This window comes from Lycium ferocissimum, chromosome 6 (assembly GCF_029784015.1).
Source record: "Lycium ferocissimum isolate CSIRO_LF1 chromosome 6, AGI_CSIRO_Lferr_CH_V1, whole genome shotgun sequence".
In the NCBI taxonomy this organism is placed as follows: domain Eukaryota; kingdom Viridiplantae; phylum Streptophyta; class Magnoliopsida; order Solanales; family Solanaceae; genus Lycium; species Lycium ferocissimum.
Window position 1 is genome coordinate 9,320,324 of NC_081347.1, and position 72,089 is coordinate 9,392,412.

At 32.4% G+C, this 72,089-nt stretch overlaps 5 protein-coding genes, 1 long non-coding RNA gene and 1 other non-coding gene across 7 annotated transcripts in view; 4 read left to right on the top strand and 3 right to left on the bottom strand.

Moving 5' to 3' along the window:
• LOC132059250 (vacuolar protein sorting-associated protein 60.1-like) overlaps positions 1-4,058 on the top strand; it is a 4,332-nt gene extending 274 nt beyond the window's left edge. The window contains exons 2-7 of the mRNA XM_059451808.1: positions 1,580-1,731; positions 1,922-2,015; positions 2,807-2,878; positions 2,989-3,100; positions 3,223-3,377; positions 3,814-4,058. Of these exons, the coding sequence (XP_059307791.1) occupies positions 1,580-1,731; positions 1,922-2,015; positions 2,807-2,878; positions 2,989-3,100; positions 3,223-3,377; positions 3,814-3,867 (639 nt within the window). The 3' untranslated portion in view covers positions 3,868-4,058. The remainder of the gene's footprint in view (positions 1-1,579; positions 1,732-1,921; positions 2,016-2,806; positions 2,879-2,988; positions 3,101-3,222; positions 3,378-3,813) is intronic.
• A 1,292-nt stretch (positions 4,059-5,350) lies between these two features.
• Positions 5,351-10,388, bottom strand: LOC132059251 (basic leucine zipper 34). Its single transcript, XM_059451810.1, has 5 exons — positions 10,091-10,388; positions 8,685-9,324; positions 7,030-7,105; positions 6,354-6,480; positions 5,351-5,728 (listed from the first exon to the last, which is right to left on the bottom strand). Exons 2-5 carry the CDS (start codon positions 9,197-9,199, stop codon positions 5,565-5,567), a joined length of 882 nt encoding a protein of 293 aa, XP_059307793.1. The 5' UTR covers positions 9,200-9,324; positions 10,091-10,388; the 3' UTR covers positions 5,351-5,564.
• A 14,063-nt stretch (positions 10,389-24,451) lies between these two features.
• Positions 24,452-25,828, top strand: LOC132059252 (3'-5' exonuclease-like). Its single transcript, XM_059451811.1, has 2 exons — positions 24,452-24,811; positions 25,348-25,828. Exons 1-2 carry the CDS (start codon positions 24,474-24,476, stop codon positions 25,649-25,651), a joined length of 642 nt encoding a protein of 213 aa, XP_059307794.1. The 5' UTR covers positions 24,452-24,473; the 3' UTR covers positions 25,652-25,828.
• An 11,727-nt stretch (positions 25,829-37,555) lies between these two features.
• On the bottom strand, positions 37,556-41,268 carry LOC132059253 (glycosyltransferase BC10-like). Its single transcript, XM_059451812.1, has 2 exons — positions 39,967-41,268; positions 37,556-37,973 (listed from the first exon to the last, which is right to left on the bottom strand). Exon 1 carries the CDS (start codon positions 40,994-40,996, stop codon positions 39,977-39,979), a length of 1,020 nt encoding a protein of 339 aa, XP_059307795.1. The 5' UTR covers positions 40,997-41,268; the 3' UTR covers positions 37,556-37,973; positions 39,967-39,976.
• Positions 38,267-39,006, top strand: LOC132059254 (uncharacterized). The gene is made up of 2 exons (XR_009415525.1): positions 38,267-38,541; positions 38,858-39,006. It is a non-coding gene; the product is annotated as an uncharacterized LOC132059254 (long non-coding RNA).
• Positions 41,269-64,963: 23,695 nt separating the features above from the next.
• Positions 64,964-68,288, top strand: LOC132059255 (dnaJ protein homolog). The gene is made up of 7 exons (XM_059451813.1): positions 64,964-65,109; positions 65,189-65,354; positions 66,185-66,353; positions 66,457-66,598; positions 66,746-67,022; positions 67,100-67,298; positions 67,824-68,288. Exons 2-7 carry the CDS (start codon positions 65,205-65,207, stop codon positions 68,144-68,146), a joined length of 1,260 nt encoding a protein of 419 aa, XP_059307796.1. The 5' UTR covers positions 64,964-65,109; positions 65,189-65,204; the 3' UTR covers positions 68,147-68,288.
• A 2,548-nt stretch (positions 68,289-70,836) lies between these two features.
• Positions 70,837-70,917, bottom strand: TRNAL-AAG (transfer RNA leucine (anticodon AAG)). Its single transcript has one exon. It is a non-coding gene; the product is annotated as a tRNA-Leu (tRNA).
• Positions 70,918-72,089: the final 1,172 nt, after the last annotated feature.

Here is a 72,089-nt window from a genome sequence, read left to right on the forward strand (position 1 = left end):
GGGAAATTTTAAAGTTAAGTTGTTTTTACTTATAGAAATGTGAGATTTTGTTTTTGGGACAGACTAAAAAGGAAAGAGTGTCAGATAAATTGGGACGGATGGAGCAGTTTGATTGTGTAATGCAGTTATACAGCTGTTTTATTGAGAAGAAATGATAACGTATTGTGTAAGTTTTGAATTTTGAGATATGGAGATTGCCGATCATATACGTAATACATATAGAAAAACTTGCCCAGGCATATGCACCAAGTATAATTAATTTAAAAACAATTTGGTAAGTTTGATTTCAATTTTTGTTATAAGTTCGCTTTGCTTGATTATGAATCACTGGTGTGAACTCTATAGTGCTTTAACTTTTATGAACTGTTGGTTTTGATATCCATTGTGGAATGTGGATGATGCTACAATATGTGAGAGAAAAGTTCTTATACTTTCGTGTAACGTTATGTGCAAAACAAAATCTAATTAACCATGATTAAGTGATAGTAGTTTGAACAAAACAGAATAACATGTGGCAAGTACTTAATGTGTTGGTGCATACAGCAGCATGCACAACAGCACAAGTAGGTGTATTCAATTGAATTGGCTTGCTAGTGCTTCATATGTTGGGGCAGTTTTTCGTTTAGCTGTTTCAAACGTGATATTTTATTGTGTTTGCTTCTTCCTTTTTTTTTTTTTGGTTGGTTGAGACAAGACTGAGTATTTCTCCAAGGTATAAGTATACATTTACTGAGATATACAAATTCCATAGACCTGTCAATAGGTGCAAAAGAAGGTCACTCACATTCATAGGATCTAATAATGTGGAACAGTCAGAATGTTGTGCTTTTCGTGGCAAGTAATGGTTAACTATTTGGTTTTGAATAAAGCATTGTGGTTGTTTCTTTTTCAACTTGTATGGCAGTGCATTTTCTGAGCTTAAAACGCGTGAGGTTTTGTACCAGTGTCATTTCTGAACTAGTTATGCTGCCGAACTTCGGTGGTTTCATGCAAATATGATTGTCTTCTGTTTTCGGTTGAGATTAGACTGAAATAGTTTGTCCATTTTTTTTTTGAAACGAGTGCATCGAATCCAGTGTTCATTTGATGGGATGAGTGATTTCACATGTATGGACCAATAAGAATCTTTCTATGAGCTGGCCACCTTCTCCCTTCTATACTCGCTAATTCTTTGAATGCATTTACCCCCTATGAATCTGATGCACACAAGTCCTTCTGTCTGTTGGAAGGTTCATACATAATACATAATGAAAGGAATACTTATAATGTATCCATTGCCAGATAATACCATCTTTTCTGGCGAAAAGCAATTGTGTTCTTGCTAATTCTATGCACAAGATATCTGATTTTAGTATCGTTCTTATCTGTCCAGATCAGTAAAAGAGGTGATGTCTGTTGGAAGGTCTATGCATAATACATATAAAAAATAAAAATAAAAATAAAAAAATTACATAACGAAAGGAGTACCTATAGTATATCCAATACCTGATAAAACCATCTTTACTGGTAATTACAATTATTCTCTTGCTAATTATTTGCACTAGATATCTGATTTTTGCATTGGTTCGTATTTGTTCAGATCAATAAAAGAGGTGACACCGTGGAGGAGAAAATCAAGAAGCTTGATGCTGAACTTGCAAGATATAAGGAACAGCTCAAGAAGACCCGGCCTGGTCCAGCTCAGGAAGCTGTAAAAGCTCGAGCAATGAGGGTTTTGAAGCAAAAAAGAATGTGCGTCTATCCTTTTTTAAGAGTACAGCGATGTTTAGAGTGTGGCTGGTTGAGGCACTGTTTAGGCATAGTTTTCTGCAATTTGGGGGGGGGGGGGGGGGGGGTGTTCTTGCTTGTTTGACAAGCTCATAGTTTATATGTTGATCTATTTTTTACAATGCATAATCTATTCTGTTCGGATATCCAACAGGTATGAAGGCCAACGTGATATGCTCTATAATCAGACGTACAACCTAGATCAAGTTTCATTTGCTGCTGAGGGAATTAAAGATGCTCAGCAAACAGTATGTTAAATGGAGTTCATGCTTTTTTCGTTTACTATTACTTTTTTCAGATACCTAGTTTTCTCCTCCTCCATTTATGAATCGCCTAATCCAAAAAAACTGTTATATGCATTATGCCTGTAGGCAACTGGTCCATTCCATTGTTGGTTCTGATATTCCAAGTATCTGAAAGCGTCATTGAGCCTTTTTGTGTTTGAAGTTCATAATACTTAATGGATGTTAGCCTGCAAAGCTTAGCATTCTTTTCAAAAAAAAAAAATATATATATATATACAAGGAAGCATCATTTTCTTTACCAATCCATTTTAGTTAAGTTGAAAATGTTTTAACTTGAGTTTGACAAAAGAGAATTTTGGGGCGTCACTCACAAGTCTGATTCACTAATATGTTTATCAAGTCAATGGTATTTGTGGAAATGAAGGGCTGCTATTTTGGACTATTTAACTCAGGGTCATACTTCATAATCAATCATTATTAGGTATTTCGAGTCATTTGGGCTATATCAATTCATCGTAAAGTGTATCTTCTTCTTGATAGCGCCCCACAGGGCACAGTCAAGGCTTGTCAGACAAAGCTAATTCTGTAACTTAGTTGGAACCTGCTGCCTACCTCCCTAGAGGTAGGGAGGACAAACCGTTTATCAGGAGAACAGATTTCTTTATATGTCCTAGAGTTAATGTACTCCCCTTCGATCCCATGTTGGATAGTTATTGTTTGAAGGCACAATTGAACCATTGGATTAATTTATATACAGTTGAATTTTCCACTACTAAATTGTTATGTTCCTCCAGATGTCAGCTTTGAAGGGGGCAAACAAAGAATTGAAAGGAATGATGAAGACAGTGAAGATTCAAGATATAGATGTATGTCTCTTCATTGTGGTTATCTGTTTTAGTAACCTTGTGCATCTATCCTCATTCCTGTCTGAATTTGTCACGGTTGCTAATTGTGATATTATTATGTCAAAATTTAGAACCTGCAAGATGAAATGATGGACTTGATGGATGTGAGCCATGAAATTCAAGAATCTCTTGGTAGAAGTTACAGCGTACCAGATGACATTGATGAAGACGAACTCCTGGGTGGTAAGCTTAAGTAGCAATATATTTATATACATAGAAGTAAAAAACATGTCAGATGAGCATTTATTTTGGATAAGGTAAAAGTATATGTCAGACGAGCATTTAATTTATTACTTCTAATGCAGAGCTTGATGCTCTGGAAGCTGACATGGAGATTGAAGGCGAAGGAGTTCCTTCATATCTTCAACCTGACAAGGAGCCCGATTTGGATGCAGAATTTAACCTACCATCAGCACCAACAGGGCATGCACCAATGCCGGCTGGCAGAGCTAATCTGCAGGTAAAGTCAAATGACATAGTACCCATACTTGTATATAGATAATCTGTTGTAACTAGTATGCTAGAAACTATGGATTTGTTCGAGTCTCTTGTTATGTAGGACCTTTCTTGGTACTCTTATATATAAATCACGTTGCTTATTTAAAAAAAAAAAAAAATCAGTTGTATGCATGTATACATTTATGTGCATGTTGGAGCCTGCATCTTTTCATGTGAAGATGAAGTTAGATTTATCTACTTGGAAAAGCATGTCAACTTCGCAGTCTCAGAAGGATGATTGTTATGCCTCATCTCCAGCTCTGTCCATTTTGTTTCTCAATTTTCTGTTTAGTTTTGGTTTGTTTCTTGTTCCTTGTGAATTGGGGATTCACTGCACCTAATGTTCTCTGTATAAAGTTAAATGCTGACCTTTTTTTTCATGTGCTTGTGATGCACAGGCTGATGATGAACTAGGGTTACCTGCTGTTCCTCACGCATCAATTCGCGGTTAAGGATTAGTGGGATATTGTTGATAACTTCTTTGGGAATTAGTCTTTGCTTAATGGGGAAATCCTGGTGTAAACATTAGTGTGCAGAATATATCTTCATTGCTGTTTCAAAATGACTGTTGATTCATTGTGTAATAATGGAAATAATGCTTGATTGTATTATGCACATTCAGTATCTTCATCAACAAAGAAAAGCGATCACATGCTAATATTTAGGACTTCGGAATTGCTGCAAAGATCATCAATATTGGTCCCGGTGCCTTGTTTGGCTATCTTAGGACGATATTTAACATATTTAATGAAACCTTGTAAATCGGATGAGATCTTGTACATATAAAACTTGCTAACAGTATAAATTTGTTTCTCAATGGGAATTACCAATTCCTGCAAACTTGAAAGGTTCCAATATGGTTAAATTTTGAGATAACGCACGAGTTGTTTCAGCAGTACATCTAAGTGGGTCATACTTCTTTTTTAAAGTAAATAGCTTAAAACCCTCCTAACTATCTATTTTGCGAGTATCATACATGAAATGTTGGTTGTTCCGGTTACTCCCCTGGCCTATAACTTCCTTTAGATTAAAAACTTTCCAGTTGAATATGTGGAAAAATGTTTGGGATAACTTACTGAGAAGCACGTGGGAGGCGAAAAAAGTCTTAAAAATGAGTTCACCTGACACAATGAATTCATGGTAGTTTTTTTTCTTTTGGGATGGGCATCTGCGAGCACCTAATAGTTTAAGCTCGAAAAATAGTGATAATTTTGGGGGAGGGGGGCGGGTAAACATATTCACTCAAATTTTTTTCTGTGCACTGTCACTTAGAACTCTTTGGAGGAGCTTTTGGAGTGTCATGTTTATGTAGCATGTCATATTTTGCCGGTTAATATATGAGTTCATACTAGAGAGTTGGGGGGGGGGGGTGTACACCTAATAGTTTAGGTATGAAACTCGCAAAACAGTGCAATCATTAAAATTTAAGCCATTTACTTTCTTTTTTATTCCACCTGGTGTTTGGTACCTGCTTGGGACAATGACTAATCCATATTCGTGCAAATTGGGACCGTTCCCTACCGACTTGTACCAAAGGCGACTATTCTAAGGGCTCAACCACAAACACTGATGAAGAAGGGAGGGGTACTTACTATCCCACCACAGCCGATGGTTTAGTAGGTCGCACTTTTATTTGTCTCTCCTTGGGGAGAACAGATTTGATCCACGAGCCTACCATGGAAGTACCAAGTTTCTTCTACCTAAATTAACTCCCTTGTGTTTGTACATAGTCAATGTGGTAATTGCTTAGCCAAGATTGCATTCAATGGAAAAATCACGACATAGATTCTTTTTTGGGGATGGGAGTGGGGGGTTGCTGACAATTCTGACATATTCATAATTTGCACATTAAAATAAGGATGGGCTACTGACAATTTAAGATCCACATAACGTTCTTTTTTCTTTTAAGATAGGGATGTGGAGGACATGGATGGATTAAAAATCAGCCTGCCAAGTTTTTTAACATGCATGTTAATATCGTCAAGTCATCAAAATGTTAAGATAGCATATCGACCGTTATTATCTAAATCCTAAAAGCTAATACTACATTCTAAATAGGATTTACAGGCTGAGTCGGACGGAGTTTCACCAACGTCATTCTGCAGGATATTGTCATGAAGAAAAGGTGTCCAACGAGATCGATTTCCTTTTAGTTGAGATCCAGCTTTCCAAAGTCCAGCATCTGCCAAGCCGCGTCTGAACCAGTCATCTCAGCAGCAGCACTCAGCCTGAAGTTTGTGTTCAGCTTACCATTGCGAGAACGTGCTAAATATTTCAATCTTTCCAATTCTTTCCTCAATGACCTGTACTGGGCTGCAATAGAGTTTCAGAACAAATATAAAGTCAGCTTATTCAAATAGCCGTTTGCTTCACCAGTCTGTTTAAACTACTATGTCATCGAGGATGTCTGCAATCAACCCTCATTTTATTTTTTGGAGGAGGGTGGTGTTGTGGAGGGACGAACCAAGAAAAAGTTCGAATGCACAAATGATATAAAAGAAAAAGGAATATGACCGGTAGATCAATCTAAGAAGCTATAGATTGACTAATACAATTAAACTAGCTCAGAATTGCAATGGACTACAAATAGAAATTTTGAATCACGGCAGCTATAACATATTCCTCCATAGTCTTGGATATGATTTTTTGCTTCCAATGTCAGAATGGGCAGATAAAGAAAAGTTGGAACTTTTGAAAATATGAATGTTACTACTACGCGAACAGTTGAGGCAAATAAGAAAGAAAATAAGATGAATGCGAAGCAGTTACTTGGTTGATCTTCACAATAACGGGGGTGACTAACTCCCATAGTTATGTTGTCCCCCAAAAGGAGGAAAAAAGGAAAGAAAAAGGAAAAACACCAGCAGTTAAGTAGCTACTTGAACTCTCTATCGAATAAAGCATTATGGATTGATTGATCTAAAGGTCTACAACTCACCATCAACAATGACTTTTTCTTGCTGAAGTCTAAGCATCTGTTGCTTTAGCTCTCTATTTTCTATAGATAAAGTAACACGTTGCTGAAGCAGAGAAGCCACTTTGGCAGCTAAATCTGACTCTATAGCCTGTATTGAAAAACGAACAAGGTTGAGCACATATTACTTTATCTGCAACACCAAATACTGTGTCACTTGCAAAAGTAGGACTGCTCGGTTAGAAACTATTTTGTATGACATTCAGGATACTAAAGATTATTGTGATTTGAACAGTCTCTAACCTACACAGAAATGTTTTCAGCTAAGATTTAAAACAACATCAATTATTATGAAACTATTTGATATAGCATTCAGGTCACCAAGGATGGTTCAGTTTTGAACAGTATGGCATTAACTTTAGGATTTAAAAACTGTCGCAGACACAGAGAATCACAGCACAAGCATTTATTTTTCAACATGGTCTTGGCTCAAGTCAATCCGAATGTGATTAATCAACAATTGACTTGTCGCGATGGAAACTTCACTTTTATAACAAAAGTAGAAAACTGGAACATTTGCCTCTGCAGTTCTTTAATCTATGCTGTTATATATGAGGCTCAAACTTTATCTGCAACATGAATTATTCTGTAAAAGAATCCTTTGGGAAAAGTCAAATTGTAGTAAGTTAGTAGCAAGTACCTCATATGTATTGACAGTTCTCTCTAGTTCAGCGATATATTGGAGTTTACGGACTCTTGACCGCTGTCCAGGATGCCTGTGTACAAATTCCATAATAGTTGTCAAATGTTATACTCTTCTCCAGAAAATAATCATCTCAGAATGACATAAATTCTCCTGATACGTGACAGACTTTAAAATAATATCGAACAAGAGCTCACTCCATGCATGTTTGCAATTTTATTAGTACAAGAGATTTTAGTAATTAATATTAAATAAAAATTGGGAATAATTTAAAAAGAAAAATATCTGCGACAACTCCTAAGAAAAGTTTGACAGGAAATAATACAGAATAATCGATAGAATAAAGATAATAGAACATCATAGCAATATCATCTGTTATCAGTGTTATCAAAAGCGAAAAGCGCAAAAAAGCTCTAAGGTCAGCTGGGGCTTTAAGCGCAAAGCGCAAATAAAGCGTGGGCTTTAATGAAAAAAAAAAGCGCAATGGTACAAAATACAAATATATATATGTTTAGTCCAAGATTGATAATAATAAGCATGAATAACAAATATATGGACAAAGAAATTGTAAAAATAATACGATAAAGTGAAATATCAATCATCTAGTGTCACCTCTTCAAGAGAGGCTCATTGGCAAGGAAAAGTATGTCTTAGAGCCTTGACATGACACTGAAGCGCACATAAAGCGAGGCGAAGCGCTCAACATGTTTTGAGCCTCGCTTCAGGGCTTAAGCGCGCCTTTGATAACACTGTCTGTTATCTTTTGAAATATAATCTTATCTGTTATCTACAAGTATGTTAGGATACAGTTGGTCATGAACTTTGTAAGATACTGTTTTTCAAAAATCCAGGCACACCCCAGAAAATTAAAGTGTTAACCCTATCTTTAGTAGCAGTAGTAATTAGGAACATGTGCAATTTTGGGCTTAAAGAATGATAAGTGACAGGGCAGTTCTCAATGGGTTTGTAGCATAGATGATTTAACTACTAACAGTTAAACTTTGCAAGTGAGATTCACTGACTTGGATCAACCAATGAACAAGAATTGAGCAAAGAGAGATTAGTTGCACGTTCAAAGGGATTGAGAGAGACTGATGCAAAACGTTTTGGCACATTTCCATTCCACCGAGAAGAGTTTGCCAAGACCGTTTTTGAAATATTGAACACGTTCGTTTCAGCACCTAACACCTCCAGATAAGATTTGGTGTAGAAGAACTAACAGGCACAGCAATTTCCAATAATGCAAGAGATTTAACTAAACGGGTTAGAAGCATTTCAACCGTTTGAGAAGTAAAGTGGAAAGTTTTCATATGATATAGAACCAATATGGCATCACTTTTTAAGAGGATGGAAACATCCAGGAACCACTTGTCTCACAAAGCTAACATTTTCAAATTGAGATTTTATACCTAATTCTCATGCAACTCGAAGGCAACATCCTTTATAAAACAGAAAAAGGAAGCTCTTCTGAGTTTTCGGAATTTCTCTTTCCATTTGCTGATTTTGGAAGTTGGATGAGCCCTTTAAGTGCATAATTACCCACTGATTTTGGAATATGGACACAATTAACAAGTGAAAAGCATATGTAGATAATCAATCACCAACTAATGATGAATAATCTTGGAAATAAGCATAAGAGTCTAGAATATAACCGTTTCATCAACTTTGCCTCAGCGCCAACATCATCAGCTCCACCAGAAGCATTGCCTACCGACTCCGATCGTGCAGCTCCAGACACAGAAACACACCTATCTAAATATTGTAAAGGGTTTGGAGAAACATATTCTGATAATGCTGAAACTATAGCATTCTCTTCAAATGTTATATTGCTCTTTCCACGGGGCGAATTAGGACCATAGATACAATTAGTCTTTGAACTACTATCCGATTCACAAGATGCATTTGATTCAGTTTCATCAAACTTATCAAAGCCTTCCAATGAAACAAGAGTCAAAGAATCACTAGCTGATCTCCTATGCATTATGCCACTGGAATTCAAGTCCGGTTCGTTCAACAGCTCATCAAGCCAATCAGGCTGCTCCTCTACGATAAAGCTTTGCGAAATAGATTTATGATGTCGAGGAGGCAACGGGTTATGTTGAACCGGGCAAGTTAATGGTTTCTTCTGAAACGGGCAGCGAGGCGGAAGATGAGCTTGCCTTGACATGGTGAACTTAAATACTAGGTGACCCTATCAAAGCTTTTATGATTTTCTTTTTAACTCCTTCACAACAGAATCTAACACACCAAGTCTTTCTCCCATGTTTCTGCCACCATCTTATTACCTAATTTCTACAAAAAGTTTTATAGAGCATGAAAATTAGAAAAATTACATTTTTGTAAGAAAAAAGGTAGTACTATTAAAATATAAATCAAAAATTCCATGAATGTATAAAATCAAGCAAAAGTATAAAATTTTACAGTTGGTATTCATGTCTTGGAAAGAAAATCAATAGATGGAAATACATAAATAGCTTATGACATTTGAGAATCTGAATTTGTTCCCATGTTTTTTTCATAATACAGAATTATTGCTAAAAAGGATTATTAAGTTCATTGGAAAAATCATACTAAAACAATGAGCCTATTTTATTTCCAAAATTAAAACACAAGCCAAAGGGAGCAAAAAATGATGATGTAAAAAAGAATAGAGATATAAGTTCACTTTCAAAACATCCATTAAACACCTTGATGAAATAGCAAACCAAGAAACTAAAAAGTACCCAAAATGCAGAAAAGGATGAATTATGCAAGTAACATGAAAATAGAGAAGAAAAAAAAGGAAGCAAGAAAAGGCAAACTACACAATCTAACTTCTCCATTGATTAAACACAATGACATGATAATTGGGTTTTCAAACTTAACAACAAACACTAAACCCTCAAGATTCTACTTCACTTTGACTCAAATTCTTGAACAACAAAAATAACACATTGCCAAAGGAATAAAGAAGTGCACATAAAATTTTTACAACTTGACAAAACTAAAAACCCCACAAAAAAATGTAGCAAAAAAAACAAATTGTATCTTGAATTCTTGAGATATATTCTAGGCATACCTTACTTCTTTCTTGGTGGTTTTTTTTTTTTTTTTTCTCTCGAAGAGAGTGAGAAAAAAGAAAAAGAGAAGAGCTTTGAGTGTTTATGCAAATGCAAATGGCAATGTTAATAAGTAGTACTAGTAGCAAGTTGATGACTTTTTAGTGGATTGAATAACATATAGTCCACAGCCCCATTAATACTCAAATTCCCATTTTATCAAATGAACAAAATGTTAATGAGAGATTGTTATGTAGTAGTACTACTACTACTATTTGGTAGCAGTGTAGCTTTGAGTTGTTCACAGCTCATCTTCACTTTTTCTATGTTGCGTATAAATTTTTCACTTTGCCATTTTTTTTTTTTTTTTCTTTTCCTATCTTCTCTCCCAAATAAACTGCATTTTCTCAGGGCCCTAGCTAATTAATATTCCCTCCGTCCCAATTTAAATTTAAGTATTTTCTCTCTATATTAATATTCTTTTTTAAGTATTTTACTTCCCTTTTTAGTCTGTTTCAGAAAGAGTATCTCTCTCTATATTTAGTAAGTTGACAATTCAAACATCTTATATGTATGTTTCATAACCACAAGATTTAAAGGACATTTTAGTTCATTATACATATACTTAATTTAGGACCACAAGATTCAAAAGTATCTCTTATTTCTTAAAACTAGAACTTATTCAAACTAAGACATTTAACTTGGGAACAGAGGGAGTAGTAGCTTGTAGGGGTGGGCATGATACGGTATGGTAAGGTGTTGAAAAGTTCGGTACGGTAATTTCGATTTTCGATTTTTAAAAATATTATACCATTACCATACCAAATTAATTCGGTATGATTCGGTATTTTTAAGTTCGGTTTTGGTATTTTTCGGTACGGTAATCGGTAACCATAGTTTATTCGACTTCGACCTATATATACTTATATAATAGATAATTATGACTTCGGCTATTCAAGAAACGTCTCAATTATATTGTACCAACACCTTACACAGGTAAATATACTCAAAAGAAGCACAATTAATCCCCTTCATAAATCAATTACACAAAAGGGCATTTCAATTAACATAGATTAATCAAAATTCCAACGTTTAAACAATTAATTTTGTACTAATACTTGCTTATATATTTGTTAGTATTAAAATACTAATATATATGACTTGTATATGTAACAATATACTTTGGTATAGTATTCGGTATTTCGGTATATTATTTATAAATACCGAATACCGAACTTTTTAAAAATGCATACCAAATACCATAATATCAAAACCACGGTATAAAAAAATCGGTTTCGTTATGGTAATCGGTATATACCATACCATGCCACCCCTCGTACTAGCTTGTTTGTCTAAGTTTTTAAGAAGTTAAAAATATTTATTTTTTCAACAAAAATACTTATTTTAGAGATTTGATGTGTTTGGCCTAACTTTAGGAACAAAATAAGTGTTATTGAACCGTAGTAAAAGCTAACAACAACAACAACAATAACATATTCAGTGTAACCCACAAGTGAAGTCTGGAGAGAATAGAGTGTATGCAGACCTTACCCCTACCTTATGGATATAGAAAAGTTGTTTCCGGGATACCCTCGGCTCAAATGCAGCAAGTCAAAACAGTTATGAAAAAGAAGCACTTTTAGAAAATTGACGAAAGATAAATTACTAGTCTAATATTGATGAAAGCGCTTTTGAAATTGATTAGCCAAATACAAACAGTTATTCTCAAAAAATATATATTTTTTTTTTTTTGAAAAGAACTTTTGATAAAAATCACTTTTAAAAATAAGTAGATTTTAAAATTTTGGCCAAACATGCTATAAAAGTACTATATATCTGATAAATATCAACTATCAAGTCTTGAAAAATAAATTTCGAAGTGTCAATACTAATTTTATAAATAAACATTTTGAAGTGTTAGATTTTATTTGTATAGAAAGGTTGAAACTTGTAATAATAAGTTAGCATGTCCGGTAAGACGTCTTAATCTTTACTTTTCTGTTAAAATGACCATATGTCTTTATTGCTATTTATCAAAAATATAAATTTAAAAACATTTTCATTGAAAATATGATAAAAGATGAAAATGGGAGAATTAGGAATTTTATGTTAGGAAGTGTACTTTAAAGATTATAATTTATAAAAATATTAGAAATAATACAATAAAAAATTTGGTCAAATCAAAAGTAATTATAGCTAAACAGCTATAAATATTGTATTTGCAAAGCATAGACCAATTATGGAAGCTTTTGAGAGCATCAAGATCAATCATCTTTCGTTGTTTCTACTTTTGCAGAAAATAGTACTATTGCCCAATACAATGAAATTATGAAGTAGTTAGTCATATGTAGGTCTTATGCTCTAACAAGGTATAAATTAATACTTAAATAATAAGATCATTTAAAAATTATTTGTTCGTAAATGTTTACACCAAGTACGTGTTGATAAGTGATAACTTGAAAAAATTGATATAAAATAAGTTAGATGAATTCTCTGAATCACATTATATAAAATGATAGCAGAAAAGTGATTCATGAACTTTCTCCTCAATTATTGCCTCATTGTAAGAATTAGGGAATATATTCTCCATGACAAAGGGAATTTAAAGGACGGAAAAGAAGACACCTAATAATTCTAATAAGATAAAAACAATTCTAAGATCATTATCATCAGTATCACTGTATTACATAATCATAATCATGAATGAATCTAACTGTAGACACTTGACCACTTCTATGATCATTATTTTCAAACATAATTTTATGAGTTCCGTCAAATTTAGCATTTTGATACAGAGCTCAAATATCTAAGTTAAGAATCAGTAAATTTTCAATAAAATAAAATTTTAATTATATAATTTAAACAATATGTTGAGTTCACTATTAAGAACATAAATATTGAACTCATCAAAATTAAATGTTGAATCTGGCGATGGTGAAGCTGAAGATCTTCTCTTCCATGTGATTCATGCCTCAAAAAGAGTCTTTTATTTTTGCAATGATAGCTAAACATTGTCTATTATGTATTATTATGTTTGAAGAAGGAACCAAAGACATATAAAATATCAGGGAAGATTCTTAAAATTATGCTTAGATATTTTTTTCTCTAAAGAGATTATTGACCTTTAGCGTAAAACATATGCATTTAGTGGTGCGAGAGACTTGAGATGATGAAAGGGACCACAACTCCGATAATATTTTTTTAAAGCCTGCATGTCCACTAATCGTCCAAAGTGCAGTAATTTTTGGTTTAGTCAACCAAGTTGATTTTAATTAGTACTAGTACTAGTAATAAAGTATTTGTTACGTCAATCATATTTTCATTTGTTGTTTTCCCGCCCTAATTATATCTCTTCCTTAGTGCTTATATGTGGGGTTTGGAACTAGCTAATTATAAGTTACGGATTCACATGGATTCAATAACTTTTGCACAAATTTTATACTACTGTATATACAGATGTATATAGATTGATTGAGAATAATAAAGAACATGACGTTGAAAAAGAGAGCATGTTAATGAGAATGGAAGGATTTATACTAGTGTGTATATATTTTTTACACATAGTTTAAGATTGAATAGGCAGGCCCCTTTTGATAAGCCAGTTTCTAAGAAAGAGATTAATCTAGATATTTTTTCTGCTTGCATTTTACTTCCTCCGGTTCAAAATAATTGAGGTTTTAGCCTCTAAAAGTTGGTTCAAAATAATTAATGTTTCACAAAACTAAGAAAGTATTTAGTTCTCTTTTTCAAATTCTCTCTTGATACATTTTCATATCCCTATAGTAATTATGTCATCCTTAAAAGATAGGAGAATCATAATTAAAGGGTATATAAGTCAAAACCTCTCTTAATTTTTAGGAGTTAGTGAATTTCTTAATCCATGTACTCAATCTTAAAATCTCAATAATTTTGTACCAGAGAGAGTAGTATTGTCAATTTTTCAAAACCAATATTTTAAAAGACGTCTTTGGGACTCACGAAGATCAAAAAATCACATTGTACATAATGTTACTTTTTTTTAAATGTATTTCTAATATATATAAGCGGCTAAGGGGGTGCGAACACTGCATCAAATGCTTGTACCAACAGCTCTACAAATTGTACACGCAATGAATGTTTCTACCAAAAGCTATATAATTTGTACACTTTACCCAACTAATTTTTTATCCCTCGTGGACATATGTCATAGTACTTAATATTTATTCCCTTCTCATGTATAGACTTATTCACTTCAATTTTAATTTTCCGACACATTTATTTCCTCCGTGCACTTTTACTTGTTCACTTTTGACTTTTCACGCTCTTGTTGAATATTTATTCTCTTCTCATGTATAGACGTATGCAGTTCAATTTTAATTCTCCTACACAAATTTATTTTCTCCGTGCACTTTTACTTGTTCACTTTTGACTTTTCACGTTCTTTAAGAATTAACCAACACCGCAATACCTTATTGTACCAAAAACTTTATAAATTGTACGCGCAATGAATGCTTGTACCAAAAGTTATATAACTTGTACACTTTAACCAATTACATTTTTATCCCATGTGGACATATGTCATAGTACTTAATATTTATTCTCTTTTCATGTATAGATGTATGCACTTCAATTTTAATTCTCCAATACATTTATTTCCTCCGCGCACGTTTACTTGTTCACTTTTGACTTTTCACGTTCTTTAAGAATTAATAATATGAAGTTCAATTTTAATTCTCGTCCTTGTTCATATTACTTTCTTTAAGAATTAATAAACCACGTCACATTACTTCGCTATTTATTCTCTTCTTTAAGAATTAATAAACATATTTATTTTCTCCACTCTTTTGACTTTTCGTCCCATATTTATTCTCTGTTAAGTATGCACTTTAATTTTAATTCTCGACATATTTATTTTCTCTCGTGCACTTTTACTTGTTCACTTTTGACTTTTCCAAGAATTAATAAATGAAGCTCTTAATTGTCCTTTCATTTTTAAGAATTAATAAATGATTCTGACATTGTTAAGTCCCCATCCCAATTTAAGTGTCCTTCCATTTCCTTCGTTTGACATATCTCCTCTATCCTAATTTAAGTGCTGCGTTTGGCTGAACAAATTTAAGACCTTCATCCCATATTACTTGGCCACATTATTACACTTGACTTTTCACATTCTTTAAAAATTAATAAATGAAGTACTCCCTTCGTCCCATTTTATTTGGCCATTACTAAAAATATATGTCTATTTTTCTATTCTATATTTTTCTTATATTTTTTTTATATTTCTATTAGATATAAACGCTCAAGGTGGACGACACAACAACAATAAATTGTACAAAAAGCAACTGAAATTGTACTCTAAGCAGGGACTAACATGTGTATATTTCAGAAGTTGAACATTAATTCTACCTCTTGTGTGTTTACTTTTTAAGTCCCCACGGGTCCGCAATGTCTCAATTGTCCTTTCATTTGCTTCATTTGACATATACTTCCTCTATCTCAATTTAAATGTCTGCGTTTGACTAGACACGGAGTTTAAGAAATAAAGATAGACTTTCAAATCTTGTGGTTCTAAATTTAAAATATGTATAATATAATAAAATATCTTCTAAATCATGTGATTATAACTATGATATGTAGGATATTTGAATTGTCAACTTACTAAATATAAAAAGAGGCTGACATAACCAAAATAAGATAAATTTTAACAACAATTGAGAAATTAAGGGGAAAAATAAGAGGAAAAGAAAAAAAATATAGAGACTCACTAAGGAGAATCGCAGTATCCTTTGCAAAATATACAAACCATAAAAACTAACTAAATTGAGTAACTAAATTAATTATGTTGGGCCCCGTACATTGCACGGGCATAGTTTGCTAGTATATAGAATAGATAATAAATTCCTTAATGAAGTTCTTTATCTCTTTTACTGGGTGAGCTCAACATCAAAAGGCTTGACACTCGTCCATTCATTTATGTGTAATCGTGGGAAGATTCCTTATTTAATTAATATCATCATTAGCAAAAAAAAAAAAAAAAGTGCTTAACCCTTGACTCCTTAAATCTCTCTTCATCAATCCCAAATCTACAATTCGAGAATATGTTTGCAAATCAATTTGTATTCCTTAATATCGCATATTCTCAGGCTTCATTTATTAAATAAATTATAAATTGCGAATTTCAAAATTTTACCGCACTTATGCTTCATCTGGTATTAGGTCTAACGTTTTATCAAAAACTATTTACTTGCCTCCATCAACAATATTGTGATATACCTTGACAAGAAAGCAAAGCACTTGTTTAAGGCTTTACTTAGACATGTGAAAGCAACAAATTTTCATGAAGTGACAACTTTACTTGGCATGCTTTTTTAGACCCCTCTAAAGATTCTTATGTTTTCTAGACATTTTTAGAGAAGTATATGTAATGATTTCTTACACTGCAACAATTTTGTCTATTCAAAGCACTAGTTATAAGTCGATATTTGGTTATGCTATTACCTAAACACCATCATGAAATCAAAATCTAGAAGGTAATATATTATATTTTCTTCTAACTAAAAATTGAATCAACATAATACTAGATTTTGTAGACACTTCCTTGTGGAGCTTCCACATGCTATATACTAATAGCAAAAAATATCTCTTTATCAGTTTTATCATAACACAACTTGAAGTAAAAGTGTGGGGTTTTGAGAGGGTGGGGCTGTTGTTATTTATATATTATTTAATTGGAAGATAATGAATACTGATTTCATATGTTGCACATTTGAAATAGCTTGATGTACTTTCATATATTATTTTAATGTAATGTTAGGTTATTTTATACCAAATACTTTTGTCTTGTTCCTAATAGGGCTGCTGAAAGTTTGGCATATTCATTAAACTATATGTGTGATTTGGTTGGTTGGCGAATGTGCTAATTCAAGTTGCTTCATTTTCTATTGCAAGTTGTCAACTTCTTCTATATTTTTAATCCAAATTGTTAATTAACTCTTCAAGTTGTTTATTGGCTTTCTTACTTAAGCAGATAGTTTGTAGAGATATTTATTGACATGGATTTACATTTTTTAAATTCAAAAATATAGAGCTGAAGACTCAAAAATGGGAAGAGAGAGACAGAAGGAAAAGAAAAGTAGGCACATGACACCTTTGGTTCGAATTTAGACCTTGCTAACTTTATTTGATTATCAGGGGTAAAAATCACCCTCTTTGTTTGATTATCAAGTTTGAGTAATAAATTGAGGACAACAACAACAACAACATGTCCTGTGTAGTTTTACAAGTGGGGTTTGGGGTATAGTGTGTACGCAGACCTTACTCCTATCTTGAAAGATAGAGATATTATTTCCAATAAATCCTCAGCTCAAGGAAAAGAATTGACTATAATGTATAATCAAATAGTTATTGAATCTTGTTTAGAAACAAAAACAAAAAGATAATGTCGAAATGGCTTAACCTTAATAATAACAAATCAAACCGTAAAAAATTGGTACTAAAAGTTTTTACTTAAAAGATCCATATCATGCACTGTTTCGTTTTGCTACAATGCTGACGAGCACAAGTTTTTATGCCTTAAGGACTCGTGATTTTGTATAACAATCATAATAGGATTTATTAGAATAAAAAAAAAAAAAAAAAAAAAAAAACTTGTTAGCTACATATCAAGCAACGAACCTACAGAAATGACATTGATGTTTATAGCCTGTTCGGTCATGCTTTTGAGAAGTCAACGGGTTCTAATTAAAATGAATCTTAATACATCCTTTCTCGTTATTTGACACTTCAAAGCACTTTTTAGAAAGACAGGCCAAAGACATGTAATTCATCAAATGTACTAAAAGCAAAGCACTTCTTAAATGAATAGACCAAACACAGGCTGCTTATCTCAAAACATATTTTTTAAGAAGAACTATTTAATAAAAGTAAACAATGTTTAGAAGCTTGGTCAAACAAGCACTTAATTAGAAATATAGGAGAAACATACTTTTTTGCTTTTAAATTCATTCACGAAGGGTGGACTCATCAATTATGGAGAGAAATTTAGGAAAGTTTAGCCGTTGTTGAACTTGGACCTTATATAGACAGTGCAGAATGCAAGCATTACCTAATTCTAAGAGAAACAAACTTCAAATATGAGCAAAAAAATGTGTAGAAAGCTGAAATTAAGGATTGCTACTTTAGTTATGGAACTTGTGATTATATTTTTTACAATATTAATTCAGATAAAAGGCCTGAAAACTTGTTTGTTGGACTAACCTGGTTTTCTTTGTTTTGCTGCTCCGTTGTTTTACTGCTTACAGAAAATAAAAATTGGAAAAATTGATGTAAACACAGCCTCTGTATAATAGCATTTGTTTGCAGAGAACACTATATTAAAAACTCATTTGACGCTTCAATTCGAAATCTAAATTTTTTCTAGTAATTGTTTTTGAATCAGCATGGTTGGAATTCGTTGGAAACACCTACATAATGTTACATACAAAATTTTAAGAAAGATTGGAAATAATTTGAATTGGTTTGAAGTCAAAATTCAGAGTTGAACATTGCCAGGTATATACAGTTAACTCCAGAGATATACACAAATGTACATGGATATACTTTGTATCCATATATATCCATGTGTATATCCATGTATATTCGTTATATGCTATGTATATCTACACATATATAAGTATATATCCATAGATATACACGGATATATACCCCTGCCATGCAACCATTCTCAAACACAATAAATCATGTTAACAACTGCGATTACCAACACCCTTTTCCTTTATAACCTTGTTAAACAATCCCAATACCAAATAGGAAAAATCAACAAATTTGAAATAAAATGAAACATCATATTTTTAAATTAAAAAAAAAAAAAAAAAAAAAAGAGGACGATAGATCTTGAAATTACAGAACAAAATCCCATTACATTTATGTGGTGCTAAGCGGAGACAAAAGTCACAAAACTATCTTATTTGTGCAAATCTCACGAACTACACATGGGGCAAGCAGGGGGCGAACCTATTATTTCTAGAAAATGGTTCACTACTAAAAAAATGAGGGAAAAAATACATTAAGTGGGGATTGATCGTTGAGCTTCCAGGTAAATAACTTAACTTTCAACCAAGTGCACCACTAAGCCCTTTGTAGCATTAGTTCCAAAAGGTAATACTAGATATATTTTATGAATTATACACATAATATACCGAGTTTAATCCGGTGATCATGGGTTCAAGTGACGTTTTTCTAACACCGAAATTCGCCCCCTGGGGGCAAGTGCACAAATAACTAATTGTAGGATTCTATTTCAGGCATAAACCTAGGTTTATAAATATTTGTAGGTTCAGCTGTTTCACAAATTTTAGACAAACAGAAAGCCATTCTTCAAACAAAATATTTAAAGTTTTCGTTTGAAGTTTCGTTCCATTTTTCACATGTTTAAAGATTCCAGTGTAAGGAAACAATAAAAGATACCGAAGTCCCTATTTTAAGTATGATGAGAAACCACATGCTATTTGTGATTATTCCATTCAAATAGATTCTTAGATTTATTAAATATGAATAACCAAATTCCCAGACTACTCATGCGTTCATTCCGTACAAATACCGTAGATTTCTTGTTTGAATTCTAAATTTGTGTGGATTTGATTGATGTTACTTAGACAATAAGAAGGGAACTGAAGAGGGGAAATAAAAGAAATACGTAATCAAAATATCAATCGATAGACATCATACGAAATGTCTAAAGTTGATTCACGTTTGAAGTTATTAAGATATTTATCTCTGGACTTTCTGTATTTATGCCTGAAGTTCAAACTCAAATTTGCTCGTCATCAATTATTTGCACGTTAAAATGACGAACCCTTTTATGAGGAAATTTATGTAACTTTATTTATGCTTTACTTTTTAGAGTGAAATGCATTGACAAACACAAATTTTCTTTATTATGAGCTTATGCTTCAAAATTTCTTCGAATTTTTGTCTAGCAACAAAAGTGATATTGATAGACAAAGAAGAGTAATAAAAAAGACTAACTAAGAGAACCCACCACCTTTTTTTACTGTAATAGCTGAAGCTATAATTCATAGATGCAGCATGCAATTTTTTTTTTGTCTGAATCTTATCGACATTAATACAAATTAAATAATTTTAAAAATTTGGATGGAATAATAATATTTTCGTCCCTCAATTATGATTAAATTCTTACTTTGATTCTTGTGATATATGACATGTCATATTTAACCTTCAATCAATTAAAGATATTTGTTTTCGATCTTTTTACATTGGAAATATGTTATGTTTAGATTATTTTTAGTGTATGTGAGTACGTCACCCTTCAAATATGGAGTAATAATACAAGTTTAACATAATATATGATAATAAAACGGTAAAACAATAATACTTCAACAATTTGTCATTATTCACAGAAAAATGAATCAAAAATGCATATTTTCATGCAATAAAAGATTTAAATATGCTTAGTTAGATATCATAAGAATTAAAATAAGGATTTTAATAATGGGAAAAGGGTCAAAAATGCCCCTCTACTTTGGGAAAAGGGCTAAAAATATCTTCCGAACTGATTTTGGGTCAAAAATACCCCTCCCGTCATTAAAGTTTTCAAATATACCCCTGTCTTAACGGAAATCCGCAACATAACTCGATTTCATTTTTAAACCCACTCCATTTAAAACCTACCTAACTAAATAGAAAACGCATATGGGTTGCCCGCTCCTGTGCCTAGTGGCTCTAGATGTAGAACTCGAGGACAAGTTGGTCGCACATGGGTTGGGTCGGTTTTAAATGGAGCGGGTTTAAAAATGAAATTGAGTTATGTTGCGAATTTCCGTTAAGACAGGGGTATATTTGAAAACTTTAATGACAGGAGGGATATTTTTGACCCAAAATCAGTTCGGAGGATATTTTTAGCCCTTTTTCCAAAGTAGAGGGGCATTTTTGACCCTTTTCCCTTTAATAATTAACGGACGAAAAGTGTTATTCCCCCATAATTTGGCACAGTGTGCTAAGTGTTAGACTTAATTGGCATATATTAGCCAATCTTTAATAAGTTGGCACAAAAAGGCCAATATACATGTTTTGGGTCAAATAGTTTAGCACACCATGACCCGTAATTTTTTGAGAGAAAATAACTCCCACCTTCTCATTCTCTCTCCACGTTTGTTTTCTTTATACGATAGTTTCTGTCATTTCTTCTCTCCAGTTTCTCATTCTCTCTCCATTTCAACTCTCACCACTTTTTCTCCTAAAATCATTCAATTAGAACTCCCACTACAAGAATCTCTCACAATAAACTTTCGTAGTACACCCGTAAATTTTCAAAAAATTTATTAGGTTTAGTAGAGTTCAAAATAGGGATACACCTCCGGATCAATTTTTGGAGCCATTTGTTGATTTATACTACAAATATATGGGGAAGAAAAGTTCTTCAAAGAACTTTAGCAAGAATCGGGCTTCTGTTTCTGATTTTAAACATTCCAATTTCGAAAATTCTAATTTCGAAATTTCTGATATGGATAATTCTGATTCTGAAGATTCTGATTTCGAAGATTCTGATATTGATAATTCTGATTCTGAATCTGTTTGATCGAATTCGTGCATTGGATGACGAATGCAATTTTGAGTTGTATACACCTAATGTATACATATGTTTGAGTTCTTGTTTTTTTATCGCAACTGTATTGTGTATACAATATTTGTATACACCTTCTGTTTTTTTTTTCTTTCCAGGTTGTTATAGTCACCTAATGTATACATGTGTTTGGTTATTGTTTTTTATTGAATCTGTACAAAACATATATTGTAGACACCTTTCGGTTATATAAAAGAAATGTATACACACGTTGGGTTTTATTGCATATGCTTTGTATACATCTATTGTATACACGTGCTTGTTTGTTGAATACAGTTGGTTTATTGTTTTATTTTAGTTGGGTTTGCATAGACATATTGTATACACCTTCTGATTTGGATATATATGGTTGTGCACATAACAATCCTTGTTGATGCTGAATTTGGATTTCATTATGCAGGAGTGTTGACTTATGCAAGGTTGAGCATTTGAATCTCCACATGCACTGGTCATTAACACACACAAGCGAGTACCTAAAACGAGTAAAATCACAAATTAAATATACAACACAAAACATACGTATATAAAAAAAAAAAATTGAACTCATTTTTCTAAAAACAACATATTGTATATGTTGTCGGCAACTCTATCACAACCTACTGATCTTAAGTTTATTAGTAGTAGACATTAAACATATTCTATGCAGTAGACTTTATGTATACATAAAAGTATTCTTAAGTTATTTTATTACAAAAGTATACATCCACTTTACATCAACTGATTGAAGACAAAATACTAAACTCAGTTGATGTATACTTTTATTTGATTATAAAAGAATACATTAATTAAATGTATACATCAAGTATCCTCTTCAGACAACTACATGTATACATAAACTATTCTTGAAAAAAGAAAAAAACTTATGTTTTATTTTATACATCAAATGTATACATAAAATATTCTCTGTAATCAAAATAGGTAACGATGTCATCTTTTGCTCCTGATCTACAGTGTTTTGTCTATGAACTGATGAGAAGATCTTTATCGCTTCACTTTTCTACAGACCCACTAATCCCATTACGTAGAGTTTAGAGAATATGGGGGTTTTTAAGAGTTGAGCCACAAACACAACTCTCTGTATTTACTGGATTTTAAAATCGGTTAATATTCTTTAAGATATATACACGTACACATTAAATAAGGGGAAAGAAAAAATTGCATCCCTGATTTTCAGGCTCCTCATTCCTTAATTGGCCACTTAGTGCCAATACTTTTACGCCTAAATTATGCTAACAGTTTTTTCGTTAAAATGATGCCAATAATATCGAAGGGGTCGTTTGGTTTGAACACAAGTTATGATGGGATTAATTATGTTGGATAAGTTATACTGGGATTATTTATGTTGGGATTAGTTATCCTGATATTGTTTCTTATTGATTGTTTGATTTGTTGTATTAAAAGTAACATGCATTGCATAACTTTTAAGAAAACGTTATTTGTTTACAAAAATACCCTCCACCTTATGTAGTAGAAAAAGGGTTTTGAGAACCTCAGGGCTATTTTAGTCAATTTCACTATTTTATCTTGGGATAAGTTATCCCAGGATTACTATTCCACCCTCTGATGGGTATAAGTTATCTCAAAGACTATTTTGTAATCCTGGGATAACTTATCCCGCGATTAGTAACCAAACAAAGGATAAAATGGTACTAAATTTTTATCCCATCACTATTTTTGTTTACGGAAAAGGGCCAAAATTACCCCTGAACTTTGGGAAATAGTTTATCCATACCCTTCGTTATACTATAGGGTCAATTATACCCTTACCGTTATACTATGAGGTCAATTATACCCTTAACCCAAACAGACTGCCACGTGGCATCATCCTAGACGCCCAATCCATTCCCCCCCCCCCCCCCCCCCGAAAAATATTTACCCACCAAATTTAACACAACCCAATCCGGATATAATATTTTCACCCAAAATTATTATGACCCAACCGTATACCCCTTATTCAAATAACCATACATTATCACCTACATTCTCTCTCTCTAAACTATAACGTCTCCAACCTCTCTCGCCACAGTAAATCGCCACCGCCGACCTCACAAAACAAAAACATGTTAATTCATTTTAGTTAAAGCTGGACTTGTTTTATGTTATAAATTCATAGAAGCTAACAAGTCCAGCATATCACTCAAATTAAAAACAATATTTCCTTTTCTCCAGTAATACAAATTACGAATAGATCTACTCTTACCCAAAGATATATGTTCTTTTTTCTTTAAAACACCTACAGTACGAGTAATGCATAATGGGATTGATGTTGAAGTCTTCTTTTGATTCCTTCCAGCATTCAATAAGGGTATACGGTTAGGTCATAATAATTTTGGGTGAAAATATTATATCCGGGTCGGGTTAAATTTGGTCAGAATAATATTTGGGGGGGGGGGGATGGCTGCCTGGGATGATGCCATGCGACAAATTCCGTTTGGGCATAAGCAGATAATTGACCCCACAAAGATAACGATAAGGATAATTTATCTATAAGATTTAATGGCAAGATGAATGAACTATTTTTCAAAGTTGAGAGGTAATTTTGACCCCATTCCGTTTTATTTATCCATCGTACCAAACCATCCCTAATAGCTGTATTAAAACGTCAAATTCCCCCAAATTGTGAATAATCCCTTAAAGATAAAACTGACAATGGGTGCGTAATTCTTTAACCCGAACCGTCCCAGTTACATTACATCCCCTAAATTAAATTTATTTCTCAGTCCCATTTTGACTCAAAAATTCACTCCTTCAGAATCTTCCAGAGAAATTCCTTTTGAAACACCATGAGCGTGACGATCAAAGACTACCAATTAACTTTCAACAGTCACAAACTGTACGATGTTTGTTTAAACGATACCGAAATCGAAACAATCGTTACACGTGATCCCTCCATGGTATGTTCATGGATCGACAACACTGAAATCCAAAACCAATGTCGTCTCCACCGTTTGATCGTTGGAATCGACGTCGAGTGGCGCCCGAATTTCAACCCGGGCGCCCGACAAAACCCCGTCGCAACACTCCAATTGTCAGTAGGAAAAACCTGTCTTATCTACCAAATTATTCACGCTCCTAATATTCCCTGGCGACTCCGTAATTTCCTCAACAATGATGATTACAGGTAGACATGGCAAATTAGCACGTTGGGTTGAATTTGGGCCGGTCAAAATAGGTTAAATGTTACTCGGGCTAAAAAAGCGGGCCCACTCAATTCTTATTAAGTTTTAATTGCTCTATTTGTTCTTTTATACTCGCTGCGTCTATTTTTACTTGTCATGTATTGACTTGGTAGGCTTATTATGGAGTTAAAAATAGAATGATAATTTTACTATATCATCATTTGAATATAAGAAATGCAATGTTTTGGAAAATACATTGATAAGTGATTATGGTAAATAATAAGGGTAAATTAATTAGGAACTAAGTCTGTCTTGGTTTTCTAAACTGGACAAGTAAAAGTGGACATCTGAGAGTAATTGTTTTAGTACCTCTTTTTGAGAATAGTTTGACAACATTTTCCATGGATAAATCAGCCCAAATTTTGATGGACTGAAATGGGTTGAGCTAATAAATGGGCGGGTCAAATAACCAATCCAAACATGAGCGGGTTGGACATGTTATTATTTTATGAGCTAATTTTGTCACCCGTATTTACAGGTTTGTTGGAGTTGGTATTGAGATTGACGCGAAGAAGTTGTGGGATGATTACGGGCTTCAAGTGTTGAATAAGGTTGATCTAAGGGAGTGGGCGGCGGAGGAGCTCGATAATGAGAATCTTTGTAATGCTGGGCTTAGAGATTTGGTGAAGGAAATTGTTGGAACAGAGATTTACAAGCCAAAGAATGTGACTTTGAGTGCTTGGGATCAACGCTGGCTTACCCATGAACAGATATGTTATGCTTGTCTTGATGCTTATCTTTCTTTTGAAGTTGGGAGGCTCTTAAGTTCCTGGTATGATTAGAATATTATGTTTATTATTACTACTACTACTATTAGTCGATATGCTAGCAGCCTACCCTTGTTTACTTATGCTCTGTTTGGATGGTTATCGTATTATAGTGTATTGTGTTGTATTATATCGTATCGTACTGTATTGTTTGATGTATAATATGTGGATAGATTGTATGTTTTCCGTCGTTACATAGTGTCACATGTCGGCAATTTGAAGGATAAACCTACTAGAAAGGTTGTGTAAGGGGTTGAGCGTAGGGTAAAATGAGGAGAAAAAAATGTGATCACACCAAATCGGTTGTTTTACATAACGATGGATTTAATAATACGATACAATAAAATTTAACTAACAATCAAAACAAACATTTTATTTAAACTAACAACATGATATAATACAATGGGTAATAACCATCCAAACAAGCTGTTATATCATCATAGGTTGTTATTATTAATGTGTGCATTCCATTGTCGCGTATGTTCCTTTTTTTTAACCAACTGTGACTGCTTACGTTCTTCTTTTTCTATTGTTCGTTGATTCCAATTTACATGAATTCTTCTGTTGCGTGACGAAATGGTTGCTTTTAGAAGAGGTCTTTGTTTTTCATTCTTCTTATCAGACTTTTGCAATTTATAATTTCTCTGTTAAGGATTCTCAATATCATAAATTGGACAATTACTACATACTTGACCAAGTACCACCGTCCAATTCCTAAACAACTTATATGTAAAGCCCCATAAACTTTATGTTGAAAATAGTAAATTCTTATGTTTTTTAGTTGTCCTAGGTGCATGATCTTTTTTATTGACTAGGTGACTTTTATAATATCAATGTGGTTAGATTTAAGTGTGATAATATGTATTGAGTAGAGTTTTTCTAATGATATGAAATGAACTTAGGGTATATTTCCCTCTTCAATCCTCCTTGTGCCCTAATGAATACTGCGAGAAGCCCTTGCGACCGCAGGTCCATAACGATAGGTCAAGTGTATGGGAATAAAATAAGAGAAATAGAGGTACCCATGAGGCTCGCTATTGCGCCAGCTAGGTCAAAGGGCCGGCCATGATCACGAGCCTAAGTGAGGAGTCCAAACTATATTATGAGTGGTAGGTTGGGGAAAGAAATTATTGTGATTTTTGAGCTAGGGCTTGGAGAGATGAAGGGATTTCCGGCAAGGGAACTTCCTATTATAAAAGGGAGCTTTTTCTACTTGACATTTTGCTATGATTATACTCAATAAGCTAGCCCTAATGCTAATATTTTCGGATTTCCATAGAATCTATTCTTCTCAAAATCTACGAAGTAGGTAAAATTTGGAGTTAAACTTCAAAGAGGTAATATCACCTCTTCTCACTCATTTGTTGTGTGTAAATGTGAATATGTTTATGGTTTTACTAAGATTTGGATGAACGCTAGTGAGCGATAATGGTGGAAGTTTGGTGGTTGAAGAAGATGATGAACAATATTAATGACATAACCTGATACTATCTTCATTCTATCTAGTTTGTTCAAATGCTATACACGTCGAGATGGATTGGCATGACTTGGGACTATCTTTATTCTAGTGTTCACTAAGTCATAACGGTATTATCTTCATTCTACCTAATTGTTCACAAGTTATGACGGATTGTCATAACTTAATAGTATCTTTCTTCTACCAATCTCCTTCGATTGTCCACCAGTCACAACGGATTAACATATCATGACTTAGTACTATTTTTATTCTACCATGTCAAGTTTTGTTTCATGTTAAAAAAATATGCCAACCACTAATTGTTTCATGTTTAGACATATGCTTGTTATGGATGTATCTTTCCAAATCTCTGGACTACGTAACTTTGTAAATTTGAGTGTTTCCAAAGGGACGTTATTCAAATATAGTGATGGAGAAGTTTAATTCTTGAAATTTATGGCTGATAGGCACTTGATAGGCAGTTCAGTTGTCCTCAAATTGCAGTTGGTCAGATCAAACATCTCCAGCAAATAAATTACAAGCAGTTGAATTTTAGATCTGTAGACTATTATTGGAATACTGTTTAGAAATTTCTTTAAGTACACTATTACTCCCTCCGGTTCAAAATAAGTGTTCGCTTAGCATTTTTATTTTAGTTCAAAATAAGTGTCCACTTATATAATCAAGATGAAATTAATTTTATTTTTCTAAATTTGCTATTGTTAAGTGCTAAGTGATCAGATCCCAATGTGTAAGTCAATAGTAATATGCAACTTTTAATTAAGGATAGTTTAGTCAAAATACCTATTTTGTCTAGAAGTTAGTGTTTGGGGGAAACAAAGATTTTAGTCCTTGAGTTATAGCTATATTCCACTTTTGGTCCATGGGTAATTCGACTGAAAGATATTTAGCGTTCAATTAATATAAATGTGTTATTTTAATCTCTCAAACTAATGAAAGTTAAAAACTTAACGGATTCGATATTTTTATTATTTGAAAATTAAAACGCAGAACAAAAGAGAAGGTTAGCAAAGGCCAGGCTGCCATTGACAAGTATTGAATAAAATGTCATCACTGTCAACTCGTTATTTTCAATTGGTCCATAAAAGTCTCTTCCTCACCTCTTTCTATTCATTCCTTCGATTTTCTAATTTATTATTCTTTCTTGATAGGTTAGATCCACCAAAGAAAGCACAAATAAGAATAATTTTAATATGCAAGGATGATGAAGCTTCGATTTTCTTTGTTTTCGACTCTTTCAATTAGACAAAAGCTGATAAATGAATCTAGCTCCCGCTGAGCTCTTCTCATCGCCTAAAAATTTCACTAAGATTGAAAATAGTGTAAACTTACCTATTGAACTTCTCCTCATTTTTATTTTTGTTCTCTTTTTTAGTTAATTGTTTTTAAATATTGAATCCGTTCAAGTTTTTAACTTCTGTTAGTTTGAGGTATGAAAATCACACGTTTATATTAGTTGAAGGTTAAATATGCTCAATCAAATTATGAAGGAATCAAAAGTGGAATATAGCTATAACTCAGAGACTAAGAGCCCGTTTGGATTGGCTTATAAAATTTGTTTTTAATTTTTTTAGTGTTTTCCTTAAAGTCATTTTGAAAATAAGCTCAAAAAAAAATAATTGGACCCATTTAACTTAACATCTAAAAGCATAATTGTTATAAAAAACAAATTATAAGCCAAAAAAAATAAGTTACTACCCAACACTTATTTTTTTGTTTTATAAGTAAAAAACATTTAAAGTATAGAATCCAAGCGAAAACCACTATTTCCTCTAGTGTTTGTTTAAGGGGTGTGCTTAAAGGCTAAGTGAACACTTATATTGAATTGGGGGAGTATTGAGGAGGAAGAAGAAGAAAAAGAGTCAGAGAATGAGAGGTCAAATGGCATGATCAACAATTTGATTCAATGGTTGGAACTTGGCAGTTTCACTTTCCAAATTCAGAAAAGTTTGTTATACTTCATCAGTCTGTTTCTTTTAATGAACATTTTTAGTCGTCGTTCAAAGTTAACATCTTTTTGGCATGTTAAACGAGGTATTTTTTTGACTCAAAGTTAATCCAAATACATTTAATTTTGAGTTGAAGACTGCATATAAAAAGTTAGATAAAAGAAGCAAATGTGAAATATTAAATTAATTAACTTCCAAATTCGGCAAATTGTCAAGTTGCAGGAACAGTTCCATATTTTTCGAGAGTCAAATATAAAAAAATTATTTTTTTATTCTTCTTGGCTCTTCCTTGGCCCAATTCCGTTGGCGGCTCTTTTTTTCAAAAATAAAATAGTAAAATCTTTTAGTGTTTTTATTTTATTTTCCTCACATAAAATATCAAAACACTTGTCACAATTGCTTTTTTTTCCATCACTCGAAAATCAGAAATTTCGATTTGTCAGCTACTACTCTCTTTTATTTTGTCACACTGCCGACTTCAAAATTGGCAATAATTTTTCTTTTGTGTGAAGAATAACTTGATTAATCTCTAAACCTTAAGGAAATCTATTGTCATAAAAATTTAATCCAAAAGAAGATATGATTCTCTTTTTTTGATACTACAGGCTCCACACACACCACCATCAGTTGAACATTTTGAAGTGATGTTAATTTAATACTTTATGGTGTAAGTAAATGGCTATTCGAGTGTCTAATTTATTCCTAAATTGCAATTTTATCTTCACGTTTTTCTACATTCTTATTGCATTATCTCATGTTTTTCCCTTTAATTTTAATTGTTCCTCACGCTTACCTTTTTTTTTTTCTTTCTTTTAAGGCCGTTTTCTCAGTTCTTTATCTGTCTTTTTTATTTTATTTTTTATCCGGTGTCGATCATCTATTTTTCGTTTCTTGGTCCTGAGGCCCAAAAGTACAAAAATACACAAAATAAATCAAAAGGGGGGCTTCCTTCCACGATATACCAAAAGGGGTATAATGTGGAGGGGCCAACGTTATACCCCAAATTTTTTTTTCCAATGTCAAACCAAAAAAAAAAATTAAGAGTATGACGTGGACTGATCCACGTTATACAAATAATTTTGTATAATGTGGATCAGTCCACGTTTTACAATGATTTTATTAAATTGGTCAATTTCTCAATTTGTCTTCTCACTTCCATGCAATTTTGTAGGCATATTTTGATTCACTCCCAATGTTTTTACATATCAGCTGATACAGTGAAGTGATTCTATCTACGTACTCATTTAATCATCAAGTGAAAATTTAAGAACACGACAAAAATACATTTGGATTATCGGCTATCTTTATCTCTCATGTACTACAAAATCTTTCTAATTTTTTAAGATTAGAAAATTCTTAATATTATACCAAAAACATTCTAAATTCTTTGCCAAAAACGTGTCCTATTGATAGCTAAATTCTTTGCCAAAAACATTGAAACGAAAGTTGTATACCTATATTATACCCAATAAAAGATATCGGAACAAAACGTATAAAAAGATATTATACCTTTATGAATTTGTTTCATAATTCACTTAAAAAATTAGAAAGATTTTGTAGTACATGAGAGATAAAGATAGCAGATAATCCAAATGTATTTTTGTCGTGTTCTTAAATTTTCACTTGATGATTAAATAAGTACGTAGATAGAATCACTTCACTGTATCAGCTGATATGTGAAAACATTGGGAGTGAATCAAAATATGCCTACAAAATTGCATGGAAGTGAGAAGACAAATTGAGAAATTGACCAATTTAATAAAATCATTGTAAAACGTGGATCAGTCCACGTTATACTCTTAAATTTATTTATTTATTTTTGTTTTGGTCTGACATTGGGAAAAAAAATTTGGGGTATAACGTTGGCCCCTCCACGTTATACCCCTTTTAATATATCGTATAAAGCCTTTTTGGTTTATTTTATGTTTTTTGTCTTGTGCCTCTGGATCCAACTGGCAAGGCACAAGGACTATATCGCTCTTTATCGGGATTTTCTTATTTTCAAAACTCGAAACCTAATCTCTGGTTATACAAGTTTTGGTGACCATCTTTGTCCATCTTGTACAGGATTTGGGAAGCATAAAATTTCATAAACGAACTTGTTCTTTTTTTTTTTTTTTTTTTTTTTTTGGGTCAGTTACACTTTTGTCCCGATTTTGTGCTGGTCTTTAATTTTGCCCTCCAGCCAAACAATTTTTTCGCGGCGTATACGTGTACATTTTTCGCATTAAAATATATATCCCACAATTTATCCCACGTCCTTAAAGAACTTATTGCTAGTTAGGTATAAGTTCGATTTTGAAGAGCAAAATTTAAAGAGCAGGCCAAATTACTGTGCAATTTCTTCGTTTTTTCCCTGTAATTAAGACCTGTCTATGGTTTCGTTCATTCAAAAGATTAATGTTTCTCAGTGGTTAAAAGATAAGACTGCATTTCTTGTTGACCTCACAATGTTGTTAGGACCATTTAAAAAAGAAGATGAAACACTTGAGTATGCAAAAGAGATGAAACGAAAGGTATAGATGGAATTGCAATTAAACAAATAAGTTAAGGATTTGAACAAATATGGGATAAGGATTTGTACAAATATCACAAGCCACCCCAAAATTATTGTAATCTAAACTAAAATGATACTGGGTTATACTCGTCCAAGAGGATATTAATTATCAAAAGTTTGGCATAAAGAAAGTATATCTTATCTATATGTATAACGGTCCAGGTACCCGGTTAGCACTTGATGAGGCATTATCGATCTCAAAGTGGTTCTGACTTCTGAGCCACCGGTTGGATTTTTGAACCGCAACTCACCAGTCTTAATTTTTTAGACATATTTTAAAAGTATAATAAAATACAACAACATATCCAGTGAAATCCCACAACGCGTAAATTAAAGAAAAGTATCGCATCTACCCTTATCTCAAAATAAAATAAAATATGAAAATTAATTGGAAAAAAAACTAAATAAAATGCAAGAATTAAATAAATTAAAAGATGGAGCAGATATGCCAAATGTACAACGTAAAAGCCGGTATGTGAAATAAACGTTGAAATTGAAATTTTGTTACTTGAAGCTTGAAAGTTGCTCCAAAATCCAAATATTGCCAAATTGACTAAAATAATAATAATAATAATATTTCACCAAATATTAGAGAGATATAATTGATAACAAATATTAGAGAGAGATAATGGATGGATGATTTGTGTGAAAATGAATAAGAATGAAGAGGTATTTATAGTTTAGAATTTGAGTTAAAATGCAATTTATTAAACTTTGGGGGTGGAAAAATATTTTGGGGAAGGGGGACTCCAAACGGTCTGATTTTGGACTCAGCCGTTGGAATCCCAACGTTATTTTTGGGAAGAGCGGGACTTGGCGGTCAGATTTCAAATTAAAAAAATAAAAAATCCTATGCGTGGGGCGCAGTGTGCGTGCCTTGCCCCAGACGGCCCGAATTCTGACCTTAATCAAGGTGATTTTCCAAGCCTTCACTACCCTTCCCCCTACCCCCTCTGGCCGATCCCCCTAAATAGACCGGGATCGGGCCTGAGCCGGGACGGGACTGGGACTAACCCGGCCCCACTGACACCCTTACTATGCATCAACTTCCTTTTTGCTAAATAGATAAACTGAGATTGATATTTATTGTTGGTTTTCCATTTACAAATTTCTCTATATGCCCATAACTACTGAATTTTTGTTTTGTTGCTGCTAAATGCAGTGCAGTCCATGCACTTTAGCAATTTAGCCTATGAAATGTACTCAAATTGTCCAAGGATCAAGTTTATTCAAATGATGTACTTCTTGAGTATTTATCCAGCTAAAGCGTCGAGGGGCTTGCCCACTTTACATTCTACTGATTGTAGTTCTAATGTTTGTTAGTTTTACTCCGGACATGCATATTAGTATTTAGTAACAAATGAACCCACTGTGAATTAACTAATATTAGTAATGTTGTTATTTATATTTGTACGAGTAAATTCAATTTAATGAGATATCTGTCATGTATGTGCAATAAAACTTTAGTTATTAATATGAAGATTTTGAAATAATTTAATTCAAAATTCTAGACTATTACAACAGTTAAAAGTAGGCAATCTTTCTTTAGTCTTTTATAAATTTGTTTTTCTACAAACTTCGATATTATCTAACCAAAAATAAGATCATAAATCCACTATGAACAAAGTCTGTAGCCCTAAAGTTTCGGAGGCGTAAACCTAAGGTTTTACTACCTTTACCCTTGAGCCACCCGTGCAGAGAAAAAAAATCTTTTAACATGCCTAATAAGAAGTTGCTTTGAATATCTCTCTAGATCGTCTTAAAAGATTTTCAACATGTCGGGCCAGGACTAAATTGGAACTTGTTTACTATATTAATAGCTAAAGATATATAGGAACGCATTCACTTAAACTGTGAGATTGTGGAATAATTAGATAAATCTATGAGGATTCATGAAAATGTAAGAAAAATTTATTATTATGTTAGTTTTGTTTCTATTGAATTATGGGGTAAATTCTGCTAATTATAAAGTGGAAAAGGTCCAAATTCTGCTCATGTGTTCTTCCAAAGCACTCAATTTTGCCTTATGTTACACTATTGGTCATTCATTTTTTATTGTTAGCAAACTATCTCGTATTTGCTTTGCTTTTAATAGAGTTTCAACATCAAAATGAATGTGCTCCATGTGTCCAAAATCAAATCGCATGTTCGTTGAAGAATAAGTCGGAAGGAGATGACTCACAGGCGTGGTGACTTGGTTAAGGTTTATTTCTTCGAGTTTGCTGAGATTTAGTACTAATCTGGGTTCAAATTTACACCTTAACTTTTGATTATAACTTAAAATCATCCTCAGGTTGAAGCTCCTTTAGGCGTCAATGGCAAAACAAAAGTATTTTCTAATTGCGGAGTTAATATCAAGGTTGTCAAGGGTAAATTATAGGTTGGTGTTGACGGTAAAGTTTAAGTGTGATATTAGCGTTTTGGGTATAGTTTTGTGTTTTGATGTATTTTACATTGTTAGCAAAAAACAACTCAAAATGAATGTGCTCCATGGTCCTCGCATGGTCCCGATTTGGTTAACTTTCTTCGATCTAGCCAAAAGCTCGGCCCGCAAAACAAAAGTATTTTCTAGTTGCAGAGTTAATATCAAGAAAGCTACATTTAAAGGAAATATTTTTTTAAAAAAAATCAATTAAAATAATAGGAGTACAATGTAATTTTTATTTGAATTTTATGAAACTTGTAATTTAGAAAATGCCTAAATTAAAAACCACACTTTAAAGAGTAAAGTGTTAAAAACTTAAAGGCTTAAACAAATTTTTTAGTTTATACTAAGTAAAATAAAACGTAAAACATAAACACTAAAAATAATATTTAGATAAAAATTTCAAAGGCTTAAGAGACTTATAGCCAGTTTGGTCAAGCTTGTAAAATTAGCTTATTTTGGAAAAAATGTTTTTTCATAAAAGTATTTTTGCAAAGCAGTTTGTGTTTGGCCAATTAGTTTATTAAAAAGCACTTTTGAGCAATAATTAGTGTTTGGTCAAACTTTTAAAAAGTGTTTGTAAGTGTATTTTTCTCAAAAGTACTTCTCAAAAAGGCGCTTTTTGGCAAAAGGTATTTTTTTTAGCTTCTGAAAAATTATTTTTGCTACTATTATCAAACAACTTATTTTCTCTAAAGAAAACATAACACCCTGACTTTTTTTTAAAAAAAAAAAAAAAAAAAAACACTTTTAGGAAAAAATAAGCTTAGCCAAACAAGCTCTTATATTTCATTAAATAACCTTAAAGGCTTAAACATCAAGATAATCAATACAACGGGTCATTTGTTTGCCCATTTGTTTGTTGGGTTATTTTGAGTTCAACCCTTTGGGTCAACTCAACAAACGGATCATTAACTCAACTCGTAGAAACACCAGACGGGTCAACATATTAAGCGAACTTGAATTGCTTTTGCCACCCCTAATTGCATATAGTCAATTGTAAGCATAACAGAAAAATAATACTCCCTCCATTTCAGTTTATGTAAACCCATTTAACTAGGCACGGAGTTTAAGAAAGTAGAGAAACTTTTAAACTTGTGGTGTTAAATGAAATCACATATATTTTGTGTGGTATAAATCATTGCATAATGGTAAAAGTGTTTTGAAATATAGAAAGAGATGTTCGTTTGGCGTGACTAATAAGGAAATAGGTTCATATAAATTGAAACGGAGGGGGTATTGGATAAGAGTAAATTTTTGAAAGAAATGAGATTTCTTGACCTCATACAATTTAAATAGAAGAAAATGTCTTTTCAGATTTCTTATATATTTTTTTCAGATCTCTTATATGTAAAAAAAAAAAAATAAAGATTTCTTATAAAAAAAAGTTACAAAATTAAAAAAAAAGTTTATAATCATTTCTCTCAAAATTTTGTACAGTTATTCATTCAAAAAAATCATCCGGAAAGGACGTTACGCGACCGTACATTGAAGGGGAATGCATTGTGGACATAAATAAGACAACAAACATAATGGCATGGCACATCACATCATTATCACCGTAAGGAGAGGGTTTAGATGATGTGGAATTGACATGGAATATTACTAATTTCGATGATATTGAAATTATGATATGACTTTTAAAAAAAATTAATTCGATATTTTAAATATTTTTACACGGTTGAATTATTCATTCCACCAGCTTTCTGGCCTCGTGATACGGATTTTAAAGGATCTTTTACAACGTGAATGAAAAGTAAAGTGAGCGTCACAAAAGTAAACCTCTAATTCACCCAAATATAAAAAATAAACGAAAAGTGGTCAAAATATCTTTTATCATATTAAAACGGCTCTAAAATTCCATCATTCTATCCATTCGATCCAATTTGTCTGCAATATTATTTTTAGGTTAAAATTGTCTCTCCATCAACGACACTTAAATTTTTGGCCCAACTCAAAGGTTCCTACCCATTCATGATCTAACCAACATAAAACCCATTTTAAGGATATAAAATGAAGAAAATTTTACTTGTCATAACTATCCCTAAGACTTAATTATGAATAATAACTATCTTATTTAATATTTAATTTTCGCAGCTATATTATTCTAAAATTACATTTCATAACTACCCCCACTATATTTCAGTTACTGTGTTTCCTCATCTCCTAAATACACGGTCCATTAACTACTCTATCCCTAAAATACACTGTCCACTTTATTTCTCTCTCTAAAATAAACACTCTCACTTCTCTCTACTCTAACGGCTACCAAAATCAACTTTTCATCGTTGAAGGAGAGGAAGATTTGGGCTTCTAAATCTGATTTGGAAACTTCACAACCTGGGAAGAAGATTTGAACCACCGTTGTTGTCGGTCGAAGAAGCTGCCATGTGTGATCTAATATATTTGTGACCTAAATCGATTGGGTGTTCATCAATCTGGCTGGAAACTTCAATACGATTCAATTCGTAGTTCTGGACTAGGTCGAATTGATTCTATAAGGTTTTGGTCGAAAATTATCAAAGCCGACGCAACAAAGAAGAAAATGCATTGGGTTATTCCAATTGGTGCTCTTTTGATCGAATTGCTCTTTGTTTTTCGTTAATAATTGTTGCATCCCTTCTCTCACTGATAACAACGCTATTCTACCGCCCCTCCGGCATGAATCCAACGCATATTCCACCTCCGATGAGAGTTGTGGAGCTTAAATGCCACCAAGTATTTGATAAAATGTTTCAAAGATATTTTTAGTGTCTTTGTTTCGGATATTTCGCCGTATTTCAATTTATTTCTAATTTATGAAAACAAACGCTTCTGATATATTTCATTGTATTCCATTGTATATACGCCTACTACAATTTTATATTTCTTAAACAATCAACCATATTTCATTGTATTCCAGTGTATATTTTTATGTATTTGGAAGTTTTTAGATCATTAGTGGTTTTTGAATTCAAAAAGTTTGATTGTGATAAAAGTTGAGAGAGATTCATGAGCTGTTATGGAAGAACAATCGTTATGCGTGATTTATGAGAAGTTTTAAATTGAATCCCAGAATTTTTCTTAAAAAAATTTGTTCCATAAATAGGGCCTGATTTTACTCTCCAGTGATTTGCGTTTCCTGTATTTCACTGTATTTCAAAACGATGAAATATAGCCGCTGGTGTATTTACGTATTTTCTAAAAGTTTGGAATGGAGTAATTTGGAGAGAGAAACGTGAGCTGTTATGGAACTTCAGCAGTTATGCACCATTTAAAATGAAAGAAGAGAATCTGATCCATAAATACAACCTATTTTTACTCTGCCAGATTTTATATTTCCGTGTATTTCAAAAACGCAAACTTTGCCGGATTTTGTATTTCCGTGTATTTCAAAAACGCGAAATATAATTGAATACAACAAAAACTAGCTACCATTTGTAAATATAGAAAAAATAGCTATAAATTATTAGAAGTTATTAAAAGGTAGCTGTTTATGTAAATTTCACAAAAATAAAAGCAAGAGTAAATAGAGAAAAGGAAGGAGTCAATATTTTGATCCAACTGCAAACTTATGCAACATCATTAACACGAGGAAAACTGTAAAACAAGAAACCAACAAAGGGGGAAGCAAAGGGGAGACTGTTCTTCTTTCTATTTTTAGGAACAAAAGAAGGGGAAAAAGAGAAAAAAGAGCAATGAGCCATTTGCTACTTTTTGCTCTGCATTTTGCTCGAAATTCCCTTTCGGAAACTCCACTCTAAGCCCACACCCCTATTTCTTTTTTGGCTTTGACAATTATTTCACATTATCCTGTCTGTCTTCTGTACATAGGACCACCAAAAACACCCACATTGTTTGTTTATTTATTCCAATAAAGAGCTTTTGGCTTGTGCCTCTGTCCCTTCATTGCTTCAATAACTTTAAAAACAAAAGATTCCAATCACCACCTGCAAAACCATTTAAAAAAAAAGTATGTTAGTCAAGACTTGTTGAGATCTAATCTCAAGTCAAATGAAAATTAACCACATCCCAAAAGAAAAAAGCAGTCAACGAGACAGACACTGCTCCCATGGATTTGCATAATCTATGAAAAATGCTAAAAGGTGATGCCTGAGTCAATTTCTACGTCGACTATTTCACCAAATATCTATTATCTTCACCAAATACCTATATCTCAGGCCAGCAGATTAAAATGATGATGCTTCTTGAGTCCCACATAGGTGTTTTTGGGGTATGATGGTCTCATTATATAATTTTTGGACAATCTTCACCTCATAAAGTAGTTTTTGGGTTAAATCAGGTTTAAAATCTATTTCTTTATCAATGTTAGAACCATTAAATGACGACGACAACAACATATCTAGGTAATCCCATAAGTCTATTTCTTTATCAATGTAAGAACCACTAAATGACTATTTCACCAAATATCGACTTTACTATATTGGTGATGTTCGAAGCAATTTACACCTCGATTATTTCACCAGAAACTAACTACTCACTCACACCAGTAGTGATGTCCCAAGAACAACTTAACACTATCTATCAATATCTGAGAAAAAGAGATCACCCATTGTTTTTGTGTCTCCTCAAATTCGAACCAAATTCTACAATGATTTTCACTCTTTGAACAAATTCCATAATCTACAAACATCATTAGCCGAAAGTTGAGGCAAATTCCATCAACCATTTTTTTTGTGTCTACTTAAATTTGAACCAAATTCTACAATGATTTTCACCCTTTGAACAAATTCCATAGTCTACAAACATCATTAGCCGAAAGTTGAGGTATTTTCCCCTTAAATTATATGAAGACCGTCTTCCCAGTCAAAAGGATCTCACAGCACAAAGCAAAAACAAAGAAAAGAACACGTAGCAAAGTTTTAGGTACAATAATTGAATAACTCAGATTCGAAATATTAGAAAAATAGTTGAACTTTAGAATATTGGAAATTTAGACGAAGGAGAAATAAGGAAACTTAACAAACTAAATCTTGACACGGACACATCATCTGATGATAATATATTATCCTAATAATTGAAATTTTGATTTTTGAACATCTATAATTAACTAAAACGCATTTTGAGGCCACTTTCACGACAATAATGTTATTCATAACACGACAGTTCGAAAATTATGGCTTCTTAGCCGGCTGTCCCTATAGCAATTAACAACTCATAAGATATATCAGTACTAACAATTCGTGTCCACTACTTTTTTTTATAATAAAGAAACTCCAAAGATCAATGGCGCACTCTTCCAAAGATAACACTTTTGATGTAAGTCTAATTCACACATCTACAAACATCTCAACATTCACCTTTGAAATAACTATAGAATCCATATCACAGACTATTCCACCACTTGTTACATAATAATACTTGATTAACACAGTATTCCCACCTTAATTTGTGACTTATGTAGTTAAAACTAATGAATTCTCTAAAACAATTAAGATGTTGCCAAGAACACTATCATGGTTAAAACTAATAAGCAAAAAAGAAAACTTTTTAAGAAAATAAGCTAACAAATACTCCCACCGTTTCAATTTCTACACTTTTCGCTTTTCGGTATCAATTAATAAACTTTGAAGGGCGTATCAATTAGATTAACTCAATATTTTAAAATTAAAATTTATATATTTGAAAATTACATGAAAAGTACTACTCCCTCCGTTCCAATTTATATAACATTTTCTTTTTTTTAGTCAGTCTAAAAAAGAATGACCTTTCTAGATTTAATAAAAGTTCAACTTTAAATTTACATTTTTACCCTTAATGAAAGATTTTTAGCCACACAAATTTCTATAATTTGTTTTATCCCACAGATGAAATGGGACAGAGATATAATTTCCAACTTTTCTCAAATTAATTTTTTTGAATGTCGTGAAACGAAAAGCGTCACATAAATTAGGATAGAGAAAGTAAGTAAAAGATACTTACCCGACCCGATTTAATCCCGGAAAATGACATCCGCTATGTCCATCAAAGGCTTCAAACAATCTGGCGAAAATTTTCTTGCAAACACGTGTGAATACGTATTATTTGATACCCTAAGCTCATGAATAAGCTCCGGTGAGATCTCGGGTGGGTAATAAGTATGCGGGTGCCCATCTACACTACCCGTCCAGTTAACCCGAGTGAGAGTGTAATTTGTACATCCATCCGGATCCTCCATAGACAAAAGGGTCGGAAAATAATGTTCCTCAGGATAACACGAATCTTTATTCAAACAAGGCAATTTAAACTTCCTCCATAACCTCCTATCCCTAATCACTAACTGTGCATGCTTTCGTGTCAGCATGAAGAACTGTGACCCGACCCGGAACCGATCAAATGACACTTCGGGTAGCATAACTGATTCTCCTCTAGCGATATACCGATCCCATAACTGTGGTTCGCCTGATAATATTTCAATGAAGGAACGTTGCACAGGAAACTGAGTTGGAGATGAGAAGAGGGAATCGTAAACGAAGTTGAAAGAGTGTATGGGAATACAGTGTTGAGAAACAACAGCGAAATAGAAATTTAATTGATCGTCTAGTATGGCAGTGGCTAGAAGGCGACGAGCAGCAGAGATAAGTGAAGGAGAAGCACGTTGTGTTTTCTTGGCCGTAATAAAACGGCCATGAAAAACACCACGTGGAGAGGCGATTTTAGAAGATGGATCTGCATGAATGTAGATGTTGAAGAAATCTGCATGGCCAGTGAAGAAACGCTCCCAAAGAGGAGCGAAATGAAGATCAGTGTTAGTAAGGAAGAGAAAAGCGATTTTAAGACGGGGATTGGTGGTGCCAAGGCGAGATACGGCTCTAATATCGACGTGTTTAAGGGTTGCACGGCGGAAGAGAGCAAGGTCATCAATCTCATCAGGGAGAGAGATTTCTGAGTGTTTATAATGTGGAGAGAAAAGGAAAAGCAGTGCAAAAGATAACAGAAGAATAAATGATAAAATTAAGGGTGTGTTAGACATAGTAGTAATTACTTCAAGAAAGGATGATACAGATGAAAATCAGATCAAATGAGGAAATGGGTCTGCATCAAATCTGAAAATAACTGATAACAAATCACAATATGTACAATTAATACATACAGGGGGGGATAGTAGAGTAATATAACTGATTAATAATTTAGGAAGTTTTTTTGGAGAGTAATACTCTGAATCTGGTTGTTGATACTAATAATAGTAAGAGAATTGAAGAAGAAGAAGAAGAAGAAGATGGATAAAAGAAGAAAGTGATGTAAAATGCAAAGTCAGAGAAGGAAAGGTGGAGGTCTTATCATGGCGAATTGGGATAGGAATTGCATACGCAATGTTTGGTTTTATTATACATAGAAAAAGACGACAAATATGGTGATTGGTTTTGTGGATGAGTATCCTATGCATTCGGTCGCATATAACTATACGATGTGCTTTCCTTGACAAGAAATTTTTGAAAAGTGAGAATAGCATTTTTGTCCCTCAATTGTTTGTAAATATTTTAAGTAGAAGGTTGGTCGTGAAAATCAAATATTTTTTACTTTTTTTGGAATTTTAAAGTTTGAGGTAAAGTTGAAGTTGGAGTTGTGTTTGGTTGAATTTTTACAAAAAATATTTTGTTGTTTAAATATACTGAAAGTGAAAAAAAAAATAGGGTTTTAGGTGTTTTACAAATTCCAAATACAACGTTAAGTTATATTTGGAATTTTCTTGGTCAAACGTTAATTTTCAAATAAAGTGAAAAAATTCAAAAAAAAAAAAAAAAAAGGTGTAAAAATTTTCATTGACAAACCAGTCCTATTTTTTTTTTTTTTTTGTGGTAACCATATGAAAATTACCATACCAGCAGAAAAAACACAATACAGCCTAAGAGCACCTCATTCCCCAAAATTTAAGTTTTATTCTTATGGTATGGAGTATAATTTAATATATTTCATCTATATTAACTAAACTGAGCTTCTAATGTTTTAATGTACAGTATATGTTGTATTTAGAGGTATATTTTTCTCAATTATGGAGTAATGTTAAAAGTTTTACATAATATATGGATAGTAATTTAAAATTTTATGAATATTTATAAGCAAAATGATCAAAAGTGTATATTTTAAGAAATTGAAGATTAAATATTTTTAGTCAAAGATATTACAAGCACTACAATTAGAATTTATAAATACTTGGGGGACTAAAAAGACTATTATCCCTTTTAAAAATATATTAAAAGTTTGTATACATTTTTGGGATAAACTTAATATATATAGGGAAAAATATATAACTTTTATTACAACTTAAAATTATTTTTTATGTATATATATATAGATGTTAATCACTTTAGTTATATATTTTATATATTTTTTTATATTTTAACCCCAAGTAATAACTTTCTAGTTTTTAATAACCGCACCCATGGCCCTCTAAGAAGTAATAAGTTCCAACTTTGAAAGAGAAAACAACGAAATTCAATTGTTCTCTTAATTAATTGAAATTTAAATTTTCAACCTCTTTTTAACTATGTGATATTTCAACTATCTTACAATTATATTACGCTGAAATATACATGAATTTTAAATGCACATATAAATTAGTTGAATGTTCTAAAATAAGAAATTCCCCAACATCTTTCATGAAAAAGACTTTTCATTGTACAAAGTGCACTGATAAATTTTAAGATAGTAATACTCAACTTTAGCTTTAGTAGTTTCTTTTTAGGGATAATTACGGTCCGGTGTCGTTCGGAGATCTACTTTACGAAATTTAGCCCAACTACCAAATTATTACCCGTGTAACCATTATCTTCAAGCCCCTCCTTATGTAGCCCATTTTCTAACAAGAAAGTGTCAGGCCCAAGTCCTAAAGTGTACACACAAAATTTATACACTTTAAATAAACTTGCCATAAAAGTTGACATTGCTCATGTCATACACAGACAACAATAATTCTTTAATAGCCTAAGTCAATTTGTTTTGTTTATGGAAGTGTTCCAATTCCTACTCAGAGAGAACAATTATATTAACAGATGAATCTTCATAGAATTGAACCCTTTTTAAAAAAATTACAAAATGGATCTCATTCCAATTTTTAGCGTTTTTGTTCTTTTGTTGGACAAAGGCAAAATTTATATTTAATGAGAGAAATAGTCCAATATTTCTCTAATCAGCCAGATGTAATGGCTACAGTGCGCTTTCTTGTTTGCTTTCTTCTATTTTTATTTGTGTGTGAAATATCAAACTGGTAAAAACTATTTTATTGAGTGAGAGTGAGAGAACGATTCACCAGGTATTCACGCTAATGTGTTTTGATACCAAGGGGTCAAGCAAATGTAAAAGTTACAAAAGTAGTTGAGCAACTTATACATAGCTATATAGAACAAATACATTATTCATACACTGCAACTGAGTTGGTTTCATGTGCTTATACAAATCATATTCATTACATACACAGAGTATATGTAATGTCACAACAGTGGTGCTTACTATTTGAAAGTCCACATTTGATCATGATATATCTGCATGCTTTAGTAACCCAAATTTACCCTAGTTCCTCTTCATCTTGTTAATACTATCTACTACTGCATAGTCAGCAAAATCAACAATGTAAGTGTAATCATAGAATGCCAAAGAAATAAAACAATTGTACATGTTTCTGAAACATTATAAAACAAATTATTATTCCTTTTGAAGAATTTACAAAGTTGAACATTCTGCTTGACTTACTAATTTCCTCCATCGTCGGTGACGAAAAGATAGGTATCCGTTGTGCACGTCTTATATATAATTTGGTTCTCCCTTCTCTTTCAAGCGTAATCACTCTTCTTGTGAAGTGTGACATTCCCAATCCCAACCTCCTCACCAATTATTTGCTAAATTGACTGACGAATTGACATAATCACAATACTTCTACTGTGTGCGATTTGTTGAATTTCCATCACCATGAACACACTGTTAGAATCAAGATCAGAGGTGAGTTCATCGAGAAAGGATAATTGGTTCGTAAGAAATATTTCCAAACAATTTAGCCCATGTTAATGCATATTACAAAAGTGTTACAACATCCGCAACTCCAAGTGGTAAATGAGATCAGAAATAACATATGTATATATAATTTCGGTAATTCGGTTTTATCGGTTTTTTCCTTGAGAAAATCGATAATTGAACTGAAAAATCAAAAGTCAAAAACTATAAATCAAAACCGATCGAAAACTCAAACAAATTAAACCGAAAAAATTGTGAATCGGTCAGTTTTGTCCTGAATTTAACAAGAACAATATAGTACACAAATGACACATACTATCACCTAACCCTCCTAGACACCTAGCGTTGACCACATTAAACTCCCTACGCTAGAGTTTCTACATGTCTCTACAAACTCTAAGATCCACCTAATCCAATGTTAGCAACTAAGTCAGGAGTAAACAAATCAACCATGCTATTGGTAAGCAACTTGAAATGGTTAACACATTCTTTACTGAAAAGGATGCTACTGATTCGAATGATCAAATTATACATGTTTTAACAAAGTCATATACAATAATAACAATCTCAGTCCGAACTACTAAACATACCAAAACCACATGCTTATGAAAAATGACTTGATCATATAAAAATACACATCAAAAATGACTCTCAGCATATATCATCATCAAGAGTCAAGAAAAAGTATCAAACTTCTAACAACTTGGCTTAAGTTATCCTTCTTGTTTATTCCTCATATAAATTTTCGAAGATCCATCCTACAAACACTAAAAGGGGGAATAAAGAAAACTGAGAACAACGTCAACAATCAAAAACTTTGTTATTCATTTTCACATTACTACCCAAAATATGAGAGCAGTTATCAAAAATCCCACCCACTTTAGTAGCTAATAATTCATATATTTTAGTGTGACGAAGAATCCTGTTTCAATTAAGAAGGCATTTTATAAACTGGTTAGTAAAGCAAAATATCGATAACATATGGAAGAAAAGTAATGTAGAAAAAAAAAAGGAACATGCAGGAGAAGATATACAATAAGTATGGTTGTATCTAACCTCTTTTAACTTTCAACAACCTTGAAAACCATTAGAGAAAGAAACATATCGATATCGTCGAAATACAAGGAAAAATCTGCCCAACGTACTCATCATAAGTGTAGCACTTATTTCATTATTTGCATCATATACAATGTATCTATGGAATAAGATCGATGCCGAGACAAACTTAGCACTAATTAGTGATTACCCATAGGAAAAAGAAAATGTCATAGAAAATAAAACAAATAAGATCATCAGTCATATTTATAAAGGTAAACAAAGTTCACAGGATCAAATGATAAATTCGCAAACATAAATGAAAGCAAACGATAATAGGACTCCATAAACACTTTTATAAGCTTATATAAAGAAAATTTTGTGTCTACAAGCCGAAGAACAATGAGTTCTAAACAACATATATCTATCAAGAAAATTTGGATAAAAACAATACAAAGATGATGTAAAATGATTAGTACAACAGACACCAGATCAAGATGCGCCAACCACAGTGTCGAATCTTCTTAACGCATTACATCAAATATAAATTCTCTATGAAAATCTATCACTCAACTTAAAGAAAAAAGAGGACATAAAACATAATAATCAACTAAATTCTTAGATAAATACAATTAATTTAACACCTTAACCGGAATTCACCAGAATGACCAAAGTCGGTGTATTCATGTTTTTATCAAATAAAATTTGTTTAATTCAGTATGTAAGTGAACAACAGAACAATTGAAAGATACAAAACTGTAGTACTACAATGAATCAAAAATTGGGAAAAAATAAAATATTGAAGACACAAGGAAGAGTTCTACCTCTGACGTGTGGGAGTAAGAAGAGGAAAAGAGAAAGGCGTCGTAAAGAAAGAATATTTACTGAAAAAGAAGCTGTTAAACTAAAGCGACAGTTACATTAATACCTAAAACTTAAAATATTGTGGATAATATCACTTGAATTACCTTTATCAAGTACAATAAACATAACTTTAACAGAGTTCATAGCTTTGTTGAGTAGGTCCCTCAGACATGTGGGGCCCACCAGAGTTGAATAGTAAATACGCGTGGTCTGGATCAAAATAAACGCGATTTACTTGTTTGCTCCTCACTTCACGCTTCTTTCTTGTTCACGCGGTCTCACCGAAAAGTTCGTTCACGCGCGTTTTGAAAAACTTATAAATAGAGTTCTAAGCTTCATTTGGAAATGACACCAAGAAAATCTCAGACAATACATTTGAGTGAGAGCAAAGTGAGGTATTCCATAGACAGTAAGAAAATAGTTTGTGAAGAAAAATAGAGTGTGAGTGATATTGTAGTAAGGTGGGAAAAATCAAAAGAGTGTTTTTTTTCTTTTGTGGGTGTAGTGGTCTTAGGAGTATTTATACTCGTTACTACACGGGGAGAAAATTCCTTGCTATAGTGATATCGGTTTCCTCTTGGCCGTGATTTATATATATTATTCGAAGGGTTTCCACGTAAAACCTTGGTGTCATTATTGCAATTTTATTCTTGCTAATTTAACCATAAGTTAGTGTTCCGCGTTTATCACTAATACCGTGAATATTATTTTTGCGGGCTATTTTATTCCACACACAAGTGGTATCGAGCCAAGGTTCCTAAGTCGAATATGCTTTTGTGGTTGCGAAGTGTTCCGAACTTCCACATCAGAAAAGAATTACTTTGGTCTTCGAATAAAATAGTATTTGTATTTGTGATAAACGATGGAAGCCAACACTAGTAGAATGGTTACTTTAAATGGCGTAAATTATGCCATTTGGAAGGGCAAAATGGAAGATTTGCTCTATGTCAAGAATTTTCATCAACCTGTCTTTGCAAATAAAAAGCCTGATAATAAATCAGATGAAGAGTGGAATTTGTTGCATCGGCAGGTTTGCGCTTTATTAGACGGTCAACGATAATGTGTTGAACCATATTTACGGGAGACACGTATCGGACCTATGGGAGCATCTTGAAAGTTTGTATGCTCGAAAAAGCTTAACAACAAGATGTTTTTGATAAAGCAAATCATATTCATTTAAAATACCACGATGGTTCCGAATGACATTTGATCATCATCGAATATTTTTCGGGGGATCATGAACCAGATTGTCCGCTATGGGCATTAATTTATATATAGAAATTCAAGGCTTGTTTCTACTTGGTTCCCTACCGATTCTTGGGAAATTATTAGAACTTCATTATCAAATTATATTCGGATGGTGTGATTTATCTTGCCAAGATCTTAGATCTTTTAAATGAAGAGATGAGAAGAAAATCTCAAGGTTCCTCCTCATCGATGTCTTGGTGGCGAGTCGACACTGAGGGAGAGGCAAGAATCGTGGTTCTCAAAATAGAGAACATCATAAAGCAAATTTAAATTAAAGATATTGAGTGCTATCATTGCGGGAAAAAATTTACAAAGAAGTTCCGCCGATTTTGAAAATGGAGAATAGAGATAAGGAGGAAAAGAAAGAAGATGGCAATCGTGTTGTAATTGTCACTACGAAAGATCTTGTTACTATCCTTGATGCGGATCCGATAAATATTGCTTGTGATGAGTCAATAAGGGTTGTGAGAGGTGCAAGCATCTCATGTGACATCACGGAAGGAATTTTTCTCATCCTATACTCCGGTGACTTTGGAACTTTGAGCATGGGTAATGAAAAGCCAACTGATATCTAGGGTGGTCCTAAATGTTGGAACGATTTGTTTGAAAACTAGTATTGGAACTAAACTAGTTTTAAAACAATGTAAACATGCACCCGATGTTCGTCCGCACTTGATCTGTGGGTGTTTTTTGGATGATGAGGGATATGTCGTCTAATTAGAAAGTGGAAGCTTACTAAAGGTTCCATGATTGTGGCTCGTGGCGAAAAAACGTCGTGGTCTATCTTGGACTACGGCCTCACCGTGTTGATATGGTGAATGCGATTGAGAGCATAGCTCTTAACGTTATACATATAGAGGCTTAGCCACATTAGCGAGAAAGGACTAAATGTTACGGCCAAAAAGAAATTATTGTCAAATTTCGAAAGTGCTAAATTAGAAAAGTGTGACTACTGCATAGTTAGAAAACAAAATAGAGTTTCTTTCAAGTCTCATCCTCCTTCAAAAAAACAATTGCTTGAGTTGGTGCATTGATTTATGTGGTCCAATGAAGACAAGGACTTTGGGTGGTGCACTTTACTTCCTACCTTTATTGATGATTGCTCAAGGAAACTTTGGCACGTCTTAAAGACTAAAGACCAAGTGTTGGGTGTCTTTAAGCGTAATCACTTTCGGTATATCGGTGAAAAGAGAAAGAAAGAAGCTAAAGTGTATTCGTACCGATAACGGTGGTGAATATTGTGGACCGTTTGACGAATACTTCTACTGTGTGCAAGCAACGGGTGGTATCGACACCGAAGACTCCTCCTAAGACTCAAGATCAATGGTTTAGAGAGAGGATGAATTGATGGAAAGAGTTAGATGTTTGCTTTACGAACAAAGTTGCCGAATTCTTTTTGGGGTGAGGCATTGTTGATCAAACATGTTATTAATCTATCCTCCAAGTGGTAAATGAGATTACTTTGCATATATATTCCAAACGGAGTTTGGTATGGCAAAGATGTTTCCTATGACCACTTAAAAGTGTTTGGTTGCAAAGCTTTTGTACATGTGCCTAAAGATGAGAGGTCAAAAAATTAAACCGAAGACAAGGTGAATCTTCATTGGTTATGGCCTTGATGAGTTTGGTTACGAGACACATATGATCCAATTGATAATAAGCTCGACCAAGAAGTCGAGATGTTATTTTCATGGAGGATCAAACCATCCAAGATATTAGCAACTAAGTCGGAGAAGATAAAATCTTCAAGTTACGAAGGCTTAGTTAATCTTGATCAAGTTCCTCATCCAAATGTTGATGACGTTGGTGGGCTCGATGACGATGGTGATGCCCGAATTATGATGTTCCGGATCGCGTGTCGATGATGATAACGATCTCATTGATGAGGTAGATGCTTCTACTTATGAAAAATGAGCTTGATATTCCATTAAAAATACACACCAAAAATGTTCCTTCTCAGTTATTCACCATCAATGAGTATGTATTACTCAACAACTTTGATGGGGGAGAACCCGAATGTTATGAGGAGGCCATGGAAGATGAGCACAAGGATCAATGGATTGAAGCCATGCAAGATGAGATGAAATCTCAACAACGAGAACCATACTTATGAGTTGGTGAAATTGCCTAAGGGCATGAGAGCTTTGAAAAACAAATGGGTGTTCAAAGTTAAAGCCGAAGAACACGAAGAAGCCTGTTACAAAGCTAGATTGGTTGTTAAGGGATTTGGTCAAAGGAAAGGTATTGACTTTGACGAAATATTTTCTGTCGTGAAAATGTCCTCCATTCGGACGATTCTTGGTTTGATCGCTAGTCTTGATTTCAAGATTGAGCAAATGGAGTGAAAGAAACATATCTTCACGGTGACCTAGAAGAGGAGATTTATATGGAACAACCCGATCATCTCGGCAAAAGCTTGAAGTTTGTTCCAATACAATGTATCTATAGAATAAGATCGATTCACGAGAACATTCTTCCCTATGTCGTCGGGGAGGGGAGAATTGTCGAATAGGTCCTCAAACATGTGGGGCCCATCAGTTGAATAGTAAATACGCGTCAAATGATAAATTCGCGCGTATAAAACGCAAACTATTTGCCAAACGCGCTATATAAAGTTCACGCGGTGTCTTCACGCGGTTTGAGTTCACAACATATATCTATCACGCGGTTTATTGTTCACAAAGTGGTTCGATTAGTACAACAGACACCGTTTTCAAAGCTTATAAATAGAGTTCTAAGCTTCATTAACGGAAATGACACCAAGAAAATCTCGAAATACATCAACGAAAAGAGCAAAACAGGTATTCCATAAATTCTTAGAAAATAGTTTGTAAGAAAAATAATTCACCAGAATGATATTGTAGTAATGTGGGAAAAATCAAAATTTTTTTTTCTTTTGTAAGGTGTAGTGGTCTTAGGAGTATTTATACTGTAGTACTACAATGAATCAAAAATTGGGAAAAAATAAAATATTGAAGACACATAGGATATCACCGCTGACGTGTGGGAGTAAGAAGAGGTTTTTCTCTTAAAGGGCGTCGTAAAGAAAGTTTTACGTAAAATCTTGGTGTCATTATTGCGCATTTTATTCTTAATTTAACCATAAGTTAGTGTTCGCGTTTATCATATCACTTGAATATTATTTTATCAAGGGGCTATTTTATTCCCAACAAGCTTGACGTGGGACAAATTTTGTACACACATCTTCACAGAATACAAGTCTGCAAAAACAGTAATGTTGAACGATGAATTCGACGGTACACGCAGAGCTTCTACTGGCTCCGTCCTAATGGAGATTATCTAGCGAGGTCCATGGAGTTTTGACGGATAAACAGTCACGATTAATTAGATAAGCAAAGAAATTACGAAGAGAAAGAAAGAAGGAAATCAAAGGGAGAAAGGAAGGAAGAAATCGAACCGGGAGAAAGAAACGTAAAAATCGAACAGCCGTTAGGTTAAGAGACGTGAAGGAAGTTACAAACAGGCTAATTGATAGCTTGTTTGGATGGTTGTTACCTAATATATTGTATTGTATTGTATTGTTAGTTTAAACTAGTATACTCACCCCGCGCGATGTGCGGATTGTTTCAAAGAAGAAAAAAGTGGAGAGAGATAATAGAAACATGTGTATATGAATCCTGTGTGACATATTGCAAATTTTATATTCTCATTTTCTTGGATTAGTCTTGTTACAGGCTAACATTTTCTATGGTATATCTAGCTGCTATTGCTTCATTACTGACCATTTCTTCAAACAATATACAGTCTTTTTATCCCGTTTATGAAAACGGGATAAAATTGAAAATGCTTATCTCGATGTGTTTGCTTAGTTTCAATTATCCGTTTAAATACTGTTTTAGTATAAGTTTTTTAATTAATATCCTTACTAAAATGAGTAGGTTTGCCATAACAAAAGGGTATCAGTTTATACTTGATAATTTTCAACTTTCGGTTGGCGTAGTCATAAATTATAGTACTACTATTATAGGGTCATTTGCACATTTTTTTTATGATGGTCTTTAATTTTTATTGCTCAAGGAAAATGACTTTTTCACAAGCTATAAATTTATATCTTCTCATCATAATATATCACAAATTATGCTCTACGCCCTTAAAGAACTTATGTTTCGTTAGGCATAACTTCGATTTCTAAGGGCAAATTATAGAATTTGAAAAGAGAAGAAACATTTTTTCTGGAAACTACAATGATTGTATTGCAGAACATTTGGGCAATGCAATATTTTTATTCTTCACATTTGCATTCAATGCTATTGTCAATGTGGGACAAAAATGGGAATGAAGTGAAGATGACAAAATTATAATATCCTCCATATACCAGGCTATCCTTCATATATAGAATACAAATATTATCGCAAAATCTGTTCCTTTCAAATTAATCAAAGTGATTTACATACTACAATAGCTCTCTGCTTAAACATTACACAAATTAAATCCTCAACAACCTTTCGTAGCATTGGCTGATCAAACCAGCAATTTTGTGCTTTTTAAAAAAGAAATAGGCCATTTGCTCTGGCCCAAATACTGATACAACTTCAATTTTTTTGCCGGCATCCTCGGCCTAAGCAGTCTGATATTGAATAACCTCGCCTCATACTAATCAATTGCATAATAATCTACATCAACGATAATGAACTGACAAATTATTATTTTTTAAAGAGTAACGGCGCAAACATGTATTATTATTACATAGAAATAGTTGAAACTTTGAGCATGATGTACCGATTGCTTGTACATGTACTTTAGACACAGAGGACTTCAAGAAATCAATATGTACTACTCACAATTTTGATCTCGATTAAATTTATTTTGATATAAAGAAGTTCAACTGTACCAACAAAAGGCAAGAAGTAGCTTAAAATTTTCAGGACTTCGTACTACAAATAAATCCAACGGAAAAGAGCAAAATATGATAATGATATCAAAGAAGTTGAAATGCACCAGCAAAAACAACAATAATGAATTAAGATAAGTTATTGTGATATAGGCACCTCGCGTGTTTCTCTTTTGATGTATTTTTTTCCTTGCTTCTGATGTATTTTTTTCGTTTTTGTTCTAATGTAATTGCTTTCATGGTACCTGCAACACAAACAAACACACAAAAATTCAAGATGGTGTCTGTTTTGGGTAAACCGAAGGATCCAGATTTCATCTTTCTCTCTAATATGTATTACAGGTTGAATTCGCTTCCGCAGTGAATACTAATTGGCTTTTGGTTTATGTTATCATGCCTAATTTCAAGCTGATAGATGAAGATCTAGACAAATGTAGCAATTTAAATTTTCACATGTTGTGTTTTATGTACGTCAATGTCGCACTGACTTCTGCTGCTATATATATCAATGAAGTGATACCTGCTGCTGCGATTGAAGATGATGAATACAAAATCATAAATGAAAAGACTATATTTGACCATACACGTGAAAAGGCTAAACCTGTTATATCATCTTTTTATTAAGATCACTATTTTCTAATTAGTTTAGAGGAAAAACAGATATAAGAACTATAAAGATTACTATGGTGTATATATTATCCATAATCAACTCCGATGTATTGTAGAATGTTTTGAGCAAATGATTTTTTTTCCTGACAGTATTCTTGGTTGTGGAGAAGATAAGTGATTGCCCTGCATAGTGAGCTAAATGTTGTTCCTCTTTCAATGCATGCAGTAAAAAATACTACCAAGCTAATTAAAATATAATTAAATATACTCTTGAATAGAAACTACTTACAGATGCAACGTAATTGAGTAGAATGATTTAAGAAAAATTCTGTGCTGGCTAATTTATCAGTGAAGTAGCAAGTGTCAAAGAAACCACAGATGCACGTTTCAACACATTATCAATTGTATGGGACGAGGTGCCATCCTTTCAAGGGTGTTTGTCCGTACCTGGAAGTGTGAGAAAACATTATGCAAAAGTGAGACATCTTGTAAAGAGGTCATTATGCATGCCAGTTAATATATAGGTGAATAATATTGGGTTTTAATATTTATTTTTCATAATCATGATAATTTGAGATCTTAACAGACACAATTTACATTTTTAAGGACAAAATCTTGTCGATATTATTCCTACAAAATAAATCACTTATTCATCCAAAGGACATGAAACCCACTTAAGTAATGATTCGCAACCAAATCAACATAGCAATTAAAGCATCTTTTTCGGAATTTGGTTGTATTCCGCAATCAAATTAAGTACGGAATCCAAAAATAAGACTATGCAAAACAATGAAAAATCATAGCCATGATTAAAGATTTTTTTTTTCAAAGAACCCAAAATAGTTTTTCATCAACCAGATACAGGAGTACGAATTCGGAACTGATCCAAATCACATTTGGTATTCACGAACAGATCGCGGTGGCAAAATAGAACCATATAGCATGCAGAGACTTCCTTGTCGTCCCATTTGACTTACTTGTAATTAAGTTGTACCCCCTCCTCTTGACTTCAGTTAATTTCCAAGCAACATACTCAAAATAATAAAATATCAAAATTGATACTCTTTTGTATAAAGAAACATAGCAAGAAACTGTAGCGGGGGTAATGGGGGTAAGGGACGGTTATATTAGCGGTTTAGGTACTCTTTTGATGTTGCCAAGTGCCAACTTGTGGTACTGAGTACACATGCACGAAAGATATAAAACTGTGTTTGATACGGTTAGATTTTGAATTTAAATCATATGTATTATCTAAATGCTTTTAGATATAAACCGTGCATGTGTATTTGTGAGTTACGTTAGTAGGGTAATGGGGGTAATGCTTAGGTTAGTTTTACTTACTTTGTTTTTTCTCTCTTTTTTTGTCTTTTTTCTCCTTTCTATTTTCTCTGTCTTTTTTTCTTTTATTAAGATAATAATAAAATGCAAAGATAAACTTGGTAGTAATTCTTGTATTCAAAAATGTGTTTTTTTTTTCAAAATAAGTCGCGTGATTTTTATATTTGAATATATATATATATATATATATATCTGGAAAACTTATCTTTTATTTTTAATTCAAAATTTTATCTTTAACTCTTTTATGGTTAGTGTCTGCAAGGATAAATAGAATGAAATGAATACTCTTAAATTTATGCATAATTACATTCAAGATATATCATATATGATATGTCCAACCAACCACTAAAGATATCCGATGCAAGCGTTCTGTTTTAGTTACATAATATTTAACCATAAAAGTAATAGTGCAAACTATATATCAAATTATAACACCGACAGTTAACAATGATCATGGATCACAGCATATAAAACTCTTTTTGGGTTTAGACGAGCCAAAGCAAAAATGACTATATGATTAGCATAAAACAACAAAAAATCAAAATAAAAAATAAAAAATCAAACGGTACATTCTTTCTCAACCAATTAAAAAGTCCAGAATTATGGCAAGAAAGAAAATATACTATTCCCCCATTTCTGTTGAAACAAAAGCTATTGAATTTTCAATTTTCATATTTCATCCCGCTTTCTTTTTCTGGATAAACCATTTGCATTTCCTTTCAAAACTGTATTAAATTGATAAACATCGCGCCATCATTAAACAACAAATGGAAACACATAAAAATGGACCAAAGAGGTCCCACTACTATGAGCAATTGCATTAAAATAATAATTAAATTAAAACAGTAACAAAAATTAGGAGTATACAACTTTCAATGTGTTCTACTCATAAATCGTAACTTAAATCGATCTAAGAGTGATAGATAAAGGAACAAAAGTGAAAGTAGCAGTACCAATGTACCGCAACGCTTTATCATGTTCATCCGGGTAGCAACAAAGATTAAGAGTGGTTCACTATAGTGTTCTCAAAAGGTAGTCACAAAATATAAAAAAGTTATAATAGAAGTTATTATCAGTTTTAAAAAAGTAAAACCATGTGGAGAAGTTATAATTAATTTCAAATTAAAAAATGTCAATCAGACATGGATTTAGTAATTCAAATTCAATAAAAAAAAGAGTAAAATGAGCTTAAATTTAGGACATGATTGAGAGTTTAGTTAATATTTAAATTCAATTTTTTTAATTTTACATTCAAATTATACAAAATTGACAAAAACTTTTGAAGAAAGGAAAAAACATGCTATAAAACGTGATCACCCCATTATAGGATGATTGTGGATTTGCTTGGCTAATATTTTGGAGCACGTGCTTTTTAATCTAATTTTGTATTTTTTAATTGTAAATCAGTGGATTTATATTCAAATTCAAAAATTAACCAATTATTAACTAATTAACTAACTTTTGTCCTAAAACTAACACATGGCATTTTCCTAAGCTGCCACTTGTCACAATTCTATTGCAAACTATCCTCTTTTTAATAATATATAGATGCAATGTTTGTTTTATTGTTAATTTATTTTTATTGAATTGTATCGTTAAATCCTGTTGGGATCGAAATAATAGGGCGTCATGCGGAAGCTAATAATTACAAACCTTGAACGACGATAAATTAGACAACAACAAACAGTATACTAGGACGCATAATATTTTGATATTATTTGATCAATTGACCTACATATAAAAAACTAATATAAAAGAAATCGTAAAAACTATTAAGATAAAAATCTCCCCTAAACAGAACTCTCTAAACGACTACATTGTGGATGTTTTTGTGTTTTTTGTGAGAGAGACAGATCTTCAATTTTTAGAAGTCCGAAACTTTTTCTCCAAGAAAAGATTATTCAAATATGGAAGAGATCTTTTCCACCAAGGAAACCCTTTCCATCAAGAAAACCTTTTTGAAATAAAACACAATTATGGTTGAATCTGAATAAGGTAGGAAATGCAGGGCAAACCCTTTCCCATTTTATGTAACGACCAATTTCGTGTTATTGCGTCGTTACCTTATTTATTTTTTCTCATTTTGTCTTTACTTATTATCTTATAATCATATTTTATCCTTTATCATACCTTTTTATGATAGTTATACACTGTACCCTACCTTTCTCGTAGGTTTATCCTTCAAATTCTTGATGTCAACATTATGTAACGATGGAAAATGATACAATCTATCAAAACATTGTATTCATCAAAACAATAAAGTACAAGGAGTACAATATAAAACAATACGATATAATACGATACATTATGAAACAATACACAACAACCATCCAAACAAAGTGTTAAGAGACGTGCCATTCGAATTTTCTTGAGCACATAAAATGGTAAAAAAAATGAGTAAAAAGAGGGGAAAAAGAAGAAGAAGCGAAAATGATGAATGTGAATCCTGTGATTTTAGGGCGCCACGTAGGCGGGAGTATATACATGCTTTATATATATATATATAAGCATTCTCTATGTATCATAGAATTTCTAATTTAAACCAAATATAAAGCCAATGAATTTCAACGTTTCAATAAACATAATTTTGAAAGTTAATTTGGATATATAATTTTTAAAAAGTGAAACGATTGATCTAATAATTTGAAAATGATATTATAGAAGTAGGAAATTTTTTTAGGTCCACAACTAGATAATGAACAAAACAACTATCTTAGTACTATATATTTCCGATAATTTTCATAAAATATAAGAAGAAAAATATTTGAAGAAAGTTTTTCATATGATATAACTTATAAGTTAATATTTCTATATTGAAATTCTGCTCTCTAAAGTTTTCAATGTCATCAAAATTCAGGCACCTCCCATTTGGAGTTTATATAGCTAACTTGGTTTGTCAATCTGATAAAAAATTTCATATAATATAATCATTCCCGTTAGGGTTGATTTCTCATATGCTGACTCAACTAATAATTATTATCTTAAAAATTTATATTTCTTTTTTATTTTAATTTCCTTCAACAAAAAAAGTAACTTTTTGAGATAATACCTATTAGTTGAGTGACCATATGAAAAATCAATTTCCTTTTTAGTCCATTCTAAGAAGAATGATAGTTTTTAAGTTTAAAAATGATTTAATTTAAATTTTTGGATTTACCCTTGATGAAATATTTTTATATTTACATAAATCATATGAAATACTTTGAACCACAAATTTTAAAAGTCTTAACCAGACAAATATCATGACAAATTTATTGAACACACGATTCAAAGAATGTTCTTTATTTTTTAAAGCCCATACCTATTTAATTTTGTCATGATCTGTACATAAAAATTAAATAATAATAATAATAATAATAATAATAATAATAATTTAGTTAAATTATATTTCTAGTTACAACAACAACAACGACCGAGGCAATCACACAAGTGGGATCTGGCGAGGGTGGTACATAGACCTTACCCCTACCTTGTGAAGGTAGAGAGGCTGATCTGATAGATTCTCGGCTCAAATAAAGCATTTCAAAGTAGGTTTGAAAATGAAATACAGTAACGAAGAAGCCATGATGAAAATAATGGAGAAAAGAGTAGTAGCAGCAACAAGTAATACGATATGTGAAGCAAAACAAACAACGTATATAATAATAAAAATATAAGAATAAAGTACTAGAAGACTAATAATTGTAATAATATTGATAAGACAATAGCGTAGCGATATATATAAAAATAAAAGTATATAGTTCAAATATGTGTAATAAATAAAATTTAACACAGTGAAGCAAATGAAAGAGATAGCTCAGTGGCTAAGCCTGTGCAACATGTGGTGATAGTGTATGTTCGAAACTGGGCGAGCTCATTAACACTTATTATTTTTCTACAAATAGGCTCAAAAAAATAATTAAAAATGCCATTCGGGTTCGATCTGGGGTGACATGTAAGGTTTCGACGATTTACGCCACATCACGCCCCAAGATATAATTTTTACGCATGTGCACTCCCACCCTTCCCAGCTTATGTGGGTCGACCTAATCGCTCCCAACGATCCCGAATATCTTCATTACTAATCATATCCCTCCGAGTATGGCTTATATTTCTAGTTATTGCTAATTGTTTAAAAGTGAGCAAAAGAAAGAAAAAAAGAAAAGAAGAGATAATATAAGTAAACTATCGAATTCACATATGGACCGTGACGAGTATAGACCCGAACCGAGCCCGCTTATAGTGTATCTATGTATATATAGTTGTCTTTGAATGGTGATTATATATATATATATATATATATATATATATATATATATATATTATGTTCAAAGCACGATTAATATAACATTTTAAGTGCTCGTATCTAAAACTTTATTATATTAATTGTTGCTACGAATACAAAATCGGCAAATTTATTAATATTTTTTAAAAAGAAGACTTGTTTAAAAAGAGCTATTTTCGTCTCTTTGAGATAAAACAATAAGAATATTTAAGCATCGGTTGATACTTTTAATTTTAATTCGATTAATTTAAAAGTGTAAAATACTTATTATTTTTTATCAAATTTTGATTTGGATAATTCTAATTTACATTTATTAAATTAATTTTACATGTTTAAAACAAAACAAAATCCGAGAAAAATTGATTTTCTATTTAAATGAAGAAATACTATTTTTTAATTTTTGGTAAATATTATTTAAGGTTTAGCTCATTTTACTTGTCATGTTGTTTTTTGCATGGTTTTTTAAGAAAACGTCGATTATAATTATAATTTGACTAATTTACCTTATTCATTATTTGATTTCCATTTGATATATGTTTTTTACGACATTAATCTCTTTTCACATTTATTGGAGTAAGAATAAAAATAAAAAAAAGTAATTAACTTTTATCTTATTCTAAAATATAAATATTTAAAGTATATTTATTTTAGTACACACTACAACAAATAAATGACATGGCGGAATAGCAAATATCACAATACCCATTAATAGCTAGATTAGATCTCGTGCTAATATAAAAAAAGAAAGAAAATTGTATGGTTTGATTACCTAACCTTTTGAAGAAAAGCGATTTCGTTTCCAAAAGATGAAAATAATGGATTGATACGCAACGTGCTTCCACGCAATGAATCCGTCATTATTGACTCAATGAGATACTTTGGAAATTACATGAATATTGTTTGATTTTTTAATATGGGGTGCATTTTTTTTTTGACATTATTAATTTTGCACTATTTTTATGCATCTATATATATATATATATATATATATATATATATATATATATATATATGTTCAAAACACGATTAATATAACATTTAGTTTGTATTAAAATCTAAAACTTTATTATATTAGTGTTTACAACTTATATCTTAATACAAAGTTAAGAATGACTTTTTTTTTTACATTATTTTTTTTATCATAATATGGAGTTCCAATGGGCACTTTTCTTTTTTTATATTGATTGATTTTGTTAATATACAAACAATCCACTTTTTTATCGTGAGTTTGGAGATGGTGGGTTTCACCTTTTTTTTTTTTTTTTTTTTTATATATTGCTTGATGTTGTTTAGTATGGGGTCCACCCTTTATGTCGCTCCTTTTTTTTTTGGACGGATTTATTAGTTTGCACTATTTTTATGCATATAATATATATACATATATTATGTTCAAAACACGATTAATATAACATTGTAGTTTGTGCTCTGTATCTAAAACTTTATTATATTAGTGTTTGCTACGAATAAAAGTGTAACTTCTTTTTTTAATATTATATATTTTTTTAATATGAGGTTCAATTTTTTTTTTTTTTAATATTGCTTGATTTTATTAATATAGGGTCAAACCAACTTTATTTTTTTACACAATGCCTCGTAGTTTGGAGATGGTGAGTTCCAATTTTTTTCTTCCTTTTTTTTTTAATTGCTCATATGTTATTTAGTATGGGGTCCACCCCTTTTTTTTTAAGACAACGGACGATGAAGCATGAGTCTAAACCCATGCTTTATATAGTTTCTTCTTTTTTTTATTTTTATTTTTTATATTGCTTGGTCTTATTTAGTATGGGGCCCACCCTTTTGGACATTATTAGTTTGCAATATTTTTATGCATATATATAGACTATGTTCAAAACCTGTAACGATTAATATAACATTGTAGTTTGTCTTCGTATCTAAACCTTATTATATTAGTATTTGCTACGAATACAAAGCGACGACTTTTTTTTTTGACATTGTTTGTTTTTTAATATGGGACTCGCTTTTTTTTTTTTTTTTTATTGCTTGATTTTGTCAATATGGGAAATCCGTTTTTTAAAGTGAGTTTGGAGATGGTGGGTTCCACTATTTTATATATATATATAAGTATTTTAAGTATGTTGTTGTACAATAATTTCATTTGCTCTCACTAATGGGTTGATACGCATGTGACAATAAATCCATCATTATTGATTTAATTGTTTGATTTTCTAAGCATTTTTGTATTTTAAGTATGTTTCTGTGTTTTTTAATATGGGATTCACTTTTTTTTTTGATATTGCTTGATTTTGTTAATATGAGATCCACTTTTTTTCTTGTGAGTTTGGATGTGGTGGGTTCAACACACACCCCCAAACCAATGTTTTTCTCTCTCTCTTTTTTTTTTTTTTTTTTTTAAATTCTTGGTTGGTGTTTAATATGGAACCCACAATTTTTTTTAAATATTAGTAGTTGTTTAAAATATCTGGGCCACAATTTTTTTTAAATATTAGTAGTTGTTTTTAAATATTAGCAGTTGTTTAAAATATGTGGGCCCATATATTTTTTACTAATGGGTTGATACGCATGTGATAATAAATCCATCATTATTGATTTAATTGTTTGATTTTCTAAGCATTTTTGTATTTTAAGTATGTTGCTGTGTTTTTTTTTAATATGGGATTCACTTTTTTTTTTTTTGATATTGCTTGATTTTGTTAATATGAGATCAAGCCTTTTTTTGTGAGTTTGGATGTGGTGGGTTCCACTTGTTTTTCTCTCTCTTTTTTTAAAATTCATGGTTGGTGTTTAATATAGGACCCACAATTTTTTTTAAATATTAGTAGTTGTTTAAAAGGAATTCTACATAGCATAACTAACTCTATTACATATTTATATATAGTAGCTATAGTTTAAAATAATTACATTCCATAGCTAAAAGTTGTATGTTAATGACACTTATTAGCTATTAAGGTAAAAATACTGACTATCTCTCTCCTCTCTCTCCTCTCTCTAACGTCTACAACTCTCTCTCTCTCTAACGTCCCTTCGCTCTCTCTTCCATTTTCTCTCTCCTTACCTCCACCACCATGGCCGACGTCAAAACCATCCTCGGCTCTTCCCCAATTTTATCGATCTCTCAAGAAATAAGGATGGAGGAAAAAGAAACATAAGTTGGAGGAAGCTTACGAACATCGATCTCAAGAAATAAGGATGGAGGAAAAAAAAAAGGTTGGGGAGAACATGGAGAAAAGCAAAATGAGCCATTATGTATCAATTAAAAAGGGTCGAATTAAGACACACCACCTCGTTTTTCCTCCGGATACGTACCGGTGGGTCTCGTCCGAGTCTTGCTCCTTCCCCTTCTTTCTTCCGTCATCATCTTCTCCCGTCTGTTGAATTTTATTTTTGTATTCGAGTTTTTGAGTGTATTCATTAGTTGTTGTTGAGTGTATTCGTTAGTTGTTGTTGAATACGGAATTTTGAAGTGTATACAAATGAATATAGTGAAATTTAATTCTTTGTATTCGGTTTTTAGTGTATTCATTAATTTTTTTAGTGCAAAATTCTGTATTTTGGGGTGTATTTTGAAGGATTTTTTTTTTTTTTTGTATACAATCGGTTTTAAATACAATGTAAAAGTAGCTATAGATGAATACATTTGACATGAATACAGTTGAGTTGAATACATATGACTTATACGAGTCAAAAGAATTTTTGAAATTTTTTTATTCGACGCACAGTATTCATGAATCCGTTAGGCCGTTTTATGAATACGGTCCTGAGCCATTTTTCGAATACGGATCAGAATGACTTCATCGCACGATCTAAGAGTTACGAAATGTAAATATTGAAACTACAGCTATGGCAAAATTTAAACCCCCAAAGTGTAGTCATTTATGTAAAATTCCCTTGTTTAAAATATCTGGGCCACAATTTTTTTTTTAAAATATTAGTAGTTGTTTTTAAATATTAGCAGTTGTTTAAAATATGTGGGCCCATATATTTTTTTTTTAATATTAGTAGTTGTTTAAAATATGTGGGCCCATAAAATATGTGGGCTTGATTAATATGGGGCCCAAAATTTATTTATTTTTTTACATTTTTTTTTTCAATATTGCTTGATTTTATTAATATGGGGTTCACTTTTTTTTTTCCCATGATTTTGGATGTGGTGGGTTCCACAAATTTTTTTTAAGTTTAATATGGGGCCCACAATTTTTTTTTTTACAATTTTTTTATATAGACTATGTTCAAAACACGATTAATATAACATTGTAGTTTGTGCTTCGTATCTAAACCTTTATTATATTAGTATTTGCTACGAATACAAAGCCTGCACTTTTTTTTTTTTGACATTGTTTGTTTTTTTAATATGGGACTCGCTTTTTTTTTTTTTTTTTTTTATTGCTTGATTTTGTCGATATAGGATATCCGTTTTTTAAAGTGAGTTTGGAGATGGTGGGTTCCACTATTTTATATATATATAAGTATTTTAAGTATGTTGTTGTACTGATAATTTCATTTCTTTCTCACTTCAATGGGTTGATACGCATGTGACAATAAATCCATCATTATTGATTTAATTGTTTGATTTTCTAAGCATTTTTGTATTTTAAGTATGTTTCTGTATTTTTTTAATATGGGATTCATTTTTTTTTTTTGATTAATTCTTGATTTTGTTAATATGAGATCCAAGGAAATTTTTTTTTCTTGTGAGTTTGGATGTGGTGGGTTCCACTTGTTTTTCTTCTCTTTTTTTTTTTTTTTTAATTCTTGGTTGGTGTTTAATATGGAGCCCACAATTTTTTTTAAATATTAGTAGTTGTTTAAAATATAGATTCCACAATTTTTTTTAAATATTAGTAGTTGTTTTTAAATATTAGCAGTTGTTTAAAATATGTGGGCCCATATATTTTTTACTAATGGGTTGATACGCATGTGATAATAAATCCATCATTATTGATTTTCTAAGCATTTTTGTATTTTAAGTATGTTCTTGTGTTTTTTAATATGGGATTCACTTTTTTTTTTTTTTGATATTCTTGATTTTGTTAATATACAGATCCAACAACCCAAATTTTTTCTTGTGAGTTTGGATGTGGTGGGTTCTTCAAACTTGTTTTTCTTCTTTTTTTTTTTTTTTAAATTCTTGTTGGTGTTTAATATGAGACCCACAATTTTTTTAAATATTAGTAGTTGTTTAAAATATCTGGGCCACAATTTTTTTTTTAAAATATTAGTAGTTGTTTTTAAATATTAGCAGTTGTTTAAAATATGTGGGCCCATATTTTTTTTTTAATATTAGTAGTTGTTTAAAATACATTTTTTTGCGCGGAGTGCCACACACTTTTACAATGGTCTTTAAATTTTGCCCCTCATATTTGTGGTCTTTAAATTATACCCCATCACATTAACCCACTTCCAATCAGTCTTTAATTTTTGCCCCATTATAAGCATTCGAACTTTGAATATTTCACAACACACAAATCATAAGGTTCGAACCCCCGCTCAACATAAATTAAAAAAAAAATTGCAAGCCAAGGTTTCCAGGTCGCGTGTATGCGACCCGGCAATATTTTGTTGAGCTTACATCAATTAATTTTAGAAGACCGAAAAGAGGACGATTTTTGGCCTTCGCAGGCGGGAGACTTGGCGTAAGTATGCACTTCTTTTTTTTTTTTTTTTTTTTTTGTTCGGTTTAACTTTGACTAATTCCTTCACAAATCTTTTATCACTTGGGGGCATACTTTTAATGGGCAAACTTTTATGTTCTACCGGCATTTTACACAATTGCTGGCACCATCAATTATCGGCGACCGGCCCACATGAATTTCAGACGATTTTTTTCATAATTTATTTGTACTTTTGCCGGAATCCCAAAATTTTCCTAATTCCTTCACAATAGTTATGCGGTGGGGGCTATATCTTAAAATAAAACTTTTAAAGTCAAGAATCCCGACTTTGTATCCCGAAATAGTTTTTGTCCTTAATTATCATAATTAATCCGTATTATTCAATGTACAAAATACGGTTCTAACACAATCACGCCAGTATCGGGTCGGCGTAACTTTAATTCCTTCATAAGTGTATCACGGTTAGCGGCATAGCGAAATTTAAACTACGCCTTGCGATTTTTTTTAAAAAATTTTGTACGCGCGTGGGTTCGAGCAAAACTGGAACTTATGGGTGTTAAAATAAGGGCAAAATTTAAACATTTCAAATATGAGGGGCAAAATTTAAAGCAGACCACCCTACCTAAGAAGAATGATTACTCTCCTTTTCTATGGTCCTCGTTTAAATATGTGGGCCCATAAAATATGTACTTCTTGATTAATATGGGGCCCAATTTTTTTTTTTTTTTTTACATTTTTTTTTTTCAATATTCTTGATTTTATTAATATGGGGTTCACTTTTTTTTCCCATTATTTTGGATGTGATGGGTTCCACAATTTTTTTTTAAGTTTAATATGGGCCCAAAAATTTTTTTTTTTTAGGGCTTGATTAATATGGGGCCCAAATTTTTTTTTTTTTTTTATGAGGGGTCCACAACGGACGACCATAAAGTGCCCCCAAACTCCCTCTTCTAAATAGTAGTAGGGGTCCACAACGGACGACCATAAAGTGCCCCCAAACTCCCTCTTCTAAATAGTAGTAAAGTAAAGTAAAGTAATTAGAACGGAGGGGGGAGTACTTAAGTTAGGAACTAGCATAATACTTTCTATTTTTCTTTATATCCTAATCCTACCACTATTTGTATTTGTCGAGTCAAAAAAAAAACCCAAACAAATTCTAATTTTGAAATGTTACTCACATTATTATTCTAGAAAGTTCTAACTCCTAACAAATCATAGCCGTTCAAATTAAATTCTCTACCTCAATAAAACCAAACATATCCCACACACAAATCTAACTCCTCTCACTCTTTTTCCTCCATTTAACCCAACACCTCAAGTCAAGAACCTTTCAATCGGTACGTAAAATACCAATTAACATACAATTAGTCGATTTTACACTTTTTGATTCTTAATTTTGATTGTGTAATTTTGTAGATCTATATAATTAAAGATGTTTGGAAGGGCACCAAAGAAGAGTGATAATACAAAGTATTATGAGATCTTAGGAGTTCCTAAAACTGCTTCTCAAGATGATCTTAAAAAAGCTTATCGTAAAGCTGCCATTAAAAATCATCCTGATAAGGGAGGTGATCCTGAAAAGGTAATAATGATACTTTTTCACTGCTTTTTTTTTTTCCTAGGGTTTCTATTTATTTTTTTAGATCTGTAATCTTTTTACCCTGTTGTTGAGGTCAGTAAAATCTTAATTTAAAATAGTTGGAGTCTATCTGTTTGGTTTTAAATTTTGTTTTTCTTAGTTGAATTAGATTAAATTGACCTATAATGTGACCTTGTCGGATTTAGCTGAACTATAATAGAGGTTTTGCACCTAATATACTAGGTAGGAGTGGCGGAAAATTACCTTGTATATACAAGGTTAAAATTATTTTGTGTATTTATATCGTAAATGTTGAATCCCCTTGGCTTTGTTGTGTATTTACTTCTTCATATTTTGAACCCCTTTAGTGAAAATCCTGGTTTCTCCACGGGTAATATAACATTGTGTTTAGGTTTTGTAGATCGTGATTAAACTATGCGTCTAACGTAAACTAGTTGGAGTTTGTACCTACGGTTCTGAATTTTGCTTTCTTAGTTGAGGTAGATTAAAATGAGCTATAATGTACCAGTATTGGTTCTGTAATTAGACCCTTAGAGGTATTGCACGCGATATAACATAGTTTTTTAGGTTTTTATTAATTGGGAAGTAAACCAATATTGGTTCTGTAATTGGACCTTCACATATAGCTTAACTATAATAGAGATATTTTAGGTTTTGTAGATTAATTGTGTCATTCATGTTCTGGATGCAAGAAATCTCATGAATCTAGATTAGTCTCCTTATTTGGTTCTTTTAGTTTTTAAGAGCTAGATGAAGCTTATTATGTTCTTATTGTCAGTCGATGGATTATTTGTGTTCTTTGGTTCTTTCAGTTTAAAGAGCTTGCCCAAGCTTATGAGGTCTTGAGTGACCCGGAGAAGCGTGACATATATGATCAGTATGGTGAGGATGCTCTAAAGGAAGGAATGGGCGCTGGAGGTGGTGGACATGACCCATTTGACATATTCCAATCATTCTTTGGTGGTGGAAGTCCCTTTGGTGGTATGTTTTCTGCACACATTTGAAATTGATTTTTTTTTTGTTTTTTTTTTTGTTTTCATGTCTTGTCAATTATTTCCTCTCATACAATTATTCTCATGTCCAGGCGGTGGAAGCAGCAGAGGTAGAAGACAAAAAAGAGGAGAGGATGTTGTCCACCCTCTCAAGGTTTCTTTGGAGGATCTTTACAATGGGACATCAAAGAAGCTTTCACTATCTCGCAATGTGTTGTGCGCAAAGTGCAAGGGGTGAGTTTGTAGTGTGGTTATTTATATTTCAACTTCGTTTGTTATTTATTTATTTATGTAGTGAAGTGGAGTGAGTGCCAGGGCTTAGTGCCTCTTACTATCTCGCAATATGCGATGATCATGATTGTGCTATGTTGTGATTTCCAGTAAAGGGTCCAAGTCAGGTGCTTCAATGAAGTGTTCTGGCTGTCAAGGGTCTGGAATGAAAGTTTCTATCAGACAGCTTGGTCCATCCATGATCCAGCAGATGCAGCACCCTTGCAATGAGTGTAAGGGTACTGGTGAGACAATCAATGATAAAGATAGGTGCTCACAGTGTAAGGGTGAGAAGGTTGTGCAGGAGAAGAAGGTGTTGGAAGTTCATGTGGAGAAGGGTATGCAGAATGGGCAGAAGGTAACATTCCCAGGCGAGGCAGATGAAGCGGTAAGATACGTGCGGTCACATTTTTGAAATGATATGCTTATAATGTCTGAGACTTGACATGATTTGTGCTTTTGCAGCCAGAAACTATCACTGGAGACATAGTCTTTGTCTTGCAACAAAAGGAACATCCTAAGTTCAAGCGAAAGGGAGATGATCTTTTTGTTGAGCACACATTGACATTGACTGAGGCCCTATGTGGTTTCCAGTTCGTCTTGACTCATCTAGACAACAGACAGCTGCTCATTAAGTCCCAACCTGGTGAAGTTGTCAAGCCTGGTATGCCCGAAGAACTCCTAATTACCTTTAAAAGATTATGTTTAATGTAATGGAGTCTGTACCATCAGTTAATTCCCCTGGCAAGTGCCAATCCCAGCTTTTTTTTGCAATGCTAGTCCTAGGATTACCCTCATATATTTGCCATTTATACTAGTAATAAAAGTTTACCTATTTATATTGTTTTCTTCAAGCTCTCAAACAGACAGAAGACCATTCAACTCCTTCCGCTTTTTTGATACTTGATGTTTCTTTTTCCTTTCTTAGGTTCTAATGCAACTATGTTGATTCAGATGGTCATGTGTATTTATTATTTAAGCCTTCTCTCTCTCTCTCTCTCTCACACACTCACACACACACACACACACACACACACACACACACAGAGGTTCAGGGAGGGGGAGAGAGGTATATTCTATCTGTATGCAGCCCTTGGTTAAATTTGGTTTCTAATGGATATATCTGTAGGCTGTGATGCTGAAAATATGTTATGAATACTGACCACAACTTTTTTCTTTGGCTCTGCAGATCAGTTTAAGGCTATCAACGATGAAGGAATGCCGATGTACCAAAGGCCTTTTATGAGAGGTAAACTGTACATTCACTTCACTGTTGATTTCCCCGAGTCATTAACACCAGAGCAGTGCAAGAACCTTGAGGCCGTGCTGCCTCCAAAACCCAAATTGCAAGTGTCTGAAATGGAATTGGACGAGTGTGAAGAGACTACTTTGCATGATGTGAACATTGAGGACGAGATGCGAAGGAAGCAGCAAGCTGCCCAAGAGGCATACGACGAAGATGATGATATGCATGGTGGTGGTGCACAGAGAGTCCAATGTGCTCAGCAGTAATTTGGTAGTGTTCTGGTAATTGCTATCTTATCATGGGGGTAGATTACTAGTAAAGGACTTGGATATTTTTCTTATGCAAACTGACACTATGGGCAGAATTTTACTGCTTGACTATTGCTAGTGTGCTTACATGTTTACGCAATTTGTTTTGATTCGTTATTTTATTCAATAATCCTTTATAATTCGAATTAGTTTTTGAAACTATCGTGATCCGGCCTAAAGAAATGTTGAAAATAGTTGTCTGGTTTCATTTCACAAATAACTTAAATCCTCTCTTATATAGTTCTTAATTATAAAAATTTCAAGAATTATAATGCATTTAACTAATCCTCTCATAAAACATGGAAATAATATGTTCCCCAGAACCTTTTTTTGTCCCCAAAGATTTCCCAATTGAAGAAATAGACCTTTTTTTGTCCCCAAAGAAAACCTTATCAAATTTGGTCTCCGTCTATTTTTTTATACAATTGCTTCTGAATGAACATAGACTTTTAACCGACGCGATCCGTCGGTTATCTTGAGGAAAAAAAGTTGAGGTTAGATAACTTTTCTTTTGATTAATGTCCCAATAAAAAAATAGACGATGATTTGACCTGGTTTTCTTTTGTTTGTCCCAAAAGATTTGACCCGGTTGTGTAAGAGGTGTGGTGTTTTTAGCTCCCCCAATCACTTGCAGCTAATGCATGGTTCTTCTTGTTTTAAACTATTTACGAATTGGTGTCACTTATTTTCTACTAAGCACTTCAATTTTCACATTCCAAACTATTAAACTACTTATGTACTAATCTATATTATAATCAGTTCAAATATTTTTGTTTAAAGTTGCACGAGAAAAAGGATTAAATTTATTGGGCAGGAGAGAGAGCACACCAAGTAAAAGAAGTCCAATGAAGTGGTGACATATGAATTGGATCAAGAGAATATTAGAATACCACCTTATGTCATTCTAAAATTTAATGTGGCATCTAAGCACCCAACTATCCTGATATTTTTAACATTTCAACCTACTATATATGCGGTAATTGTGAGCTTAATCGACTTAAAAGTTCCTTTTAAGTTTCAAAACTAATTCTACAAATGAACATTTAAATGTTTACGTGAAAGTGTTGAAACTAATAATAAACCGTTGATTTATTTGGCAAAACAGTGTTGATATGTAGTGGTGTTCAGAAAACACAACAAAAGCTATGGGCAGTTGCGGATTTTGGATTTTCACTCATGGTGTTCGGAAAACACAATAAAAGCTAAATATAAAAAATAATGTTGTCCCTCGGAATCTAATCTAGGAGACTAGGACGCTAGAGACAATTTTGAACACCCTGGATCGCTCAAGTGTTGCCTTTGTTGAGTGTATTCAAAAGTTAATATATGTACATAACCAAAAAAAATCTACTCTATCTATACAATGTAATTTTTTGCCGCCCCACCCTCTGAATCCGCCCCTGGCCATGGGGCTTCTACTACTACTACTAGGATCATACTGATCATTACTAGTTTGTCCACAGGGAATATTACAACCCCGGATGAGTACAAAAACGTATACAATGGGAAACAACAGTGGATTCCCATCGTGGGTTCTGCATTATCAAAAGACTGCCTAGAGAGTTTACGGACAGTAGTTCTTCCTTCCAGATCATGCTGGTAAGTTTACTTAACATCTGCCACTGAGAAAGAGTCAACGAAATGATCCTTGAGCACTTCCAATTTTACAAACCAAACAAGGAGTTTATGATCATGAGCGGAAAATGTTTTCTAATCAAACTACGTTGCTTCATCAAATATGCAAACCAAATCAAACTAACAACTACATACAACAACATTACATACATACCCTGTGTAATTTCACAAGTGGGGTCTGGGGAGGGTGGAATGTACGCAGGTTTTACCCCTACATTGGGAGATAGGTTATTTCCTATAAACCCTCGGCTCAAAGAAAAGCAAACAAAAACAATCCAGAAAAAGAAATTACCAAAGTAAAGAAACAACAGATAATAACAAAAATCAATCTGAAAAAGATGTATCTTCCTAAACTTATTTTATATATATACAAAGCTATTGAGATTGCATCGTTGCCATCTACTAATAACAAAAGCTTGGAGTTCACTTCACTAAATTCTAGTTGTGTTTTTTGTTGAAAGAAACATACTCCTCTGCTCAGACACTTTTCACTTTTCGAGATTCAAAATTTTTAATTTTGACTGAACGTAAAATTTTTAATTTTTTGAGATAAAATTTGTATATTTAGAAACTACCAAAAAAAAAAAAAAACCCATTTCAATTCACAGGGAAACGTCTAGACAAGAGAGCGGATGCAATCAGAGTCTGTAGAGGGAGTCTCAAGATAAAAACTCCAACTGCATCTATAATCTCGTCTAAATACTGCCCATGCATCTTTTTGGCATTCTCGACTGAATTGTCTTCTAAATTCTTATAATGTGTGTAGACAAACAAAACATGTATCAAAACAGAACCAATGCAAATGAAATTGATTTAGCACAACAACATATTATTCAATGATGATGATAACACACAAGAATATATTGGAGGCTCCAAATAACCTCTACTACAAAGCGTTTCACTTTTATAATGGAATATGGCACAAAACTAGTCTGGCCAAACTTATCTAACTTTAATTAATGATTAAAAACAACTTAATATTTAGAAGAAACTACGGTCAAAAAAGCTTTAATTGTTGAGAGTGGGATTTGAACCCACGCCCTTTCGGACCAGAACCTTAATCTGGCGCCTTAGACCAACTCGGCCATCTCAACATGTGTTGGCTGATATTCTTAAAATTATATTACTTACAGAATCGTTTAGGAGTATTATTCTTCTTTCATTTTTATTTTCTAAACAGTAACACTTTGCAATTGTGATGTAAACTTGTAGCTTATGTTGTTCACTTTACTTTGTTGATCTGGTAAAAGAACAAGTTTTGAAAGTAAGATTTGTTATATTGACCAGTGGATATAAGGTAAATCCTATATAAAGAAAAAAAAATCTTGTTTTTAGAGGTAGTTTTTGAGACTTAATCAACCCCAATGACCTTTGGAGACTACACCGTTATTTAAGTTAATTGCAAGAGTTCTCGCATTTGTTTTGCCACTAATATCCCTCATTATTCTTGCCATTACCCAACATTTTAATCAAAGTTCTGCTTATCGATCTGTAAGTTTTACATTAATCTTAGATTTTTATTTATAAAAAATTATTGCCCAAAGAAGCATAACTCTAATTGAATTTTTGGTTTGTGGTAAGCTCAAATTGCAGTTATATGCTCTTTGCAATTGTGATTGGATTTGTGTGCACACTCCTACAAACTGCCTTGACAATATTTCTTTTTTTGGTGGTAAAAGTATTTATATTAAAACGCACTTACTTACATACAAACTGAGGCATCTCCCATTACAATATTCAGGCCAAAATATTGGTGGGCTTGTCTTGGTTCATTATCCTTTGGTCGATGTTTTATTTAAATATATTTGTAATAGCATTAATATTGATGTCCTGCTATGTTTTATTAAACCCCCTCCATTTGTATATGATTATAATGCTAATAACCCTTCAAATTGGTCATTCAGAAGAAGGGCCACATTTTGTAAACTAATTAATATATAAATATGTCTTTTGAAGCAAAAACAAAAAAGCAAAAAACAAACACAAAAACAAAATCAAAAATAAAATTCTTCTAGGACACCTAAACTCAGTGCCGGCTCAATGGGAGGCAACTAAGGCAATTGCCTTAGGCCCTCCAAAATTTATTGTTTTATATATTATTTATATATCATAAAAGCATTATTAATAAAAAGATATTATAATTTTTTTAAATGTGATAGAGGATTTTCAGATAAATAACTCAAATTTCATAACAAACACGTATATATAAAAATGACTAATTTGATGACCATATTGATAAAAAAGTTTTTAAAAACAATAGTATTTT

Coding starts and splice junctions, on each gene's coding strand:
- LOC132059251 (XM_059451810.1), bottom strand. CDS start 9,199: ATGTCAAGGCAAGCTCATCTTCCGCCTCGCTGCCCGTTTCAGAAGAAA. Junction 7,106..8,684: donor GAGGCAAAGTTGATGAAACG/GTTATATTCTAG, acceptor ATTTGTACACAG/GCATCCTGGACAGCGGTCAA. Junction 5,729..6,353: donor AGAAAAAGTCATTGTTGATG/GTGAGTTGTAGA, acceptor ACTCTATTGCAG/CCCAGTACAGGTCATTGAGG.
- LOC132059252 (XM_059451811.1), top strand. CDS start 24,474: ATGAGCGTGACGATCAAAGACTACCAATTAACTTTCAACAGTCACAAA. Junction 24,812..25,347: donor CTCAACAATGATGATTACAG/GTAGACATGGCA, acceptor CCGTATTTACAG/GTTTGTTGGAGTTGGTATTG.
- LOC132059253 (XM_059451812.1), bottom strand. CDS start 40,996: ATGTCTAACACACCCTTAATTTTATCATTTATTCTTCTGTTATCTTTT.
- LOC132059255 (XM_059451813.1), top strand. CDS start 65,205: ATGTTTGGAAGGGCACCAAAGAAGAGTGATAATACAAAGTATTATGAG. Junction 66,599..66,745: donor TTGTGCGCAAAGTGCAAGGG/GTGAGTTTGTAG, acceptor TGTGATTTCCAG/TAAAGGGTCCAAGTCAGGTG. Junction 67,299..67,823: donor TGGTGAAGTTGTCAAGCCTG/GTATGCCCGAAG, acceptor TTGGCTCTGCAG/ATCAGTTTAAGGCTATCAAC.